The sequence below is a fragment of the Malania oleifera genome, chromosome 8 (genome assembly GCF_029873635.1).
Source record: "Malania oleifera isolate guangnan ecotype guangnan chromosome 8, ASM2987363v1, whole genome shotgun sequence".
Classification (NCBI taxonomy): domain Eukaryota; kingdom Viridiplantae; phylum Streptophyta; class Magnoliopsida; order Santalales; family Ximeniaceae; genus Malania; species Malania oleifera.
The window spans coordinates 2,443,551-2,515,639 of NC_080424.1; the positions used below are offsets into that span (position 1 = coordinate 2,443,551).

A 72,089-nucleotide genomic window follows, 5' to 3' on the forward strand; every position below is an offset into this window, starting at 1 on the left:
TATATTCTTGGCTGAATACAAAGATTACACGTCTTTTGCAAACCAAGCATATACATCGTTTAATACTTACATGCTTGAGGTATCTTAATGATTGAAATACATAAGACTTGACATCTTTGTGTGAACCTATTTGTTGAATATCTTGTGATACAAAGATTGTTTGTTTGACACTCTCACGTACGCATTACACTGATAGAAAATACTTTGAGAGTTGAACCATCTAGACCACATTGAGCTTACAAATTATTTCATATTTGTGGTGTATATTATTGCGCGAATTTGGGTACACATCTGCTTTACTTGAAAGCTTATTCATTGTACCATTTGATTGTATTTCAAATACTGTTGTATTTCCAGGCACGGGCCTGAAGAGGGAGACTAGCCCTGGAATAGTCCCGAATTGGCTTAGACCCGGTTAGGAAAGCTAAGTGCGTCGTCCTGTTAAGGCGTCTAGGTTGAGGTCAGCTCCGCTAATTGACCTGGTTAAGGTTGAGGTCAGCTCTGTGATAATTTGGCCTGATTGTAAATGGTGTTGCTCCGCCCTTAAGTGAGCTATTAGTGGAATCCTCCTGCTTGCGAGCTAGAGGCGGGGTCGTAGGCACAGTTGGTCGAACCGATAACATATCTTGTACTCATTTACATTTCTGTACTTTATATTTACCGCACATGTATGTTATGGGTGAATGATGCGTATAACTCAATTTCCATATTATATTTATCTACGCATTTAGAAATTGCATAGACAGACCCTAGGTTGTGCATATACTGTTGTTGAATATATTAACCTAGGAGAAAAAGTTTAAAGTTCCAATTCACCCCCCCTCTTGGGAATACACAAATTCTAACACGATCTATATTCCTTGTTTTTGCGCCTGGATTCCTCTTCTAGAATAGCCGCCGCAACATCATCAAAGACTAGATTATCTAATTGAATATTATTTGTAATGTTGATGATGAGTTGATTATACGAATTTGGTAGACTTTGGAATAAAAGCTCCGCTCATTCGGTTGGCTCAATCTTATGGCCTAACGATATCAGTTGGGAGAACAACGTATTAAGATTGTTGATGTGGTCCATAACCGATGTGGACTCACTCATTCGAAGAGTGTAGAGTCGCCTCTTTAAGAAAATCTTATTGTGAAGGGACTTTACCTTATAAAGCTTTGTCAGCGCATCCCAAATTTCTTTTGCTGACTTCTTCTCTGCAATGCTTGATAACACCGAACCTACTAATACTAGATGAAGATTAGTCACAACATTGTCATCCATCTCGTTCTATTTTTCGTTAGTTATCCCTGTTGGTCTGTCTCCAATTGCCGCAAAGCAATTGGCCTTTCTTAGGACCGCCTTCATCTTCAATTTCCAAAGGGATAAATTACCCTCATAGAACTTCTTAATTTCGTACTTTACTGCCATTGTAGTAGATAAGATCTGCTCCTCCACTAAATCGGCTCCATCTTTTTCATCGTGATCAATATCGTATACGTGAACAATATCGTAAATGAATGAAATTGTATACTTGAACAAATCTCATATACATTCACAATACTATAAAAGTATCTGGTTACACGTGTGAATAGTAACCATGAATAGTAACCCCAACCCAAAGGTCGTAACCCAAGTATCTGATACCACTGTTAGGAAATTGAATAGGTAGGAACAGTATCACACATCTAAAATAAGAAATGAGAAAATAGGAATTGACACCAAGATTTACGTGAAAAACTCCCAAACAAATTGAGGGAAATACCACGGGCAAGAATAGAAGGAATCTACTTTGAAAAATAATGATACAACTTCTTTCAAATTAGGAGAAACTAGAAACACGGGCTACAATAGAGACACTTTGCAGGAGAGTACTTGATTTCTCTCTCTAAAGGTGGAGTTGGGGATGCTTGAGATGATATCTTCCTTCACCACCACTTTCCTATTTATAGGGATTTTGTAAGCCTCCTTTTCAAAGCCGTTAAATGAATATTGCAGCCACCTTTGTAGACTTGTGCAGTCACTAAATGAATAATACAACCACCGTATAAACAGTACAACCATCATATGAAAAGTACAACCCCTGTGTTAGATTTTGAATGTTAAAAAGACTTTACAATTCAATGAGATGAGAGGCCATTTATTAGTTGTTGCTAAGCATGTCTAAGCAATGTAGTGTATGTGGTACCATTTCACAAAGGCAAATGGAAACAAGGATCTGCATAGATAGATAGATACAAATAAACTTTAAAAAACATGGAACAGATATATTATGGTTCTCACATGCAGTCATGTTTTACAAGCAACTAGGGGGGGCAATCAATGAAACTTTGGAAATTGTTAATAGATAACAATGCATAAAGGACAAGCATAAGTATGGCGTATAATGTGCAATAACTGGTAAACATATTAAAGATCTTAAATCAATAAAAAGTAAACTTATAAATCTGTCCAAACTCATTTCAGTCGTTATAAGTTCACGAACTTCTTCGATCAACTGATCGTCTTCCTCACTTCGCCAGCAGCTTCTCGTATCATCATCTTCGCTTTCTCTCCGTCTCGAAAGCTGTACCAGAGGGTCGTGTAGTGCCCATTAAAACTAACTCTTTTTACTTTTTCCCATTCTTATTTTTGTTTCGGCTTTGTATTCGGACCGGTCGTATGGCGTATTCCGTAGACTCCATACTCTCCGCCTCAGGGAGGTTGTAATACGTATTGGTTTGCTTTGGGGTCAACGGATGGGGAAGATACTTCTCGCTTGTTCGTCTCCAGGAAGCTTCAGTTTCGAACTCTTGCCATTTTCTTTGAGGCTGAAAGAACAGAAGTCAGGAATGGCGAAGATTCCCGCTGGTTACCCAGAAATTAACTAACCACTCGCTTCACGTTTCTACTTTCCACCAACGCGTAGGACGATCGATTCATTAGCTTGCTTGTATTGTTGCTGTGTGTTCTCTGATAAGATCTTCCCTCACTCACATTCCCTCTGCATCTGCTGAATTTCCATTGTCCAATGGCTTCCACCAGCAACCAAAGAGACTCTTCGTCGGCGTCTTCTTCTTCTTCCAACCTGCGGTGTATATACGATGTGTTCTTGAGCTTTAGGGGCGAAGATACCCGCAAAAGCTTCGTTAGCCATCTCTACGCGGCTTTGCATCGGAAAGGGATTCACACCTACAGGGACGATGAAAAGCTCAAAAGGGGGAGAGAAATTTCGCCGGAGCTCGTGAAGGCCATCGAGGGTTCAAGGTTTTCGATCATCATTTTCTCAGAAAACTACGCTACTTCGACTTGGTGCTTGGATGAACTTGCGAAGATCATGGAATGCAAGAACCTGATTGGGCAAACAGTTGTCCCCATTTTCTACAATGTGACTCCCTCGGAAGTACGTAAGCAAACAGGGAAATTCGCAGAAGCCTTTGCCAAACACGAAGAAGATTTCGAGGATAGAAAGGAGAAGGTGCAGAGATGGAGGGAAGCTCTGATCGAAGCTGCCAATTTGTGTGGGTGGGATTCACAGGGCAGGTATGTTTTAGTTAAACTGCTCTTCTGCTCTTGTATCTTCTTATTTAGCCATGGAGGCATCTAAAAGATTGAGTCTGAAGGTACAATGCTCTGTGATTTTTTATTTTTTTTTCATTTTTCTTTAGAAAAAAGAATTCATCAACCCCTTGTCTGGAATCAAATTTGAATTTTACATACAGTTCAATAAAATTTCATATAAAATTGTATTAAATTTATGTAGATTCAAATTTGAATCTTAAAATTTAATGTTGCAAATACAATTTAGGTTGGAACCTGAGAATTACTTCTTTGAGAATTTGATGTAAACTAAAATTTCGACCTAGTATGTTAATCTCTGAAGTTGGTTGTTTTCAAAGCTGAATTAGCTAGATGCTTTGGAATTGTTGAATGCTGATTGTGAAAAAGAATTGCCTTTTTTGCTTTTCTTTTTTTGTTTTTTATACTTCTTTTGCAGTAGTCTCAAATGCTACGCTTTAAGATATTTTTGTCTCCTATCCAAGTGATTGGCATAGTACAAATTAATGACTAAGAACTCTTCCCATGGAAACCCCTTTTTCTTGTTTTAATTATCTTGCATTTACCTTTCAAAACTCCTTTTATTTGTGCCCAATATCTAATTTCAAAAGTATACGGCCTCAAAATTGTTTTTTAGTCTCCAAGACCATTGCTGTGGAAACCTTAATATGACTAAAATCTGTTATATCTTTCAAAATTCAAAACAGAAAACAAAAGAATGATGGCCAAGAATAAAAGATAAGGGATAGGATAGGGTAATTATTTTATTTCTTGCAAATTTTTCATTATCTGCTGACCTAATACTGAAGTTTTATTGTACTTTTCCTCCAATTTGTTTTTCTACTTCTTTTTGTGCTTTACATTGAAAAGGACATTTACTTTCCTATATTTTTATTATGTAGAATCTCACTGCTATTGATATTTTCTTTTTCTTTATTTTTTTTGGAAAAAAACCCTTGCACTGCACTGCATCTTATATCTAATTTTGCTTCTAATTGTTTGTCTACATTATATAGGCAAGTATCTTACACTACCCTAGATCTACAATTAGCAATGTTAAATTGTTTCAAGAAAACATTTTAGGTAGAATTTGCAATATTTATTAGAGTTAAGTATGAAATAGGAAAATAGAAACTCTTGAAGTTCAAAAGGAAAAAGGAAAAAAGAGTTTTTGACCAAAGAGAATTTGAAAATTTGAAAATTTTTCAAATTAAAAGAAGTTACAAATTAAAATGAGTAAACCAATAATCCAGCATTGAAGAAATTAATAAATCTTAAGAGCAACTAATACTAACCAAAAGATATGTTTTCGAAACTTGAGGAAATAAAATTTGCTTTAAATAGAAAAAGAAACTATAAGAACCTCAATATCATATGAAGTACCCTTAAAAAATATAGTTAGGATTAAATAAGATATCTAAGATTGTAGGGTTACATGCTTACACAACACACAAGAAGAGTTTTGTAATTGAATGAATTTCATGTTATCGTTGTTGATTTATGGTTAATTAAAGGCAGAAGGAATAAATAGGGAAAAAAATTGTATTTAACTATTTGTGGATTATGTCAGCTTATGTAATTATGTCAGCTTACCAAGTCTATTGTTCTATGTCTTCATCAGGTCTGATTCCATGCTTATTGATGGAGTTGCCCACTTCATACTAAATGAACTGAAGTATTTGTCCACAACTAATGCTCAGGTTCTATTTGGTATTGATTCTCGCATAAAAGAAATGAATTCATTGTTATGCACTGGGGTCAATGATGTTCGCTTTGTAGGAATATGGGGCATGGGTGGTATAGGTAAGACAACCATTGCAGAAGTTGTTTATGATCAAATCTCTGTTCTATTTGAAGGATGTTGCTTCCTTGCAAATGTCAGGGAACATAATTTAGTTTTTTTGCAAGAAAAACTTCTTTCCAAAATGTTGATGGAAGGTAATGTAAATATAGATACTCCCAGTATGGGAACAAATGTCATAAGGGACAGGCTTCATTTCAGAAAGGTTCTTATTGTCCTCGACAACGTGGATAACTTGGAGCAGTTAGAAGCACTTGCTGGGAAGCATGATTGGTTTGGCCCTGGAAGTCGAATCATCATCACAACTAGAGATGAACAATTGCTAATTGCCCATAATGTGGAAAAAATATACAAGGCTAAACAATTCGACCGCGTAGAAGCTGTTGAACTCTTTTGCTGGAAGGCTTTTGGGCAGAAATACCCCAAGGAAGAATATTTTGAAGTCGTAGACTCACTAATAAGTTATGCAAACGGCCTTCCATTAGCACTTAAAATTTTTGGTTCTTTTCTTTGTGGCAGAGGTGTTGATGAATGGAAAAGTGTGTTGAATAAACTGAAAAAATATCCCAATGAAGAAATTCAAAAGATTCTGAGAATAAGTTATGATGCACTGGATGATCGGCAGAAGAATTTATTTCTTGATATTGCATGTTTCTTTAAAGGAGATGACAAGGAGTACGTAATTAAAATACTAGAGAGTTGTGATTTCTTCCCTGTTGATATTAGTGTCCTTGTTGAGAAGTCATTTATAACAATCCAAGAAAACAAGGTTTTAATGCATGACTTATTGCAAGAAATGGGAAGGGATATTGTTCGTCAACAGTCCCCTGAAGAGCCTGGCAGACGCAGCAGGTTATGGTCTCATGAAGATGTTTGTCACGTACTGTCAAAAAAATCAGTAAGACCCATATACTCGAGCTTTCTCTTGACATTTGGGAATTGATAAATTATAAGCCTAGACACTGTTTATCATATGACATGGAACACATTTATAGGAATCCATTTAAGGGTTTAAACATTTATGTTTCTCACTTGTGTCTTTGTTATAGGGGACTGAAGAAGTTCAAGCCATAGTCCTAGACCTTTATGGGCTAAAAGAGGTAAATTTTAGTGCTCAAGCCTTTGCAACCATGCACAATCTAAGATTGCTCAAAATCTGTTTTATGGACCAACCTGGAGGATTTGAATATCTTTCCAGGAAAGAGTTGAGATTCAGATCTGATGCAGTGTTGAATAAGCTTGAGTTATTCAAAGATTGTAAATTGCACATTTCTGGAGGCTTTGAGTTTATTTCCAACAAATTAAGGTGTCTCTACTGGTGTGGATTTCCTTTGAAATCTTTTCCTGCAAAATTTCATCCAGAGAACATTGTTGAGCTTAATATGTCCTATGGCCACATCAAACAACTGTGGAAAGGGACCATGGTATGTCTTTATGTTTCTTTACTTGAACACATCATAATAAGAAGTTCTCTCTCTCTCTCTCTCTAATTTTTTTAATAACTTAAAATTTCGTGAAGCTTAGTAACTCATTCTCTGCCTTTTTTTTTAAAAAAAAAAAACAGGTATTGAAGAATTTGAAATTCATGAAGCTCAGTCACTCACACAATCTGATGAAGACCCCAAACTTTACTGGCGTCCCAAACCTTGAGAGACTAATTCTTGAAGGTTGTATAAATTTGATTAAGATTCATCCATCCATTGGAACTCTCAAGAGGCTTATTCTTTTGAATTTAAAGGACTGCAAAAATCTTAGATATCTTATGAGTGCAATTGGCTTGGAATCTCTTGAAAGTCTCATTCTCTCAGGCTGTTCGAAACTCCAGAAATTTCCCGAGGTTTTAAGTAATATGCGACATTTATGGGAGCTTTCTTTGCAGGGGACTTCCATCAAAGAGCTACCACCTTCCATTAAATATCTCAGCGGCCTCGTTTCACTAGATCTTGAAGAGTGCAAAAACCTTGAGTTTCTCCCAAGCAGCATATGTATGCTACGATCTCTTGAAACACTCACTCTCTCAGGCTGCTCAAAACTTGCCAAATTGCCAGAGGACTTGGGGGGTTTAGAATGTTTAGTGGGACTATATGCTGATAGGACAGCCATAAACCAGCTGCCGCCCTCTATCATACAATTGAAAAGCCTAGCATTCGTATCTTTTCACGGAGTTAGTCCGAAGATGTCGAAATCATGGCGTCATCGACTTTTCTCTATTTTATTGCCAAGTAGAGATCATACGTTCACCAGTCTAGAATTGTCCCCATTGTCAAAGCTATCCTCTTTATGTTTTCTAGATGTCAGTGATTGCAATCTCTTGACAATCCCGAATGATATAGGCTGCTTATCATCTTTAAGGCAGTTAAACCTCGGTCATAATAATTTCATTACCATTCCTTCAAGCATCAGTCAGCTTTCTGAGTTGCGTTTCCTATATTTGGAGGGTTGCAAAAGGCTCCAAGCATTGCCAGAGCTTCCGTCAAGTATCGATACTTTAGTTGCAGACGGTTGCACATCACTGGAAAAATTACCAAATACACACACATTGAAGTATTGGCATGCTGGATTCTCAAATTGTCCAAAATTGCTGGAGAATCAATGCATTGATGATTTGTTTGAGATATTGGTGAAGAATCAACTTCAGGTCTCTCTCTCTCTCTCTCTCTCTCTCTCTCTCTCTCTCTCTCTCTCTCTCTCTTAATATGGCTTTTTCTTGGTGCAGGCTTCTAATTCTCCACCATATTTCGACACTGTTCTTCCTGGAAAAGAGATTCCAATGTCGTTCAGCCATCAGAACATGGGGGATTCTGTGTCTATTCAATTGCCTCCAAATTGGTATGATGATATAGTGGGAGTTGCTATGTGTGTTGTTTTCATATCCCATGAAGGAAGCTGTCCTTCGGTTTCGGACGTTGCATGGGGACCGAGATATGTTGATGACTATGGCCTTACTTATGATTATTACATTGGATACAAGAACCATCCAGAATTCAAATCCAGTGAGGAGCACTTATGGCTTGGTTATTTAGAATTAGATGTTATCTCGGATTTGCGTACATATTCCCAGAGGGATGATTTTACCAAAATTAATGTTGATTTTAGTTCCAACCCAGATTCAGGGTTTGTGATAAAGAAGTGTGCAGCCCGTCTAGTGTCCAAGGAATACATAGAAGAAGAGGATGAAAACATGTCAACCTCTGATGAGACTCAGAGTGAAGCATCTCAAACTGCCTCTATTGTCCGGCTAGGTAGTTTTTTGTCCAGCTATCTTTCTTGGAAGGGTGAATGGCGAATGGATGACATGGAGACCTTTTTTGATTTGCTTTCTTTAAAGATGGTGGAGAATGGGCCCAATCATTATACTTTGCAATGTGCAGACACAAATGAAAGTTGAAACTTGAAGATAAAAGGAGATCAATTAACTCATGGCTATTTTGCTTCTTGTTTGACTTATCTAAATTTTGATTTAGGTGATGAGATGCTTGATCTTGCCGAGGCAAAGATCTGTTCGCAGACGAAGTTGGAGCAAAAGTTGCACAACGGGGAGATGTATTTCTGAAATTTTTCAATCTTTTGCTTCCAAGAATGATTTTGAACTTCTTCTGCTCTGAGAAATTAGCTAGAACTGCTTCAGGACCAGCATATTTCAATACCCTTGTCTTTAAATAACATAAAATACCTGTATATTTGAAAGTGATCAGGAACAACACCATATTTTTGCCAACATATAACAGGCCATTCTACAAAATGTGCCGTATTGAGGGAGCCAATTGTGATTTTCTTTTCTCATACAGTTCAAAAGTTTTGAAGTTAACATAGGCTTGAAAGCAAGCACTGTTCATCAGATATAACGGAATGGTTCTTTTCTTCAATTTACAATATCTACGGCTAGCAGAATTGATGTTACAGAAGGCTAATTGCCCAAATGAGTAAAGAAATGCCCAAGTGGTATGTGAGAATCAGTGGTTGTGTTGCTGGAGTTTCCTCTCTAAAAAATAATACTGTTTTTATTCACTAAAAGATATCCTGAACTTGAAGAAAATATCAAAGATGATGGATGAAAATGAAATTTATATAACCACCTCTTTTCTTTTCTTTTTTATTCCCTCAGTTTTCCTCTATACAGTTTAAACTTTGAAGAATTCAAATTGAAAAACTCTCATCTCTTTTGATAAATATTATAAACTCAACAACTAAAATATTCCCGTAGCCAAATTTACAAACTAGTTGAAGCAAAAATTCAAGATGGTTTTGCAATCCTATGTTTGGGAGAGGACTTGGATTTGGATTTGTGTATTGGGTTTTGTTTAAATTCATCCAAATCAAAATTCTTCCAAACACATCCTTAGTATTCATGCTTTTCTAGATTGAGATTTTGAAAGAAAATCAATACAATGTTGTATTTCATTTTTCCAAAAGTAGGAAAAAAAATTATCACTTCATAACATAAATAATTTAAAGCTAGTTTGTGAATATTTTTTGGAAATTAAAAATAACTATATATTAGTTTACTATTTATTACGACAAATTAGTTATTATAATTTTATTTTAAATATTGAATAAATAAAAATATTAAATTTAATTAATAATATTAGTTTTAATTATAACGTAATATGACAGTATTATGTTATAAATATACATCAGTAATAATTATTATTGTTAGTTAAAATAATAATCTTATATATTTTTAATAAAATATTTAAAATTTAATTATAAATAATTAAAATAATTATTATTTAAATTATTAATTAAAAATATTAATATTTATAATCTAAAATATGTTTGAAAATAATCTTATAGTACAACAAAAACAAAACCAAGCCTTAGTCCCTCCCACTAGGTGAGGTCGGCTATATGAATCATTTTCCGTCAATTTATGCGATCATGAACCATTTCTTTTGATAAATTCAAGGATATTAAATTCTTACTCACTATCTCTTTCCAAGTTTTTTAGGTCTACCCCTACCCATTTTACGACCCCCCACAGTAACTAAGTCACACAAGTGCACTATGTGGCCTATATTGCAAGTGTCTATACCATGTGATGAGTCATCCTTCCCTTATTTTATCTTCTATAGAAGTTACATCTAACTTACCACGAATATGTTCATTCCTTAATTTATCTTTCAATGTTATACCACTCATCCATCTAAGCATTCTCATCTCGGCAACTTTTTACTTTTTGAATATTATGTTTCTTCGTTACCCAACACTCTGATTCATATAACATAATTGGTCTTATAACTGTTCTATAAAATAATCTTATAGTACCTTATAATAAAAATAAGTATCCAAATACTACTTATTTTAAATACAACCAAACATCATTTATAACTTTTAATACTTTTCTAATTTAACAATTATTGAATTCAGTATTTTTTTTTTAGAAAAATACTTATGCATAAGTGGTTTCAAATGATCCCAAAAAAACGGTAACAAAAATAGAAAATTTGACAACAAAATAGATACATTTTTATTATCTATTTCTTCATTGTGCAGAATTAGAAATAGAAAATAAAAAATGACAACAATATTAAAGAGGCTCTTAGTGTGTCTAAATATTTTGTAATTAGTAGATTTTGAATTTTATGTGAAGGAATTCTATATAAGTATGCCTCATTTTTACAACAATTTTGGATTGATTAAATTTGTTTAAATATGACCCACTTCTTTATATAGCTAAATGGAATTGGTCTAAGATAGTTTAACATAGTGCTCTAGGTTGAGAACATCTAAAATTTTAGGATTTGAATTTAAATTATATTAATTTAAACTATTTAAATTCTAGAGATAATTTTTTTTATCTACTATTTATAAGTGTGATTGATACGAAGGAAACCCTGGCGAGATGGTAAAGTTGTTTATGTGTGACTTGAAGGTCATAGATTTAAGGGATTGAAAATAAGGTTGTATATAATAGGCCATTCGTGGTATGTTTGCAAACCCTGCAATAGACCGTTTGTTCCATCCCAAAATAAATTCTAATTTTCTTTATTGTTTAAGATATAAATATATCTTTTTGTCTTTTTTATAAATTTAATTTATGTAGTTTTTAAAAGGAAAAAGTCACGCTAAAAAGTTAAAAAATAATAAACTTGGAGTTCATATTACAACATAGTATTATTTACTTGAAGAAAAAAAAATAAATTACATTTCTTAGTTGTAACGACCCGAATTTAAAATGGAATTTAAATGATAAAAGAAAAGGAAAATGAAAGTTGGGAAAAGAAGGGAAGCCACCAAGCTTGGTCGACGAACACAGGGTTTCATCGACGAAGGCTTTAAAGATTTCATTGACGAACATAGAGCTTCGTCGACGAGAAAATGTCGAGAGGGGTTTTTAAGCTAACTGAATTTCGTCGACGAGGAGTGAATTTCATCGATGAAATTTGTAAGGAACTCGTCAACAAAGGTCGGGCTCGTCGACGAATTCCGCTGTCCTATAAATATGAAAATCCGAATTTTTTTACAGCTTCATTAAGAAGCTAACTCACACTCTCTCTCTCCCCTTTGGTTTTCTCTTTTTCTTTCGTCGATTTCAATCCAAATCTTCGCCGGATCGACAATCCGAAGTCACCACGAAACTCCTGACGGAGTTCTCTTCAAATCTGCTGGAATGGATCATGGGAGAAAGCTAGTTGGAAATCATCCCAGAGTTGAGTTAAGGCTTTTTAAGCCATATTTGGTCTTGCGCTAGTTATAAGAAATGTTGTGCGCATGAAAATATTGAAGTTCAATACTGGGGGTTTTCAGTTTCAGGGTATTGGTCAGGGAACCCCTCAGGTGTTAAACTTGAATGCTTTTGGGTAAAAACTTTCTACTCAATATGTGGGTTTTTGACAGTTGAGGAAAGTATTATATGCTTAGTAATACTGAAGTTTAATTCTGTAAGTTTTCATTTTTAAGGTGTTGAGTTAGGAACTCTGCAGGAGCGGGGAAGACTTTCTTAGGGGCTGTTTAGGAATCAGGTAAGGGGATAAACTAAACTAGTTTCTATTTTTGAGAAAATACTTATATATATATACATTTGATTTATGGAAAACGTATATGTTTATATACATGTTTTATATTTGCAAAATTCTGTGAAAATGATCGTATGTTGAATATGTGAAAAATCTATTCTGTGACATGAGTAAAATGTCGCGAAATACTATTTTTCTGGGAATGTGGATGATATAGATTTTTATGATGAAAAATCGAAGTACGGGCCGAGATTTTTATGTGATTTGCCGGCGTACGGGCCGTGCTATGAGATGTGATTTGGCGGCATACGGGCCGTGCTATGTGATCACGGTTTGCCAGCGTACGGGCTGTACTATGTGTAGCTGGCGTACGGGCAGAGCTATGATAAAATGTGTAATACCGGCGTACGAGCCGATGATTTTCATGATACACGTATATGTGTGAAATGATATGATTGATGTGAAAATAAATGATATGAGATATTTATGTATCACGGTTTCAGTATATGTATATGATATCATAACCTAGTTGGCTTGGTTTAGGTTAGCACTTGCACAGTACCGTTGTTATATGTCCATGGTCTTCATGATCATGATATCTGTGTTAACGCTACTATACAAAGTGGTGTGAGATTGGATGGTCGATGTGGTTATTTTCAAGAAGTGTGCTGTTATCGCCCCTGGTGTACAGACCAGTCAGGGTAGACCCATTGGACCTACAGACTAGACTATCAACTTGGCAGTGTGGTCGGCCAACCATTGTCAAGTCCCGCCTTCGGGTCACACAACCCAGTCATGTGGGGGTAATACATGACAACAACCAGCTAACCTACCAGGATTGTTTTTATGTTATTATTATGATATGAGATGAGATATGTTTATGTAATGCAGTATGTTCTGCCATGTTTTTGATATACGTATGTTTTTCCCATATTTGATAAATAGTATTGGACATGATATGTATGGTATATGTGGAATACGGTATACTTATGTTGTCACACACTAGTATTAGTTTATTTCCCTTACTGAGAGGTGTCTCACCCCTAAACTTTACAAATTTTTCAGGAGTCCCAGATAGGAGAGCGGGAAAGGCCCCGCTAACATAGTGTGGTTTATCTGCCCTTTTTGAAGGGTAAGTTTTTGGTAAGGATAATATGGTTTTGTGGAAATTGTTTCTAGATTTCATTTTTGGGAAGTATATATATATGGAAGTACAGTGATTGTAGAAACTCTAGTACATTGTGATGTATGATATGATGGTATGTATATGATTATACATTTTCTACTGCGTAGGCTTCTGCTGTATGTTTTTGTTTTATCCCTGGTATCCACAGGTCTAGGTGGATGGTGACCTGCTGAGCTGGAATGTGAAATGTGTGGTATTGATTTTATGTTTTAATGATAAAAAAAAAAAGTGAAAATGAGTAGGTCGTTACAGTTGGTATCAGAGCCTAGGTTGCTAAGTTCTGTAAACTTTAGAGTGCAGCAGAAACAATACCAGAGTTTAGGAAAGGATTTGAGATTTTGTTCTACAGTCTAGAGGCAGGACTTTCGTGGTAGTTTATGTGTTTTTCCTAGGGTGACGGTTTCAGGAAAACCATAGTAAGCTATTGTCGGGTTGTGTTCCTAAAATGTAGGACTGGGGATTAGAAATGAGTTAGGAATGTTGAGATAAGTGGTGAGGATAGGTGGGTAAATTATAAGGATAGAAGTTCTAAGTCGTGTTTGTTGTTTCAAGATGGATCCAGAAGGAGTAAATAGTGCCCATGCGAGTGGCAGTGATGGTGCAGGACCATCAAGTGCATCTGGGACCGACTCTGACGCAATATTATGTAGCGTGGCTCAGCAGGTTATGGTTAAGATCGCTAGGAGCTCGAGAGAGCAGAGTGGTCCATTTGCAGGCCATGGGTGCACCATAGAGAAGTCCACAAAGTTGAATCCTCCAACGTTCTCAGGCGGAGTTGATCCTATAGCCGCTGAGAACTGGATGCAGGAGATTGAGAAGATCTTGGCTGTACTACAGTGTACTGAGGAGCAGAGGGTTCTCTTTGCCACCTATAGACTAACAGGAGAGGCTGAGAGGTGGCGGATTGCGGTGAGACTATTGGAGCAGCAGAGGGTGACTCCGATAACTATGACATGGGACCGATTTAAAGAGTTGTTCTTTGAAAGATATTTTCCAACTACTGTTAGGGAGGCTAAAGTAGAAGAGTTCTTGAGTCTGAAGTAGGGATAGCTATCTGTTTAGCAGTACGCAGCACGTTTTATCGAGCTCTCTCATTTCGCCTCGTATATTGTTCCTAATGAGGTGAGGAAGGCGAGATAGTTTGAGAGATGCTTGAGGTTGAGGCAGAGTATATTTAAGCAGGTGGTGGTGCTACGGATCCAAGACTTTACTGAGTTAGTCGATAGGGAAGCTTTGACAGAAATTGGTGAGCATCTTGCTGCAGAGGAGCAGGGACAGAGGAAGAGATCTGCATCTACTGGCTACTAGCAAGGTCATAGACCGGGCCAGTGGAGGAGAGGTAATCATGGCAAAGGACGGATACAGGAGACGGGAGGACGTGAGATGCAAATAGGGCAGGGTTTTTCAGTCTGTCAGACTTGTGGTAGGAAGCACTGGGGGGAGTGTCGAGCTGGTGGTATGGTGTGCTACCGCTGTGGTAGATCGGGGCACATGGTGCGAGAGTGTCCTACCCCATCAGATGCAATTCTAGTGTGTTGTCGCTGTGGTAAACCGGGGCATATGGTACGAGATTGCCCTACACCACCAGATGCAGTTCCAGTTCCTAGACCATATCAGGGAGGTTATCAAGCACCACGTGAGGGCCAGTAGAGGAATACGGCTCCAGCCAGGGTGTTCACTTTGACGTCAGGCGAGGCTGAGACGACAGGTGACGTGGTGACAGGTATGGTGATTATGCTTTCTTTTAAAGTTATTACATTATTTGATTCAGGAGTTACACACTCGTTCTTGTCTTCGGGGTGTGTTAAATTATATGGGGCTGAAACATAGTCATTAGATGTTGAATTATTGGTATCTACGCTGACTGGATCAGTAGTGAGGTGTAGTAAGGTACTCCACAACTGCCTAGTAGAGATTCATGGGAAAATATTGTCTGCTAATTTGATAGTGTTAGACATGCACGGATTTGACGTTATTTTTGGCATGGATTGGCTAGCAGCTAATTTTGTCAGCATAGATTATCGAGCATGAGAAGTGATATTCAAACCTCCGGGAGAAGTAGAATTCAAGTTTGTAGGGTCGCGTGTGCAATCCCCGCCTCAGCTAATTTCAGTTATACAGGCCAGGAGACTACTGTTGAGTGGTTGTCAGGGGTTTGTGGCTATTGTGAAAGAGATGTCAGAGAATGAATTGAAACTTGCTAGCACGCCTGTAGTAAAGGAGTTTACAGATGTTTTTCCAAACGAGTTGCCGAGTTTGCCACTCGATCGTGAGGTAGATTTCTCTATTAATCTACTTCTAGGTACAACACCGATTTCTAAAGTACCATATCGGATGGCGCCAGTAGAGTTAGCAGAATTGAAGAATCAGTTGCAAGATCTGCTTGATAAGGGCTTCATACGACCCAGTGTATCTCCGTGGGGAGCTCCTGTTCTATTTTTGAAAAAAAAGGACGGGACTATGAGGATGTGTATTGATTATAGGAAGATTAATAAAGTGACAATCAAGAACAAGTATCCTCTACCCCGTATTGATGATTTGTTTGACCAGCTCCAGGGTACACGGGTATATTCGAAGATTGACCTCAGATCTGGCTACCATCAGGTAAAGGTGAAAGCAGAAGACGTCTCGAAGATGGCCTTTAGGACTCGGTACGGGCATTACAAGTTTCTCGTTATGCCATTTGGATTGACGAATGCTCCTACAGTATTTATGGACTTGATGAACAGAGTCTTCCACCGATACCTAGACCAGTTTGTTGTTGTTTTTATTGATGATGTACTGGTCTATTCGAGGAGCTATGAGGAGCATAAGACGCATTTGAGGCAGGTTTTGCAGACACTTCGTGAAAAGAAGTTGTACGTCAAGTTCAGTAAATGTGAATTTTGGCTGGAGAAGGTCGTGTTTTTAGGGCATGTTATATCTGGAGACAGTATTTCTGTAGATCCCAGTAAAATTGAGGTGGTAGTGAATTAGGCTAGATCGAGGAATGTCTAGGAGATCCGGAGTTTCTTGGGGCTAGTAGGCTATTATCGTCGTTTCATTGAGGGATTCTCAGCGCTGTCATGACCTTTGACACAACTAATGAGGAAGAATGTCAAATTTGAGTGGGACGACAGCTGTGAGCAGAGTTTTCAGGAGCTGAAGCAGAGATTAGTCACAGCACCAGTATTAGTCATCCCATCTGGGGGTGAGAGGTATGTCATTTACAGTAATGTGTCCTTGAAGGGACTTGACTGTGTATTGATGCAGCATGGCAGGGTAGTGGCGTATGCATCCCAACAGTTGAAGGAATATGAAAAGAACTACCCTACCCATGATCTTGAATTGGCTGCAGTGGTACACGCGCTGAAAATTTGGAGGCATTACCTGTACGGCAAGCAGTGTGAGATTTTCTCTGACCACAAGAGTTTGAAATACTTCTTCACACAGAAAGAACTGAATATGAGGCAGAGGAGTTGGTTAGAGCTGATTAAAGATTTTAATTGTACCATCAGTTATCAACCAGGGAAAGTAAATATGGTAGCTAATGCGTTGAGTAGGAAATCTAGAGAGCCATTGTTGGCAGTTATGGGGATCCAGCATCCGATTATGATGGATTTGGAGAGACTCGGCATAAAGTTAGTGGAAAGTGATCTTCCAGTATGTATTGTCAGTCTAGTGGTACAACCTACTGTGCAGGAAATAATTAAAGCTGCTTAGAAGGAAGATCCAAAGTTAGCAGAGGTGATAGATAGAGTACAAAGTGGGCAGGGGGAGGAGTTCAGTATCGCAGATGACAGAACTTTGCAGTTCCATACCAGATTATGTGTTCCCGTCGATACTGAGATTATGAAGACCATTCTAGAAGAGGCTCACAAATCTTTGTATACTATTCATCCTGGCAGTATGAAGATGTACAGAGATATGTGAGAGTCGTACTGGTGGAGTGGTATGAAGAGGGAGATTGCCGAGTATGTAGCATAGTGTTTGATGTGCCAGCAGGTAAAAGCTGAGTACCAGAGGCCGGCAGGGCAGTTGCAGCCGTTATTTATCCTAGAATGGAAGTGGGATCATATATCTATGGACTTTGTGTCAGGACTGTCGACGGCATTGCATGGCTAGAATGCCATCTGAGTGATTGTTGACCGTTTGATGAAGAACGCCCGCTTTATACCTATCAAGATCAGCTACTCCCTCAGTCGTTTAGTGGAGATCTACATTTAGGAGATAATTTGTTCTCATGGAGTGTCAGTATCGATTGTGTCAGATCGAGACCCGCATTTTATGTCACGATTTTGGAGGAGCTTGTAGGAGGCTCTGGGGTCTCAATTATCGTTTAGTACAGCATTCCATCCACAATCAGATAGGCAGACTGATAGGACGATACAGATACTAGAGGATATGCTCCGTGCGTGCGTATTGGACTTTGGGGGTAGTTGGACTCAGTTCATGCCACTAGTAGAGTTTGCGTACAATAACAGTTATCAGTCTAGCATTGGCATGACACCGTTTGAGGCTCTATACGGTAGGAGATGTCGATCTCCTTTGTTTTGGGATGAAGAGAGTGAGCGACGAGTAGTGGGGCCAGAGCTGGTACAGCAAGCGCGTGATAAGGTTTGGATTATCAGGGACAGGATCAGTGCAGCTCAGTGCCGATAGAAAAGTTACGCTAATAATCACCGCAGGAATCTGGAATTTGATATAGGTAATCATGTGTTCCTGAAGATAGCTCCGATGAAAGGGGTTATACGATTTGGGAAGAAGGGTAAACTTAGTCTTAGGTTTATCGGTCCATTTGAGATTCTTGATAAAGTGGGACCGGTAGCTTATAGGCTAGCTTTACCTCTAGTGTTGTCTAGGATCCACGACGTATTCCATGTAGTTATGTTGAGGAAATACGTCCTAGACCCTTCTTATGTCATCAGTTACAATGAGTTGGAGTTTAATGATTCACTAGGATATGAGGAGGTACCAGTATAGATTCTGGATAAGAAAGTGCAAGAGCTACGTAACAGGACGATTCCTCAAGTAAAAGTTTTGTGGAGGAATCATGCGGTAGAAGAGGCTTCTTGGGAGTCCGAGGAACAGATGAGGTAGAAGTACCCGCATCTATTCCAAGAAGGTTGATTAGATGAAGTGTAAGTAGTATTTTCTTTTGCAGGTACATGTAATGGGTGATTAGTGTAGTATTTTGGTTCTGGGAGAATGGTTTTCTTTTGTATATGTAAACTCCCAAGACTCAGATTGTAACAATGGTATTCCTTCGCCATAAGTGAGGGTAGGTAATAAAATGAGTAGACCTTTTTTCCTGGTTAAGGGATGATGAATTACGGGAACAGTAAATTTCAAGGACGAAATTTTTATAAGGAGGGGAGGATGTAACGACCCGAATTTAAAATGAAATTTAAATGATAAAAGAAAAGGGAAATGAAAGTTGGGAAAAGAAGGGAAGCCGCCAAGCTTCGTCAACGAACATAGGGTTTCGTCGACGAAGGCTTTAAAGATTTCGACGACGAACACAGGGCTTCGTCGACGAGAAAATGCCGAGAGGGGTTTCTGAGTTGACTGAATTTCGTCGACGAAGAGTGGATTTCGTTGACAAAATTTGTGAGGGACTCGTTGACGAAGGTCGGGCTTGTCGACGAATTTCATTGTCCTATAAATATGAAAATTCAGATTTTTTTAAAGCTTTATTAAGAAGCTAACTCACACACTCTCTCTCCCCTTCGGTTTTCTCTTTTTCTTTCGTCGATTTCGGGCTAGATCTTTGCCGGATCAACAATCCGAAGTCACCACGACGCTCCTAGCGGAGTTCTCTTTAAATCTGCTAGAGCGGATCGATGGGAGAAAGCTAGTTGGAAATCATCCCAAAGTTGAGGTAAGGCTTTTTAAGTCATATTTGGTCTTACGCTAGTTATAAGAAATGTTGTGCGCATGAAAATATTGAAGTTTAATACTGGGGGTTTTCAGTTTCAGGGTATTGGTCAGGGAACCCCTCAGGTGTTAAACTTAAATACTTTTGGGTAAAAACTTTCTACTCAATATGTGGGTTTTTGACAATTGAGAAAAGTATTATATGCTTAGTAATATTGAAGTTTAATTCCGTGAATTTTAATTTTCAGGGTGTTGAGTTGGGAACCCTGCGGGGGCGGGGAAGACTTTCTTAGGGGCTGTTCAGGAACCAGGTAAGGGGATAAACTAAGTTAGTTTCTGTTTTTGAGAAAATGCTTATATATATATATATATCATTTGATTTATGGAAAACGTATATGTTTATATACATGTTTTATATTTGCAAAATACTTTGAAAATGATCGTATGTTGAATATGTGAAAAATCTATTGTGTGGCATGAGTAAAATGATGCGAAATACTATTTTCTAGGAATGTGGATGATACGGATTTTTATGATGGAAAACCGGCGTACGGGCCGTGATATGTGACTGTGATTTGTCGGCGTACGGGCCGTGCTATGTGATATGATTTGCTGGCGTACGGGCCGTACTATGAGATGTGATTTGCCGGCGTACGGGCCGTGTTATGTGATCACGGTTTGCCAGCGTAGGGGCTGTGCTATGTGTAGCTGGCGTACGGGCCGAGCTATGATAAAATGTGTAATAGCGGCGTACGAGCCGATGATTTTCATGATACACATATATATGTGAAATGATATGATTGATGTGAAAACAAATGATATGAGATATTTATGTATCATGGTTTTAGTATATGTATATGATATCAGAACCTGGTTGGTTTGGTTTAGGCTAGCACTTGCACGGTACCGTTGCTATGTGTCCATGGTCTTCGTGATCATGATATTTGTGTTAACGCCGCTGTACAGAGTAGTGTGAGATTGGATGGTCGATGTGGTTATTTTCAAGAAGTGTGCTGTTATTGCCCCTAGTGTACAGACCAGTCAGGGTAGACCCATCAGACCTACAGACTAGACTATCGACTTGGCAGTGGTCGGCCAACCATTGTCAAGTCCCGCCTTCGGGCCACACAACCCAGTCATGTGGGGGTAATACATGACAACAGCCAGCTAACCTACCAGGATTGTTTTTATGTTATTATTATGATATGAGATGAGATATGTTTATGTAATGCAGTATGTTCTGCCATGTTTTTGATATACGTATGTTTTTCCCATATTTGATAAATATTATTGGATATGATATGTATGGTATATGTGAAATACGGTATATTCATGTTGTCACACACTAGTATTAATTTATTTCCCTTACTGAGAGATGTCTCACCCCTAAACTTTATAAATTTTTCAGAAGTCCCAGATAGGAGAGCGGGAAAGGCCTCGCTAACATAGTGTGGTTTATCTGCCCTTTTTGAAGGGTAAGTTTTTGGTAGGGATAGTATGGTTTTGTGAAAATTGTCCCTAGATTTCATTTTTTGGAAGTATATATATGTGGAAGTACAGTGATTGTAGAAATTCTAGTACATTGTGATGTATGATATGATTGTATGTATATGATTATACATTTTTTGCTACGTAGGCTTCTGCTATATGTTTTTGTTTTATCCCTGGTACCCATGGGTCCAAGTGGATGGTGACCTATTGAGCTGAAATGTGAAATGTATGGTATTGATTTTATGTTTTAATGATAAAAATAATATATATATATATATATATTAGTATATTAATAATAAAAATATATATTTTTCTTAATAATAGTGAAAACATACATATTAAATTTAATTATTTATATTATAATATTATTTTATTTTTTTTTATGACTCATAACTCCTACTTGGCAAGCCCTTCAGACCAGTCCAAATGTCACCAAACAAGAAGATTGAAAACATTACAGCCTATTCATTGACACATTTCTGATTATTCACCAAGCAAATCATAAGATATATTAAAACCTTTATAATCTACTTATAAATCATATTATAGAAATATGATTAAAATAATAAAATCACAAATTATACACATTAAAAAAATGCTATAAAAAATAAAATTATTATTGTTTTATTTAATAGTCGACATGACAATTGAAACATAGTAAAAATATTTTATAATTGGCTTTATTTTTATTTTATTTTTTTGAAATCTATATTTATACTTCTATTTCAATTATATTTAATTTATATGATCATTTTTTTTAATTTTAATTTAAAAGTGTATAAAATCAATGATTAAATCCGAAAAAAAAAACTATTTATGGATATTAAAACTTCTGCCAATAAGTTGCCAAAACAACTGAATATTATAAAACTTAATTTTTAATTTTTTTAATAAACGGTTAAGCCCTATTTTTGAGTATTTAAAAAAAAAAAGTTATAACTCTTACCACTTAAAAATTAACACTTTTATAAAAAAAAAAAAAAAGTAATGTTTAACTTGTATTATGACAAACACTTATGTTTTTCTAGAATCACTTGTTTTTTAAAATAGTTTAAGTGAATTTTGAGAAGCAATCTAAGATAACTTTTTGGTTATTTATAAGTGACACTATTCATAGGTAAGGTCAATTTTATAAATATGAGAAAATCTAATGATTATTTTATAATTTAAAAAATATAATAGTAGATAATCATATACTATTTTATTATATATTATAATATGCTAATTATTAAGAAAAATTAATTCAAATCTGAAATTAAGAATAATAAACATCTATTGATTTAAATTAGTGATAAAAAAAATTAAAATACGAATTTAGTTAATAATATAATTTAAACATAAATTAATATGATAATCATATATTATAAATATAAATTAAGAACAAGATTATTGTTGATAAAAAATATTATATTATTTTTACTTAATAAAATATTTAAATTTTAATTAAAAATGAAATTTAACATAATTATTAAAAAAAGTAACTATATATTATTTTACCATGCATTATAATCTATTAATTATTAATAAAATGTAATTAAATTCTAAAATGAATGAAAAACCATCTTTAAATTAAAATTAAAATTAAATGAATTTAAAAAATATTTAAATTTTAATTATAAAATTAACATAATTATAATTTAAATTTATAATTATAAAAATAATCATATTTTTATTTAAAATGAATTTTAAAATAACTAGATATTATTTTACTATGTATTATGACATATTATTTATTATAATTCAATTATAAATTGAAAAGGAACTATTTATTAGTTTAAATTAATATTAATAAAATTAAAATTAAAAATTAATTAATAATATTATTTTTGTTAATTTTTTGAATCTGATCTCTATTTTGATGATGACAAAACACTAGTTTCTTATGTGTGTGTCTAGTATTTGGACAAGTTTATATTCCCACTCACACATAAGAAAATGGGAAATAAAAGCCAGAAAGGTCTTAAAGCTCACTCATTCTTGGCAAATTCCATAATGAACAAGAAGAGCAAAAGAGGAAAAAGATGTTTCGTTTTTATTGTATATTGCATTTTTAAATTTGGTCTGTAATACTGCATTCCATGCATGGTATGAATGATAAGCTCAGTAACAACCATAAATAGACCCTAAGGATCCTACACCTTCATGAAAGACCTTTTCCTAAATAGATAAAATCTTACAAAGGTTTTCAAAATAATTTAAGGTCAAAAATTAGGGCTTACTTCGGTCGACCGATGTTGAATTTTTTCGGCTTAATTAAAAGCTTGGTCGGCTAACCTAATCACGTTTTAAACAGCTCAAAAGACCGACCTGACCAGAAGTCAAATGTTTGCCTTGGCTCGGCTGACCAACCTAAATTGAACGTATCTTCCACGGTCGATCGACCTTCAAACTTGACTTTTTCTACCTACCCTAGTAGACCGAACTTTCAATTCAAAAATACCCTCAGCCGACTGAATGAACTGACAGACCAACCTTAAGGATAGACGACCAAACCTATGAAAGTTTGGAATATCGCCTTGGCTCGGCCAGTTGAACCTTTCAGGTTCATGTTGTTTTAAGCACTTAAAATGTGTTTAATCTTTATTAAACAATTTTAAAAATTCCTAATATGTCCCTAACGATTAGATTTCCCCTAGACTCTATATATACCTCCTCATTACTCTATTTTTAATAGAGATATTAGTGAGAAAATCCTCCCAAAAATATATTTGATTCTTATTCATTTTTACACTCTCCTACACTTGCTATTTGAGAAATTTCCTTTGGAGAGAATTTATTTTGGGCATATAATTATTTCATAAATCTTTTACTCTCACTTTGCTTACATTTTTTTTTTTTTTCAAAATCCTTCTTGAGAGTAAATTTATTGTTCTCTCATATATTTCATTTGATAAAAATTTTTGGGCGCAAACGTTACATAGCTTGTGAATCTTGCACATTTATTGCAAGACTTCAAAAACTCACATTCTTGATTATAAAATCTTTTTGAGCTTTTAACCCTAACTTTCATTAACAATATTTTTGAAAATCATTTTTAGATGAAAGCTTTTGGGTTTTCAAAATCTTTGAAAAACTTTTATTGCATATTTGTTTTGGTTAAAATCAAAGATCATATAATCTTCTTTGTGCAAGCACAACCCTAAGTTCTCCTATACTTGAAAAATATTTTTGGAGAAAGATTTAATTGGGGTTTAATCTTTGAAGTGCATTATCATATATATTAAATTTCAAAGAGTATAAAATCACATTGAGAAAAAACTTATATTTCATATCATACATGATTGCATTTTGTGCTTAAATGTTGTATATCATCTGCGTGTATTAGAAGCATTATTTTTGTACAAAAATTATTATTTGTTGTATTTCCAACGTGTGGTCGGAAGAGGAAGACTCATCCTGTGAAGAGTCTCAGATTACTCAGACTCGGTTAGGAGAGCACTGAACTGATTCAAATTCGGTTAAGAGAACTAGGTGCACCATCTTGTAAGGTATCATAAAGGTTGGGGTTAGTTTTGTTAATCTGACCTGAGATTTTCCTTTCCCAGTAAGGAAAAGGTGTTGTATTTGGTGTTGCTCCACTTGCAAGTGAGCAATTTAGTGAATCCTTTTACTTATGAACTTGAGGCGGGAACGCAGGTAGTATTGGCCGAATCTCGATAACATACTGTGTGTCTATTTTTAATTTCTTGCACTTTATATTCCTATACTACGAGTATGTTATATTTTATATATTGTGAATGTTGCACATAATTTAATTTTTGCATATTATATTTATCTGTGTAATTGACATTTACTTAGAATGATGTTATTTATTACTGCTACTGGTTTAGTTGAACTTAGGTAGAACTTTTTAATACCCAATTCGCCCCCCTCTTGAGAATACACTAATCCCAACAATTTTTATTATAATTAATATGACAGTAATATATTATAAATATACATTAGAAATAATTATTATTGTTAATTAAAATAATAATATTATATTATTTTTTAATAAAAAGTATAAACTTTAAATATAAATAATTAAAATAATTATTATTTAAATTGTTAATTAAAACTATTAATATTTTTAATCTAAAATATGTTTGAAAATAATCTTGTAGTACCTTATAATAATAAATAAGTATGAAAAGACTACTTATTTTAAATACAACCAAACACCATTTATAACTTTCAATTCTTTTCTAATTTAACAATTATTGAATTCAATATTTCTTTTTACTAGAAAAACACTTATACATAAGTGGTTTTAAATGATCCCTAAAAGCCAGTAAGAGAAATAGAAAAATTGATAACATAAATAGACACATTTTTATTATCTATTTCTTCATTGTGCATAATTAGAAATAAAAAATAAAAAATAATACCAATACTTAATAGCTCGATGTGTGTAAATATTTTGTAATTAGTGGATTTTGAATTTTATGCGAAGAAATCATTCTAAATAAATTTTTTTAAAACAGTTTCGAATTCATTAAATTTGTTCAAGATATGACCCAATTCTTCATATGGCTGAATGAGATTGGTCCAAGATGGTTTAATATACTACTTCAGGTCTAGAACATCTAAAATATATAGAGATAGTGCTTATGAACATAAATTTTAGGGTTTGGTTTTATTAAAAAAAATATGTGTAAATTGAATAATTTTATTTACAAAAGTTAATTTTGCATGTTAAATTATTATAATAATAAGTTGTTAAAATAATTGAAAATTATAAAAATTAATTTTCAATATTTTTGAAAAAAATTGAATGGCAACAATAAATACAAAATTAGCAAAAGAAACAAACGTACATATACATATATATATATATATATATATATATATATATATTGTTGGTATAGAAATGAAAATAAAAATATAATATCAAACGTTCTCTAAGTTACGAGTGAAGCATCAAATTAGGAAAATAAGTTTCCTTTTTTTATTTTTAAAATTTTAGAAGATTGGAAAATAAAATATAAAGAAAAATAGATATAATTGTCTAAAATAGTACAGAAGGGATATTTCATCATTTTGAGTTTTTTTTTTTTTCTAAAATTTAAGCTTATAGAATTAAATTGCATTGATGTGCAGTCACATGTAACATCAACATAAGTATTTTGCAACATCAAGGATAACCCTTTAAACTTCGATTTTGCTTACTTAAATGATGTTCTTATATTCATTTGCCTAACTTGAACGAGTTTATGATCATTTCGAGTCTAGAACAAATTTGGTAGTTTCGGGTTGGGCCAACAAGGGTAGATAACTGGGGCCATTTTTTAAAACTAAATTTTTTTTTTGTAATTTTTAAAAATAAAACAAATATATGTGTATTTCTTTTTAAGACTTTAGGTTTGGGTGTGTGTTTTAAAAAGAAAGGAGAAAAGATTTTCACCGTGATGACGTGGCTGAATCTAAAAGGCCCAAAAAATACCAATCAGAGAACGGTTGTACTGATATTGGCATTGATTCAAAGTAGAGTATAAAATCCCCCTTCACGCAATTGGCCTGTCATTAGATTCATTACATCAGATCCGGCGGGGATCGCAGGTAGCAGATCGAGTTTGCGATAGGATTAGCATCAGATCTGGGCAAATCTTGTCTGGCAACACAGAGCGCACTGTTTATGTTGGTCTGTTTTCTCTCCCTCTCTTTCAATTTTGTTCTCGATCTGCCTCTTCGGCCTTGCTTGTTCTTGATGAAAAATATTTTCTGGCGTAATGTTAGTTTTCCGCAAGAAAATTCGCACTTTCTGGTGAAGATGTGTAATGTTTCCAAAAATATTTAGCGTTCTGTGTGTTTCGAAGGATAGTTGAATGGTTCGTCTCGTTGAAATTTGTAGTTTTCTTGGAAACATCGTCTTTTGATTTCTCCTTTGTCGGGAAAAAAATGAGGTTTCGCACGGTGCGAAATAAGAATACGAAATATATTCTTATTTGTGTTAAACTACTGGGAGAAAAAAATGATAAACCCTTTTTTATTTTGCCGAATTTTTGTGCAGATAGTTTACCGATTAAATAAATTATTTCATATTGTTAACGAAGACTGGAAGAGGCCGAGGTAATGTTAAGTCCGAGTCTGAGCTCATGTTACGTGTCTTCCTCCGTTGCTTCAGCGCCGGCAATTTTCCTTCTCCTTCTCCTGTCTCCTCAGAAGCGAATACTAAACTTTTCGAGCAGGTGCTTGTGCTCTGCAGGCGCGGCCGCCCCCAAGAAGCTGTCTCCCTGTTCTACACTGTCAATGGGCCGCCATCGTCACCATCTCAAACCTGCCAAATTTACGCTTCCCTCTTCCATGAATGCGCTCGCCATGGTCTCATCCAGCAAGGCCAAGCCCTCCACGGCCACCTGCTTGCCCACAACCCCACCGCCCATTCTGACCTCTACATTACCAACCATCTAATCAATATGTACGCTAAATGCGGTTACTTAGAGTACGCCCGCCGGCTGTTTGATGAAATGCCGCACAGAAACATTGTTTCTTGGACTGCTCTCATTTCTGGTTATGCACAACACGGCCGAGCTGACGAGTGTTTTTGTGTGTTTTCGGACATGCTGATTTACTGCCGACCGACTGAATTTGCATTCGCAAGTGTTCTTAGTTCGTGTGGCAAGCACGATGGCAACCGTGGACGGCAGGTACATGCCTTTGCCTTGAAAACATCCTTTGATGTTTATGTTTTTGTATCAAATGCTCTGATTTCCATGTATTTCAAGAGCTGTGATTGTGGTGGGATTGGCAATGTTGATGGTAAAGATGATGCTTGGACTGTGTTCAAGACTATGGAGTACCGCAATTTGATTTCTTGGAATTCAATGATTGCAGGGCTTCAGCTTTGTGGACTTGAGGCTCAAGCTATCAGTGTTTTCTCCCAAATGCATTGTGATGGCGTTGGGTTTGATCGTGCAACACTGCTGAGCGTCTTTTCTTCCCTCTGTGGAATCAACTGCAGTGACATCGATTTGGGTCTTAAGGCTTGTTTTCAGCTGCACTGTCTCACAATCAAAACTGGGTTTCATTCAGAAACTGAAGTAGCGACTGCTTTAGTGAAAGCTTACTCAAATCTTGGAGGGGAGGTAGCAGATTGCTATGGGATATTCTTGGAGACAAATGGCTGTCGGGATGTTGTTTCATGGACTGGGATTATAACAGCATTTGCTGAACAGGCCCCAGAAGAAGCCCTCTTCCTTTTCTGTCAGTTCTGTCAAGAGGGCTTGACTCCAGACCGTTATACTTTGTCAATTGTATTGAAAGCATGTTCTGGCCTAGCAACTGAACGATGTACTTGGGTTGTCCATGTGCAGATTATCAAAGCTGGATTTGAAGATGACACTGTGCTTAAAAATGCTTTGATTCATGCATATGCAAGGTGTGGCTCGATTATTTTGTCAAAAAAAGTTTTCAATGAAATTCTTATTCATGATATTATTTCTTGGAATTCAATGTTGAAGGCTTATGCTTTGCATGGGCTGGCTACGGAGGCATTGCTGCTTTTTTCACAAATGAATGTCAAGCCTGATGCCACGACCTTTGTTTCTCTCCTCTCAGCTTGTGGCCATTCTGGAATGGTCAAAGAAGGAACTAAAGTTTTTGATGCAATGTCCACAAATTATGGTATTGTTCCTCGAATTGATCATTATGCATGCATGGTTGACATTCTTGGACGAGCTGGGCGGATTCCTGAAGCTGAGGAGCTTGTAAGCAGAATGCCAATGAAGCCTGATTTTGTGGTGTGGAGTGCTTTGCTTGGAGCATGCAGAAAACACAACGAGACTCGATTGGCCAAGTTAGCAGCCACTAAACTGAATGAGTTGGAGCCCACAAAGTCATTAGGATATGTGCAGATGTCAAACCTATATAGCTCAAGTGGTAGTTTTAATGAAGCGAGTCTAATTAGGAAAGAGATGAGCGGCAGTAGAGTGAGAAAAGAGCCTGGACTAAGCTGGATTGAGATTGGGAATAAGGTGCACGAGTTCACATCTGGGGGCCGAAACCATCCCCAAAGGGATATCATATGTGCCAAGCTTGAAGGGCTGGTGGGACAGTTAAAGGAGAAAGGTTATGTGCCAGAAACAAGCCTAGCACTGCATGACGTAGAGGAGGAGCAAAAGGAGGAGCAAATGTATCATCATAGTGAGAAGTTAGCTTTGGTATTTGCTCTGATGAATGAAGGTGGTTTTGACTATACTGGAGGTGTTATAAGGATTATGAAGAACATCCGGATTTGTGTGGACTGCCATAACTTCATGAAACTGGCATCAAATCTTTTTCAAAAGGAGATTATTGTGAGAGATTCAAACCGTTTTCACCATTTTAGAGATAATATGTGCTCTTGCAATGACTATTGGTAGATGACCAGCGTTAGTCAGTTATAGTTTGTTTTGAAGCTGCCTCTACAACAGATTTCCAAAAAAAATTCTACAATATACATTGGTCAAACTGAATCATCTCATAAATTTCCAAATTTCCAAACTGAAGCATCGTCTTTTGATTTCTCCATTGTCGGGAAAAAAAGAGGTTTTGCACGGTGCAAAATAAGAATGCAAAATATGTTCTTTTTTGTGTTAAACTATTGGGAGAAAAAAATGATAATGATAAACCTTTTTTTTTGCCGAATTTTTCCCAGAATAGTTTACCGATTAAGTAAATTATTTCGTATTGCTTGGATATGGTATCAGACTCGGAAAGTAGAGATTTTGAGTAGTTTATGCGTTTATATTTTTGTTTGATTAAAATTGTTAATGATTTTTGTTTGATTTTCTCGGATTATCATGGTTTTATTTTGCTTATATGCTAATTAAGTATGGTTTGCATACACTGAAACCTGTAAAAGACAGGCTTCCCTAGGCCCGTATGTGTGGGGATGCAGAAGAACCATGGATATAAAACAAAGAAGGAAATATTCATATAACGAGCTTCTTGATGAAAAGGCGTGTGTACATCTACGTGGGGTGCCACCTCAACAATTAGGGTTTTATATTGGTATACTTAATTCAGATTTAAGTTGTATATTAGTTATTGAGTTATTCTTGTTGGGGCAACTAACTGATAAAAGGAAGATTCTGGAGTGGCTGAACATCTGTGTATTGAAAGAGTGTGTTTACGAGTCGACACAATGATGCTACTGGGAAATGGCAAGTTTAGGGCCAACTTTTATTTTATTGTTGAATTCACCATTGCTCCTGTAATCTCAGTTCTTCTTCTTTCCCTTTATTTTCGCCCAAACTCTATCAACTCAACCAGTTGTGCAAATAAAGAAATTAAATTGCTGTTTCACATGAATCCAAATCCATTTTATAAAACAGCCCTCCTTTTCTCTTGCCAGGAAAAAAAATAAAATAAAATTGGGTTCTAACGTTGTGATCCAAAGGGGCTTTTAGAGTGTTCTCTATTAGTTTTGATATTTGAAAATTTGGGTCTCCTGTGTTTCTTGCAGCAGAATTATTTTTCATAAATTTATTGGGTTTTTTGGTTATCTTAGTTTCTTAAGATTTGTTTCTTAGGGCTGTCTAAGTTCAACTATAGGGTGTTTATACAGTCTTTATGTGTTTATTGAATGATCAGTTTTGCAGCTATGAACTATGCAGTGATTTCTTCACCTTTTTCAGCTACGAACCTGGAACAGTAACCCCCAAAAATGGGGCCATTTTGTTATTGGTCACTGTTGCAGTGATTTCTTCACCACTTTCTCACCCCTCTGCTGTCACCAGAAGCCCATTCAAACCTCTGCTGTGATCACTGGCACGCCTAAAAATATTATAGATCATGAGTTTGTAATGTTCTAAAATATATTCAAGAGGGTTCCTCTTGTAGATACAAAAAGATGGTCCAAATGGAGAGATCCTTCCAGGGTGTTGCCTGCTTTGTGTGGTTTTGGTTTCTAACCAGACTCTTCCACTGGGCACGGTTGCTTTCTAGACAAGGCCTCTGTTCCTAAATTTCCATCAATAGGATGGCATTGTTGAAGACATCTACATTTTTTTTTTTCAAATAATAATAATTATAAAAATTTTAGCTTATTTTTTAATTTCAATGTCAGTATAGAAACTTGGAAAATGCCTTTTAATCGGTTTTCCACTTTTAATTAGATAATCCTTGGGATACCTCAATGCAAATTACTCAAAAACAAGAGATACCTGAATATATCAGTTCATACTTAGAAAAAGAAAAAACATACTCTGAATTTAACTGAAATTGAATACAAAGGAATCCTTTTGTCAAATTTAACTAATAATGAATTAGTTTTGGATCACAACACAATGCCTATGCGTATGCAGAAGGCTAAGTTGAACAAATCTTGGGGATTAAAATAAGTGAATGATTTATAATAAACTTAATGGTCACTACTTTAGGACTGATTGGTATTATTGTCAAGAATTATAGAAGAAAAAATTAAAAACAACAAAAAATCAAAAATAGAAATTGAAAATTAAGAACCAGCAACCTATTTAGTTCATAATTAAAAGATGCTATAAATAATAAAATTATTATTATTGTTTTACTTGATTGTTATACTTTCAAATTTTACTTTACAATAAAAATTTTATTCGACATGACAATTAAAGCATAGTAAAAAATATTTTGTAGTTGGCTTTATTTATTATTTTTTGAAATCTATGCATCATCTATTTTAATTATATTTAATTTATATTATCATTTAATTTTAATTTAAAAGTGTATAAAATGAATGGTTTAATCTGAAAAAAAAACTATTTATGGATATTAAAACTTATGGCAATAAGTTGCCAAAACAATTAAAAATCATAAAATCTAAATTTTAATTTTTTTATCAAACGGTTAAGCCCCTATTTGGGAGCATTTAAAAAAAGTGTCTACAACACTTAACATTTTTACAAAAAAGTGACATTTGACATATAGTGCGGCAATTACAAAAAGTATTTTTACAAAAATTACTTTATTTTAGAACAATTTAAGTGATTTTTGCGAAACAATCTAAAATAATTTTTTGAACACTTATAAGTAATACTGTTGATAAGTGGCGTCAATTTTGTAAATATAAAAATTAAATGGTTATTTTATAATTTTTAAAAATATATTAGAAGATAATCATATACTATTTTATTATATATTATAATTTGTTAATTATTAATGAAACATAATTCAATTTTGAAATGAGGAATAATAGTCATCTATTAATTTATATTAATAATAAAATTTTAAAATACTAATTTAATTAATATTGTAATTTAACATAAATTAATATAAATTAAGACCAAGATTATTGTTAATCAAAAAATAATGTTATATTATTTTTACTTTATAAAAATAATTAAATATTAATTAAAAGTAACATTTAACAAAATTATTAACTAATAAATTAACTATATTTTATTTTATTATGCATTATAATCTATTAGTTATTAATAAAATATAATTAAATTCTAAAATGAATAAAAAGAACCATCAATAAATTAAAATTAACATTAAATAAATTTAGAAATATTTAAATTTGAATTAGAAATTAATGTAATTATCATTTAAATTTTTAATTATAAAATAACAATATTTTATTTAAAATATATTTAAAAATAACTATATATTATTTTACTATATATTATGACTTATTAGTTATTATAATTCAATCATAGATTGAACAAGACAATTTATCAATTTAAATTAATATTAAATAAATTTAAATTTTGAATTTAATTAGTAATATCATTTTTATAATAATTTAATATGATAGTAATTGTTATAAATATACATTAGCAATAATTATTATTGTTAGTTAAAATAATAATCTCTTATTATTTTTTTAATAAAAATATTTAAACTTTAATTATGAATAATAAAATATTTATTAGTTAAAATATTGATTAAAAATATTAATATTTATAATCTAAAATATGTTTAAAAAAATTCATATGGTACCTTATAATAAAAATAAATATCCAAATACCACTTATTACTTTCAATACTTTTTCAATTTAGCACTTATTTAGCTTACATATATGCAAACGCAACGAGGGCTTTGATTCTTTTTGTTGACCCTATGGGTCATATCTTGTTTTGATTATGATAAATACGGTATTTTATGGTTTGATGAGTTTGTGTGCAGGACCGATCGAACGTATCATATGGTGCACGCACATAACACATGAAATGAAGACCTGAAGATCCTGTTTATGTTGTATTGTAATTTAATCATTATTTGGGTTTGTAATAGTAATTAGGAGAATATGATCTGTAATAATTAATGCCTTACTTGCATGGTAGGATCGATAAGCTCAACACAGAATTTTTTCAGTGTCTTGAAAAAGGCCTAAAAATGACCCTAAGACACCCACACATGCATATATATATTTGGTCATTTGAATAGGGTGATTGCACAATTGAAAAGGACTGAAATGCACATATTGTGCACTTTCGGTCGACTGGTCAAGACAGTTCATTTTGCCCCAGTCGACCGAATCCGGCCTGGGTCAACAATTTGACTTTAGCCCGGTCGACTGAACCAGATAGTTCATTTATAGCCTGGTCAACCAAACCTAAGTCTAAGTCAACGGTTGACCATGTCCCGGTCGACCGAACCATTACAGTTCAAATACCCACGGTCGACCGAAACCTCCTGAAGTCAAACATTTGACTATCTGGTCGACCGAACCAAAATTGCATACCAACTACTTGGTCAACCGAGGGTCCTCGGGAGAAATCCCAATTGTTTGATCGACCAAGAGACTCAGTTCATTTTTCCCTAGTCGACCGAACCGCGCGAAATAAAAAATTTGCCTTCCTCTGGTCGACCGACCGAACAGTTCAAAAATGGCCCGGTTGACAGAACCATATGAACTTCGGTCGATCAAAACCTTTCTGGTCGACCGGACCTTTCGGGTTGCCCCTCATTTTTTACCGCAGTTAATATTTTTAAATAGGGTTACTTGGTTAAAATGTATTAAAACTTTCCTAATAATTCCATATGTATCCTTAATGGTTATATTTTAGGGGTTGTCTATATATACCCCCTCATTTGGAATAATTAGTATCAGATTAGTAAAACAATTAGCAGATATTCTCTAATTCTCAAAAGCTTTATTTTTCACATCCAAACTATATTTCTTCATTCTTACTTATCTTCATTGCAAATCTTGTTAAGTAAGAGTGCTTTTGTGAGTATCTAGTTAAGCTTACACTCTCATTTGTTCTACTTGATTGATATATATTTTTATCCAAGAGTAAGCTTGAAGTTTTTCTAGAAGACTTCATTAATAAGTTTTCCATAGGAAAACTTCATAGAGCTTGTGAGTTTTGCATCATCATTGCAATACTCAAGAGTTCGTATTGCTTTTTGTTTGTGAAAAAAATTGTTGCAAATCGATTTCAATTATCTCGTGTGATTTACTTTGAGAAATATTTTGCTGAGATATTTGTGCATACGTAAAAAGATTTTTGTTGAAATATCCTTTGATTGATTTTATCTTCTTGAACACAAAGATCAAATTATTTTATAAACTAAATCTAAATAACTCTTGTGGTTTATATTGAGAAACATTATCTGTTGAGATATTTGAAGTGTGCTTGTGATCTTCGTCTGTGCATTGTGATTAAAATATTATTTTGACACAAAGATCCTATCATTTATACTCTCACTCACTAATTGCTATATTTGCATAAATATTTGAGAGTAGACACTCAGACTACACCGAGCTTATTAAATCCTATCTCTTGGTAGTGTATTAATTACATTGTCCTTAGTGGTATATAATCAGCTTAGTATAAGAAGCATTTCCTTGTACGCAAAATTATATACACATTTGTTGTATTTCCAGGCATGAGCCTGAAGAGGGAGACTAGCCCTGGAATAGTCCTGAATTAGTTTAGACCCGGTTAGGAAAGCTAGGCGCGCCATCTTAGTAAGGCATGTTGGTTGAGGTCAGCCCCTTCATTGACCTGGTTAAGGTTGAGGTCAGCCCTGTGGTAATTGACCTGGTTGTAATCGATGCTGCTCCATCCTTTAAGTGAGCTTTAAGTGGAATCCTCGAGCTTGCGAGCCGAGGCAGGGACGTAGGCACAGTTGGCCGAACCACGATAACACATCGTGTGTTTGTTTATATTTTTGCACTTTACATTTACCGCATGTGTATGTTATGGTGGGAATGATGTGCATGATTTAAATTTCCACATCTTATATTATCTGCACATTTGGAATTGCATTGATTGTTCTTAGGCTTGTGTAATACTATTGCTAGTGAATTAACATAGGGGATAACTTTTTAAATACCAATTCACCCCCCCCCCCTCTTGGGAATACACCAAAGCTATTTGATTGATTTTATCTTCTTGAACACAAAGATCAAATTATTTTATAAACTAAATCTAAATATCTCTTGTGGTTTATATTGAGAAATATTATATGTTGAGATATTTGAAGTGTGCTTGTGATCTTCGTCTGTGCATTGTGATTGAAATATTATTTTGACACAGATCCTATCATTTACACTCTCACACACTGATTGCTATATTTGCATAAATATTTGAGAGTAGACACTCAGACTACACCGAACTTATCAAATCCTATCTCTTGGTAGTGTATTAATTACATTGTGCTTAGTGGTACATAATCAGCTTAGTGTAAAAAGCATTTCCTTGTACGCAAAATTATACACACATTTGTTGTATTTCCAAGCACGGGCCTGAAGAGGGAGACTAGCCTTAAAATAGTCCCGGACTGGCTTAGACCCGGTTAGAAAAGTTAGGTGCGCCATCTTATTAAGGCGTGTAGGTTGAGGTCAGCCCCGCTAATTGACCTGGTTAAGGTTGAGGTTAGCCCTGTGTTAATTGATCTGGTTGTAATCGGTGCCGCACCATCCTTAAGTGAGCTATTAATGGAATCCTCGGGCTTGCAAGCTAGAGGCGGGGACGTAGGCATAGTTGGCTGAACCCCGATAACATATCGTGTGTCTGTTTACATTTCCACACATTATATTTACCGCACGTATATGTTATGATATGAATGATATGCATGATTTAAATTCCGCATATTTTATTTATTAGTACATTTGGAATTGTGTAGAAAGACCCTAGGTTACCAAATCATATTGACTTCTGACTTAACATAGGAGAAAAGTTTAAATTTCCAATTCACCCCCCCTCTTGAGGATGCACTAAAACTAACACTTTTAAAACAAAAAAAATTAATTTTAAGGAAATTTTCACTAAATCTTGTTGAAGCATCTGTACCAGAGGATCGTGTAGTGCTGCCCACGAACAATCTAGGCAAATGATCCATTCTTATTTTTACTTTTTCCCTTTTCTATTCTTTTTTAATCAATCTTCTTTGCTTCGGGTTTGTATGGCGTGTTGCGATGTCCTGGACTTGGCCAGAGAACCACTCTAGCAAATGGGTGCAGCTGCGAACATGGAAAAATGGATGTGTGCTTTGAAAAAGTGATTTTTCGTGGAAAACAATGTGTGATAGAGTCACCACTAACCTTTTGAAGTGCGGTTAGAACACTTGATTGCTACCTCGTTAGGGATAGAATTGGTCTGCATCACCAGAGTTGGGCTCGAGAGTACGATTACGCGAGGGGAAGGTATTAGCACTCCCTATGCGCTCGTTCTTATGAACGGTACCAAATTAATCAAAAATTATCCCAAAATAAATTTAACAAGCTTTTTAAAATTACTCCATTTCAAAAATTAAAGAAAATGCACAAAATAGATACCATATAGGTATTCCCTCAGAACCGGGGCAATTCAGTACTCCGAAGAGTCCATTGCGATTGAAAAATTGAGAAAATATGATACAAAAATACACTATCGGAGTTTTGAAATTTGGTAGAGTTTTTCTAAGTAGAAAAGTACTATCCCGGGAGGTTTTCGAACTCCTTCAGGAAGAAAACAAACCTCAAAAATATTTTTTTGTAGTTTTTCTAAGACTTTTCTTAATTTTTGTGATTTTTTCAAGTGCTAGGACATTTTTTGATATTTCTGATTTTTGGGTCCTTTTTCAATATTTTTCTTGAAGTAATCAAATGACAAAAAGAGAATTAAGGTGAAATCCGCAAAAATTGAAAAGAAGATAGGAAATAAAATGGAAGGTTAAATCGGTTTCATATACCAGTTCAGAAGACCCAACCGATTCGGGAAAAGAACTAGTCCAAGAAGGGTCCACCTGTTTTAGGCCCGGTCAAGGCGAAGCCAACCCGAAGTGTCCATGGGGCGCGTGTGTATTTCAGTGTGTGCATGCATGAATGTGTGCGCACATGAGTATGTGCGCATGCATGGGTATGTACGCATTAGCATGTGAATGCGAGCATTCCACGTACTGTATGAGTGTGTGTGTGAGTGTTTTTTAAATTAGTGGGTTAGTGGTGTGTGTGTCAGTGTGTGTAGGGAGGTGTAACAGTGTGTGTGCAGGTAGGTGTAAGAGGGTGTCTGCAGGTAGGTGTAAGAGTATGAGTTTTTTCCCGTTTTAACTTTTTTTTTTTAAAATATATTAAATAATACCTCATTCTGGGAAGTATTTCCTAGAATGACTCTAACGTAATCTCGGTAGTCCAAGTAGCGATTTTTAACCAAATCTCGCTACTTCAAGTAGCGATATTTACACGTGTCACTAGGGTTTATTTTTCGTAAAGCACAAATCTCGCTACTCCAAGTAGCGAGATTTAATTGGGAGAATTAATGCTCTGCCAGCCGCTTTCGACGCGTGGTAAATCTCTGCCAACCACCATTTGACGCGTGGAAAATCTCGCTACTCCAAGTAGCGAGATTTTATTGGGATAATTAATGCTCTGCCACCTGCCTTTTGAATTACCTCCACCCGGCTCTCGATGCGTGGCAAATCTCGCTACTCCAAGTAGCGAGATTTGTTTCAGTTTAACCTCGCCCGTTCTTCCTCCTTTCTTGCGCGAACAGAGTACCTGTTGCAGAAGCCGAGCAGGTGACTGTTGAAGGGAGCCGGAGCAGGTGACCGTTGAAGAGAGCCGGAGCAGGTGACCGTTGTAGGCTTTATCAAATCGAAAATTATATAAGGAGATGGGGTAAATTATGTTTTTCATGTTCAGTGCTTACATTTTTACATTATTTTGATTTCATCGAAAGCTTTGATAATCCAAGAAAGAGTTTGTGATTTGTGTTAAAAGATTCGTGGACAAACATTACTGAAGGTTTGTATTTCATTGTTTTGGTATTTAAATTTAATTTTTTTGCTGATAATATTTTATTTGTATTTCATTGGTTGGGTATTTGAATTTAATTTTTTGCTGATAATATGTTATTTTTTCCATTCAAACTATTGTTTAATATTTATTTATTTTTTTTACGATTGTTATTTCATTGTAAAATGCATTATGTTTCCTGCCCTATAAATTGTTGAAGTTTCCCCCACTCACTAAATATGTTGAATTTCCTTCTACTCTTTTGAATATAATTGTGTAATTATAATTAGATCATATGGTTTACTTTAAAAGTGTGAAAATTTGTTATTCAATTCTTAAATTTTCTTCTACTGTTTTTAATATAATTGGGCACATCCACTAAAGTTGTGAACATAACATGCAAATTGTATGGTTTTAATTGATACTTTAAGTTAATGTGAGTGCACATTCTAATTATAAATTGTATTGTCATATGTATAAGATCCTAGGATCTTATACCTTATTTTTCGGGTTATTAATAATTATGTTGAAAATTTTTTAAAAAAAATTCTGACTCTTATATTAATGTTAAAGAAGTAAAAAAAAAATATGTGATATTTTTATAATGTACAAAAGAAGAATCTGAAAATTGAGAATTATTTTCTAAACATTGAACACATCTTTAGGCTTTTCTCTTCCCTTTATTCTTTTCTTTTCACCAGTTAATTTAGGACTAGTTGAAAAATTAAAATTTGACAATATGTTTGGTTAATATTTATGAAAATTAATATAAGTTAATTTTTTTAATTAAATAATATTTATGTATTATTTTTAAATCAATTGATATTTTAAATATATAATTAAAAAATAAAATTACAAATAATATATAATAAAAATATTATAAAAAAGTGCGGAGTGTCAATATGAAGCGAATGGCTGACCGAGCCGGAAGGGAGCATCAGTTGAGAAAATTTGACACCTGGATGGAGAGGATATTCGACGAGGGTGGAGAGCCAGCCAAGTCGTTCTTCGATCAGATCCCTCCTCATATATGGACTCAGTGCCACGACGGTGGAAAGAGGTATGGAAACATGACCACCAACCTCGTCGAATGTTTCAACGCCGTCCTAAAAGGCGCACGTAGCCTTCCCATTACGGCTCTCGTGCAACTAACATTTTATCGCGTTGCCCATTACTTTAATAGCCGACGGGAGTCTGCTCGTAACGCAATATCTGGAGGAAATACGTTAACTCAGCATATATTGCTAGCGATGGAAAGAAGGAAGCTGAAGGCGACCGGACAACGAGTCACGACGTTCAACCGATCTAGGGGTACTTTTAGCATCACGACCGCGCAGCGGGGACCCTGTAAAGGAAACAATGTCAAACTTTGAGCATCCAGAGGCGCGAATGCTCCTGCGGGAAGTGGCAATCTTTACACTATCCCTGCTTGCACCTTCTTGCAGCTTGTGCCGAGACACGACTAAATGTGAGCTAGCTTGTGCTGAGACACTATCCCTGCTCACATTACAGGATGTCGCGGTGTTGTTCGGGCTACCGATTGATGGGTTGCCCGTCACTGGTCGTACAGTTGGACCAGTACAGGATGGAGGCGTCGGTCAGGGGGGAGGACTTCGCCGCATGTGCGAGAGATTGTTAGGAGTGGTGCCCCCAGACAGTGAGCTTGTTGGTGCCCGCATTCGCATGCGGTTTCTAGAGGGGGAGATGTTTCGCCAGCTTCCGGCTGATGCTGATGATCAGACTATAGCGTGTCACGCACGTGCCCACATGCTGCGATTGATATGTGGGACGCTGTTCTGCGACCTATCGGGGAGTTACGCACACTTGATGTTCCTTCCACTGCTCGTGGAGCGAGCAGAGATACGCCATTATAGTTGGGGTGCTGCGATGTTAGCTTGGCTGTACCGGGAGATGTGCCGCGCCGCTAATGTGTCGCACTCACAGATCGGAGGAGCACTCCGCTTATTGCAGGTTTGGGCGTGGGAGAGATTCACGTCGTTAGCTCCTACGCGCCGCGGTGTCCGACGTCTTATTCAGAGGGATGAGGACGGACGACCGATTGACCCAGCTCCACTCGCGTGGAGGTTAGTAACTCAACTGAAAATAATTTGCTTCAGTTGTAGTACGTAGTAGTGATTAGACCTTGCTAACGTACGTTCTATTGTGTACAAATGGAGGGATCAGTTGTTGGCGCCTAATGTTGCGCAACACACGCTGCCCTGGTACAGATTCGAGCTGGATATGCACCGGGAGCACGAGGTACTCTCCGTTATGTGTATTTAGGGCTATTTCAAGATTTGCATATATTCCCGTCCCACCTCTGACATTTACTATATGTCTACGCGCAGTTCGTATGGGCGCCCTACACGGATGACATTGTTGCCGACCTACCACCTGGTTATGCAGTTGGGTTGGACCTCTGGGTTGCCCGAGTGCCATTCATATGTTTCATATTGTCGAGTGGCATCTCCCAGACCGAGTGATGCGCCAGTTTGGCTTTCGACAGGGCATTCTCGGTCGCTTCTGTACCTCAGGGGTCGATGTACGTGGGGAGGACTTGCACGAGATTGATGGTCGCGGTCGGGGGAACACAGATTGGGCAGCGGAGCACGCCATGTACGTGAGTATGTGGGTACATAGGTGCGACTACATTGTCGAGGGAGTCCGGGCAGATGGCCCGATGCGTCCAGAGGATCCATATTACGCGTGGTACAGGTCGATCACACGTCGCTTCGTAGATAGGACTGCGGCGGTCTACATGAGCCTCGTACGCTTACTCAAACGTTTACCTAATTTGTTATCGTGATGATTAGTAGTTCAATGTTTTAAACACTATTTTCGTATGATGCAAGCTGACGTATTACACCAGGTGGAGTCGCTATCATCAGACCCCGTTGTGAGCGATTTAGCGAGAGTTGGTTTGGACATTGTCTACGAGGACGGGCGACGGATCCCTACCCCACGCCGGACGCCGGCTCCACGAGGTGGTCGAGCAGCTCCAGTACGAGGTGGTCGAGCAGCTCCAGTACGAGGGGGTCGAGCAGCTACCTCCAACCGTCCATCGAGTTTGACCTTCTCACCACCCATTGTACATGAGGAGTATGTGTTTGGGCCGTCCGCTGCTGATTTTGCGGGACCCTCCAGTAGACCGGCGGATTATCGATCTGACTCTGCCGCGACGCCGTCGATGTTGTACTTACTAGACGACCCTCTCGATGCGGAGGAGGTGGACGCACCCGGCTTGCCAGCTCGGACTCGTCCAGAGACTACATACGACATAGCTCCCCGTCGGCTTCACCTAGAGAGGGATTATCCAGTACGTATGGGTGGAGACGACAGACATGTAGCCCCTCGACGTGACCGGACGCCAGACGCGGAGGAGCAGCCAGGTGAGGGCAGACACAGACGGCAGCCACCCCGACACCGGAGACGACTTCCATGTGGTACCGAGTAGCCGATATATGCAGTTGTGAATTAGTTCATAATTTGATTTGTACATCAGATATATGTTTACAGCTTCATTTGTACATAATGTATTTATTCATTATTCATTTGGGCATAATGTATTTACTAATGACTTCATTTGTACAGCATCTATTTGTATAGAATATATCATTTCTCCTTTATTTCAACTTGTTTGGAGTATCATTTGTACATAATGTAATTGTTTGGAGTATCATTTGTACATAATGTAATTTACTTAATTCTGAATCTATAGAGCAGCAATAGGTAAAGTGACAAGCAGGTATAATTTAGTGTACTAATTTGATATGTTCAATGTATACGAATCTGATGAATGTAACGTTCTGAACATACTGGTATCAACTGTATTTCAAGAATGTTTTATTTGCACAGGTGCGTGGATGGATATGCTCAATTTGTAAACAGGACTCTGCCGAAATTAGTATACTATTTTGATAGGTTTAATGTATACGATTCTCGTGAATGTAATGTTGTGAACATACTGGTATCAACTGTATTGGAAGAATGTTTTATTTGCACAGGTGCGTGGATGGATATGCTCAATTTTTAAACAGGACTCTGCCGAAATTAGTATACTATTTTGATAGGTTTAATGTATACGATTCTCGTGAATGTAATGTTGTGAATATACTGGTATCAACTGTATTGGAAGAATGTTTTATTTGCACAGGTGCGTGGATGGATATGTTCAATTTTTAAACAGGACTCTGCCGAAATTAGTTTACTATTTTGATAGGTTTAATGTATACGAGTCTCGTGAATGTAATGTTGTGAACATACTGGTATCAACTGTATTGGAAGAATGTTTTATTTGCACAGGTGCGTGGATGGATATGCTCAATTTTTAAACAGGACTCTGCCGAAATTAGTATACTATTTTGATAGGTTTAATGTATACGAGTCTCGTGAATGTAATGTTGTGAACATACTGGTATCATCTGTATTGGAAGAATGTTTTATTTGCACAGGTGCGTGGATGGATATGTTCAATTTTTAAACAGGACTCTGCCGAAATTAGTATACTATTTTGATAGGTTTAATGTATACGATTCTCGTGAATGTAATGTTGTGAACATACTGGTATCAACTGTATTGGAAGAATGTTTTATTTGCACAGGTGCGTGGATGGATATGCTCAATTTTTAAATAGGACTCTGCCGAAATTAGTTTACTATTTTGATAAGTTCAATGTATACGAGTCTCGTGAATGTAAAGTTGTGAAATATAATTTAGTCTCTCTATGTATGTTTCTTAGGTTTTATTTCTACTTTTAATTTCACAATATTGAAAGTAACACCAAACGGGCCCCCGAAGAAAAAGGAAAGAAGTCAATTAGGTGCAATTCAACTTGAATAGGGTTGAAATGTATACTCAGTAAAAGAGCTGTATGATATGATGATTTATCTTTAGAACTACCAAATAAAATATAATCCTAAAAAGTGTATACCGAGCCATTTGTATTTCTACAACAGTTGGTTCGTGGTTCTTATTTTACATATAAAGTCAGAATTGTTGTTAATTAATACCAGGTTGCGAATTTAGATATGAATGAACAGCAATAAACATAAGGGGGCAGCAATACAATATTAATGAATTTTTTGTAAAATAATAATTGCATTATTATTATTATTATTATTATTATTATTATTATTATTATCACCAAGATCCAGCACTATCTATGATAAGTATTTTTGTCATTTGACTTAATAAATGAAACTGTCGGATCCTTCTAATTTAAATATTAATATGAGTAAAGATATTTTAAAAAAATTAGGCTACTTGTTGAGTGTAACCTTTAGCTACTAATCGAGCTTTGTACCTTTCAATAGTTCCATCTGCCTTATACTTAATTGGAAATACCCACTTACAACCAATAGTCTGTTTATGTTGAGGAAGAGTTACAAGTTCCCAAGTTTTATTTAATTCCAAGGCATTTAATTCATTTTACATTGCAGCTTGCCATTCAGGTATTTGAGTAGCTAATTTGTAAGTTTTGGGTTCTTTAGAAGCTGAAATGGAGACTAGAAAAGCTTTATGAGAAGGAGATAATTGTTTTTCATAAAGATAATCAGAGATGGGATATAGAATACCTTTATTAGAAAAACAATTAGCAATATCAGATGAAGAAGTTGCAAGTGAAACCTTGGAAGCTGTACCACAGTAAAAATCATGCAAATAGCTTGGCCGTCGTGTAATTCTTGAAGATTTTCTGAGTTGTGGTGAAATGATATCTGGGATGGGAACATTGTTCAAAGATGTTAGATGATTGTTGGTTGAATGTGAAGAGGATGGAGGAGTTTGATTAGAAGAATAAAAAAAATCAGATGTAGAAGTTGATGAAGGGAATAAGAAAGAATGTGATTCAGGATTAGGTGAAAAAACCTTCAAAGGAAAAATATTTTCAGAAAAAACTACATTTCTTGAGATGAAAACTTTATTAGTATTAAGGTCCATTAATTTGTAACCTTTTATGTTAGAAGGATAACCCAAGAATAAACATTTGGTACATCTTTGATCAAATTTATGTCTATGGGTTGTAAGTGTTGATGCAAAACAAAGGCAACCAAATACTTTAAGATGAGAAAGATTAGGAGGTTTATCAAAAAGCATTTCAGATGGTGTTTGGTTGTTAAGACTTCGAGTTGGAATTCTGTTTATAATGTGAGCTGCAGTTAATACACAGTCACTCCAGAAAGGTAAAGGCATATTTGCTTGAAACAATAAGGCCCTGGCAGTGTTTAACAAATGTTGGTGTTTTCTTTTCACACCATTTTGTTGTGGAGTTTCTACACAACATCTTTGATGTATAATGCCATGGTCATTATAGAATTGAGTTAAAAGAAATTCAGGACCATTATCTGATCTCACTATTTTAACAGGAACATTGAATTGGGTTACTACCATTGTGCAAAAATTTTTAACGATAGAAGAAACTTCAGATTTCATCTTGAGCATGTATACCCAAGTACAACGAGTATGATCATCAACTATAGTAAGAAAATACTTGAAACCAGAATAGGAAACAACATTGAATGGTCCCCATATATCACAATGGATCAAATCAAATTTGTTCTTTGAACTAGACTAAGATACAGGAAATGAGAGTTTTCTTTGTTTTGCTAAATGACATACATCACAAACATGTGTGGTATTAAAAGATATGGATGACTCCAGCTGTTTAAGATAAGGTAACCTTGAGTTGGAAACATGACCAAGTCTGTAGTGCCAGGTATCTAATTGATTTTGGGTAATGGTTGAAGCCAAAGATGAAGAATGAAACTTGGCTTGATTGTGAGTAGCAGCCTTTGAAGGAACTTGAGATAAATGGTACAGTCCATGTTTCTCAATATGAGTTAAAGAAGGCAGTATGAGTTAATTGGTCCCAATCATCTTCTTTGTTAATTGGTCCTATAGAAGGCAATATGAGTTAAAGAAAGAAACACAAATGTTAGATTGTTTTGTTAGTTTAGAAACAGACAACAGATTGAATGAAAAACTGGGAACACACAACACATTATGTGAAGACAGTATATTTGAAATGCAAATACTGCCAATGTGTGAAGCTGGAAAAGAGTTTCCATTTGGCAAATTTATGGAAGTGTTGATTGGTGTAGGTGGAGAAGAATATAATGACGGTGAACATATCATGTGATATGTTGCACCTGTATCTAGAATCCATGAATGTACATTCTACAGAGATGAAGAAACTAAATAACAAAAATTTGAAGGGTTACCAGAAAATTGAGAAGTAACAATGTTAACAGCCGGAGAAGATGTTTGATGAGATATTGGAGATGAAGTAGAATTTGCAAGTGCTAGCAATTTATTGAATTCCTCAGAAGTAAAAGAAAACTTTGGATCCTCATTACTCTGTTGAAGAGAAAGCTTAGGAGTTGTCATGGCAGCATGTGCAGTAGGTGGCTTCCTTTTTCCTTTTGGTCCAGTCCAGCCAGGAGGAAAACCATGAAGATGAAAACATTTTTCTATTGTATGCCCATTGTATCAACAAATGTGTACAGTATAGAGAAAATCTCTTCTGTTTATCCTTTGAGAATTTCAAAAAACCAGATGGCTGAATGTTTTGTTTGGTAATCAAAGCATGAGTTTCACTGCTGACAACATTATTTAGTTGTCTTTGACTTTCCTCTTGAAGTAGTAAAGAAAATACTTTCTCCATACTTGGTAATGGCGAAATCATAAGCAATTGACTTCGAATTGGAGCATAGAAATCATTCAGACCAATCAAAAATTTCAACACATAATTAGATTGCTGTCTAACCAACAAAAAATCAAACAGGTTGCAGGTACAAGTTGCCATTTTACCACAGCTACATGTAGGGAATGGTCGGTAGTTAATATATTCATCCCATAATGATTTGAATGAATTAAAATATTCAGTAATTGATAAACAACCCTGAGTAATAGAACTAAGAGATTTTTCAAGATGAAAAACTCTGGGACCATCACTTCGTAAGTATCTTGTTTTCAGCTCATTCCAAAGATCAACAGCAGATGTAACATAGAGAAGACTATTTCTTATTTCCTTGGAAATGGAATTCATTAACCATGAAAGAACTAGATTGTTTGCACGCAGCCATGTAGTATGGAGAGAACACTGATTTATAGAAGGAGCAAGAATCGAGCCATCAATGAATGCTACCTTATTTTTAACTGTTAGAGCAATGGTGATTGACCGACTCCATGCAATGTAATTATCACCACTAAAAATTTCAGAAACCAGTAATGCACCAGGATTATCACTTGGATGTAAGTAATATGGACTGGATGAATCATCAGAAAGATTGATCATACGATGACAATTTTGAGAACTGGTAGAATTATCAGCAGAAGTCATATATGGAATTTCTCCAAGAAATATAAAAAATTTGCAGATCAACGAATTTTTCTTTGTAAAGACCAGAGATAAAAGCAATTCACTTGAGGCTTTGCAATTTGATACCAGAATAATGCCGATACAGAATACTAATCTATCAGCTTCTCTTGATCAGCGTCAGAATTTTTCTGAATATTCGTACTGCTCAGAATTTGGAGGCGCAGTGTGGCTAAAAACAGAGCTTTCATGGTTTCTTGAAAATTAAAAAAAATTGCGGAAGGGAAGCAAGTGCTCTGATACCATGTGAAGTTTTTACATAAGTTGAAAAATTCTTCTCTATTATCTGCTTCAAATACAGAGTATATGTTTGTATTTATATAATACAAGAATAAAGAATAAAGAAAACTAACTAATCAGGCTAACTAATTAACTAATCTTCCGTTCTTCTAATTTAACTTGCGTAGCTTTGGATTTCAGTTCCAACTGTTCAATTCTTGAAGCAATATTCCAACACTTATTTATCTTATTATTGATCTTATCATGAATGATGGAATCATTATATTCAATATAGTATGCACGGGCCAATCTGCATATTTTTTTTGTTTTACGCCTCGTAACTCTTCCTCAGCCAGGCTTGGGCTGAATAGCGGAGCAAGTACAAGTATTAGTATAAAAAATGCATCCTTTGTCATTAATATTTACTCGCGGCCTCTTGGGAGAATCGATGACTGCATCTTTATTTATCATTTTTGGGGCTGTCCACCCGAGACAATCCATTCAACGAACCAAAAAACACCACAGCACAAGGAACCGAGTTTTTTCCTTTTTTATCATTTTTTAAAATATAGGTATTAAATAATATTTTTTTACAACACATAATTAGATTTGTGTTTTATAAAAAATAATCTGCAGTGACACGTGGTAAATCTCGCTACTTGGAGTAGCGAGATTTGTGCTTTACGAAAAATAAACCCCAGTGACACGTGTAAATATCGCTACTTGAAGTAGCGAGATTTGGTTAAAAATCGCTACTTGGACTAGCGAGATTACGTCAGAGTCATTCTGGGAAATACTTCCTAAAATGAGGTATTATTTAATATATTTTTTTTAAAAAAAGTTAAAACGGGAAAATACGAGTATAGTGTGTATTGCTGCGTGTGTGTGTTCTTCTGTGTGCGCGCGCGTGTGTTGCTGCGTGTGTGTTCTACTATGTGTGGCCAGAGGTGGTGTGAGGCTGTGAGGCTATGGCTACCTGAGATGTGAGGCTGTGAGGGTGGAGGAATGATTGTGTAGAGATTGAGAGGTCAAGGGTGGGGAGTTGCAGCCATGAGGATGACTGTGTGTGTGTTTTTGTGAGTGAAGAGTGGCCAGAGAAGGAGTTGCAAGCCGTGGGTGAGTTGCTGGTATTGAGGTGGTGGCAGCAGCTGGGACAGTCCCCGAAGAAGAGAGCTTGATGGGGAATCTTCAGCACGCCGGAGGGAGAGCAGGGGGGCCGGAGACGATGGCCACTACGAGACGAGCTACCAGGGTGATGGTGATGGTTCGGCAGTGGTGCCGTGGCTGTAAGATGAGCCCGGGTGAATGCTGCTGCTGTTATCGCCGGAGCTGCGACTCGAGAAGGAAGAAGGTGCAGTCGTGAAGGTTGACGGCACGGCTGCGGCGTCTGAGATGGATGGCCGGATTTGCTGCGGGAATGGTGCCTACAGGGGCAGGGCCGACGGCAACGGAACGCTTGGGGTGTAGGCGACCAGAGAACTACTAGGGCTGTTGTGCGCTTCTGGTATTTTTGTCGGAGGTGGGATAGATGTTGGAGACGGCGTGGTGGATGAGAGAAAATAGCGAGTTCAGTTGGGTGCCGTGAAAGAGCAGCTGCGGTGCTGTGTATGGAAACGGGAACGGGGATGATGCAGGGAGAGTGGGCGTGAGTAAAGGTGCGTATCAGTGTGTGTAAAAGTGTGTTATCGTGTGCGAACAGTGAAGGCCAAACTTGAACAAAGCGTGTTTTCCGATGTCATAGCCACTCTGATCCATCGGACAGAAAACCCACATCTAGGAAATTGATTACCAACAACTTCTCCGAAAACCATTATATCAAAAACATATCGCAAAAGGAATGGCCCAACAAGAGTTGTTGCTGACAAGGCCAAACTAGCCGGAGGATCAAACAAATAAAACTACGAAATAAATAAACAGAAATGGAAACACAACACAAAAAACACAGAGAACGAAATGAGTTCGTTCTTAACGAGAGAGAGAGAGAGAGAGAGAAGGTGGGGGGGGGGGGGGAGATGAAGGAGGAGTACCAGAAATGCGGTTCTTCTAGACAGTGACCAGAGCCAGCTACTGCGGTGCTGGTGACAAGTTTCTCGGTGGCCAGAATCTGCAGGGGTAGAACCATGGCTGAAGCTGCACCGGCGATGGGGAGCGAACTAGATGAGCTTGACGGGGAGAAGACAGAGATATGAGAGAGAGTCTGCGATCGAGGAGATCGGGAGAGAACTAGAGAGTGAGCCCTGAGGATGAGAGCGGCTGTTCTGGTGGTTTGTGAAGGTAGGAGGTGGTGCTGCGGTGGAGACTGGAAGGGGTGGAGCTGGCGCGAGAGAGGCTGTGAGGGGGTAAGAGATGGGAGAGGGTAGTGGCTGGCTCGGGTTGGTAATCGTGGATGCCGGAAGAAAACGAGAGATGGGATGGAGAGGAGGGAGAGGAAGATAGTTTATGATGGAGTCCGAACATCAGGGTATGACATCATTTTCGGCAAGCAACAAGATAGTCCTTCAGTTGTGGGGTTCGTTGACTCTGATTATGTAGGGAGTATGGACATAGAAGGTCTACGATGGGTTATATTTTTACCCTTGTAAGAACTTATATGTTAGAGATCCATGGTACAATTTCTGGTTGCATTGTCTACGACTGAAGTTGAGTATATGACAGTTGCCGAAACTGCAAATGAAGCCTTATGGCTTACCAGTTTGGTCAAAGAGTTGAGATTATAGTAAGATGGGGTGATTCTGCATTGTGACAGTCAGAGTGTCATTTACCTGATGAAAAATCAAGTGTACCATGCTAGAACTAAACATATTGATGTGAGGTTTCATAAGATTTGGGAATTGATTACTTCAGTTGAACTTATGTTCGAAAGAGTTCACACATCTAAAAATGCAGTGGGTATTTTGACGAAATTGGTTATTTCTGAAAAGTTCAAGCATTTATTGAACTTACTTCATGTCTCTAAATGCTAGAAGGGAGACAAACCCAACTTAACGTTCACAGGTCAAGGTGGAGCGTTGAGCTATAATTTTTTTTTTTTTTTTTTGTGATTCTCCTGAGGGGCAGAAATTCGTCAAGGTAGAGATTGTAGTGATTGGTGGCTCATTTCTTGAAATTACTAATTTACACAAGTAAAAATAACATAATGCAACATTTTGGGAGAAAATCGTCGACGGTTTTCTGTGATTTCTCTAAAACCGTCAACAGTTTCACTGAAATCTCAGAAATTTTCAGAAACATGCTCTCGGTATCTTAAACCGTTGACAGTTTCAGGAAATCTCAAAAAACCATCATCGGTTTTGTTTTTGGGCAACGAAACTGAAATTCAAAATTTGAATTCGAACGTTAAGTTAGTTGATTTTTTGGGATGGGGGGAACCTCCAAAGGAAAGTCTATATATTCATTCTTAACAAAAAAACTGAATTGAAATTTGTGTATTTAATGCTATAATATGGCTTGATTTTTAGTGCATTTTTTGGTAGTTTCTAATTAATCAAAGTATTGTTTATTTATTAATTTTTAGTTTGGTTGAAAAGAAATAAACTAGCGTATACAATAAGAATATTGTCATTTTTTTGGTTGGATAGACAACAAAAGTGTGTGTGTGTGTGTGTGTGTGTGTGTGTGTGTATATATATATATATATATATATATATGTTGTCCAATAATCATTTTTTGATCAAATATTTAATAATCTATGTAAACAGAGAGGAAAGGAATTTGGTACAAAATGGTCAACTGATCACTTAGTGATGGTCAACCGGTCCTTCCTCTCTAAGTAATGGTGTTGCAGGAGTTCCCCTCTAAAATATAATACTGTTTTTATTTTCTAAAAGAGATCCTGAACTTAAAAAAAATTTCAAAGAGGTTTATATATATAACCACCTCTTATTTTTACCACACATTTCTCCTCTATGCAGTTTAAACTTTGAAGGATTAAAATTGAAAAATAATAATCAACTCGCTCTTTCCAATGCTTTACTAGGCCTGCTTTTCAAATACACAAATCATTTAAGTCTCCTTTTCTTTATCTTCTTTTCAATCAATGTAATACCTTAAATATTATGTAGATAGTCATTTCTTTATTTTTTATATTTTTTTCATAGGGGAAAAAGTTTAGCTGGCGATCATCTTTATATTAACTATATTTTTTATATTAAAAAATATAATTAAAATGAATTTTTTTTACATATATTTATATTTATATTTATATTTTGTCTAATTTTTAATATTCGTTTCACAATCAAATGTGCGAAGGGGATGGATTGAGTTCTAATGTACTCAAAAATAAAAGAAAGACCAAAAAAGAAAAAATGAACATGATACAAATATCATCAATTTGGAAATATTAGAACGTATATAACTACCCATTTCCTTCTTATTTTCATGGAAAATAATTTTCCTTCTTATTTTTCTTTCCTTTATTTTTCTTGAGTAAAATCCTTGATCCAAAGTGATCCATAGGGAGAGGGAAAAAAAAAAAAAAAGGAATCTATTTTTTATGTTTGGCTATCAAGTAAGAAAGAAGCATAAAAAAAAATATGAGCAAAAATATGATTTTAAACACCATTTATATTTTGTGTTTCTTAATTTTTAATTGCATTTAAATAAAATTTCGTTTTTAATAATACTCCATATGTAGGAAGTATATAGTGAAAAATGAATTTTCTTCTTACTTTTCTTTCCTTTCTTTCCGCCAACCAAAATCCTTGATCCAAACGGACCCTAAAAATAGGGAAAAAAAAATGTAAAGGCATCCATTATTTCATTTTTGGTTAGTATAGAAAGTGAAAAAAGAAAATAAAATATGCCAAAATCAACAACTAAAATTTAAATTTTACATAAAGTGAACATTTTTTTTAAAAAAATTTTCATCAAATTAGGACAAATTTTTAATTTTGCAAGTTTTTTCTTGTTCATGCATTGATGCCCTCTATCTAATTGAATGTTGACTTTCACTATAGAAGAAAAACTTCGAGCTTTCACATGCATATTAAAATCATACTTTTGCTTGTGAAGGTTTCCCAGGTTAACCCAGAAATTTTCTAACCACTCGCTTCACTTTTCTACTATCCACCAACGCGTCGGAACATCCATAAATGAGCAACCCAAGAAGCTCATTTGCATTGTGCTCTCTGGTAAGACCTTCACTCACTCACGCTCCCTCTGTCGCTTCTGAATTTCCTTTGTCCAATGGCTTCCACCACCAACCGAAGAGGCTCTTCGTCGGCGTCTTCTTCTTCTTCTTCCGATCTGCGGTTTTTATTCGATGTGTTCTTGAGCTTTAGGGGCGAAGATACCCGCAACAGCTTCGTTAGCCATCTCTACGCGACTTTGCATCAGAAAATGATTCACACCTACAAGGACGATGAAAAGCTCGAAAGGGGGAGAGAAATTTCGCCGGAGCTCCTGAGAGCCATCGAGGGTTCGAGGTTTTCGATCATCGTTTTCTCAGAAAACTACGCTTCTTCGACTTGGTGCCTGGATGAACTTGCGAAGATCATGGAATGCAAGAACCTGAGGCGGCAAACAGTTGTCCCCATTTTCTACAATGTGACTCCCTCGGAAGTACGGAAGCAAACAGGGAAATTCGCAGAAGCCTTTGCCAAACACGCAGAAGAGAGAAAGGAGAAGGTGCAGAGCTGGAGGGAGGCTATGATCAAAGCTGCCAATTTGTCTGGGTGGGATTTACAAGAGCAGGGCAGGTACAATTCATTTAGATTTGTATTATTTTTCTTTTTTAATAGAAAAAGAATTCATCAACCCCATATTCTCTTAAATTTGAATTTTGCATACATTTTAATAACGTTGGATTTAAGTTTATATAGATTCAAATTCAAATCTTAAAATTCAATCTCATAAATACAAGACATCTTTTTGTCTTTTTTATGAATTTAAATTTATACAGTTTGAAAGAATATATATATATAAAATAAATTTTAAAAAACACCTTTCTAATGATTCTTTATTAGGAAATATATGAAAACAAATTTTAATTCTCTTGCATTTGCCATTCACAATTCCTGATATTTGTGCTCAAAATCAAATTTCAAAAGTATACAGCCTCTAAGATTGCAGGGTTACTTCCTTACATAACATGCAATAAGAGTTAATATTGTTGACTTATGGTTAATTAAAGGCAGAAGGAATAAATAGAACAATTTTTTTTTTTTATTTACCTTGCCAAGCCTTCTGCTCTATGTCTTCATCAGGTCCGAATCCAAGCTTATTGATGAAGTTGCCCGCTTTATACTAAACAAATTGAAGTATTTTTCCGTAAATATTCATAAGGGTCTGTTTGGTATTGGTTCTTGCATAGAAAAATTGAATTCATTGTTATGCACGGAAGTCAATGATGTTCGCTTTATTGGAATATTGGGCATGGGTGGCATAGGTAAAACCACCATTGCAGAAGTTGTCTATGATCAAATCTCTGTTCAATTTGAAGTATCTTACTTTCTTGCAAATTTAAGGGGACAACATGATTTAGTTTCTTTGCAAGAAAAACTTCTTTTCAAAATCTTTATGGACAAAATATATATAGATACTTGGAGAATGGGAGCAAATTTCATAAGGAGGAGGCTTCGTTTCAGAAAGGTTCTTATTGTCCTTGACAATGTGGATAAGCAGGAGCAATTACAAGCACTTGCTGGAGAGTATGATTGGTTTGGCCTTGGAAGTCGAATCATCATCACAACTAGAGATGAACATTTGCTAATTACACATAATGTGGCAAACATATACAAGGCTGAACTATTGGACCATGGAGAAGCTATCAAACTTTTTTGCTGGAATGCTTTTAGGCAGGAATACCCCAAGGAAGGATATTTTGAAGTTGTGAACTCACTAATAAGTTATGCAAACGGCCTTCCATTAGCACTAAAAATTTTGGGTTCTTTTCTTTATGGCAGAGGTGTTGACGATTGGAAAAGCGTGTTGAATAAACTGAAAACGTATCCTCATGACGATATTCAAAAGATTCTTAGAATAAGTTATGATGCACTAGATGATCAACAGAAGAATTTATTTCTTGATATTGCATGTTTCTTTCATGGAGATTACCAGGAGTATACAATTAAAATACTAGAGGGTTGTGATTTCTGCCTTGCTGATATTAGTGTTCTTGTTGAAAAGTCGCTTATAACATGGAACTACGAATTGATGATGCATGACTTATTACAAGAAATGGCAAGGGATATTGTTCGTCAGGAATCTCCTAAAGAGCCTGGAAAACGCAGTAGGTTATGGTCCTATGAAAATGTTTGTCACGTACTGTCAAAAAAATCAGTAAGAGCCCTATACACGAACTTTCTCTTGACATTTTGGAATTGATATATTATAAGTCTAAACATTTTTTACCATATGACATGGAATGCATTTAAAGGAATCCATTTAAGGTTTAAAACACTTATGTCTTTGTTATAGGGGACTGAAGCAATTGAAGCCATATTCTTAGACCTTGGTAGACTAGAAGAGCTAAATTTTAGTGCTGAAGCCTTTGCAACCATGACCAATCTAAGATTGCTCAAAATATGTTACATGGAAGATAGACTTGAATATCAAATCATAGACACAAGTTTTGATGAGAGTTTTAAGGAAAGGTACAAAAATTGTAAATTGCACATTTCTGGAAGCCTTAAGTTTCTTTCTAACAAATTAAGGAGTCTCTAATGGTGTGGATTTCCTTGTAAATATTTTCCTGCAAAATTTCATCTGGAGAACATTGTTGAGCTTAATATATCTTATGTCCGCATCAAGCAACTGTGGAAGGGGACCATGGTATGTCTTTTAACTACTATGTTTCTTTACTTGATTACATCATAATGTCTAAAAGAAATTCTCTCTCTCTCTCTCTCTCTCTCTCTCTCTCTCTCTCTCTCTCTCTCTCTCTCTCTCTCTCTCTCTCTCTCTCTCTCTCTCTCTCCTTCTCTAAATTTTTTTGGTAAGTTAAAAGTTCATGAAGCTTAGTAACTCATTCTTTGCCTTTTTTTTTTTTTTAAATAGGCATTGAAGAATTTGAAATTCATGGATCTTAGTTATTGTCAGAATCTAAGGAAGATCCCAAACTTTAGTGGTGTCCCAAACCTTGAGAGTCTAATTCTTGAAGGTTGTATAAATTTGGATAAGATTCATCCATCCATTGGAACTCTCAAGAGGCTTATTGTTTTGTGTTTAAAGGGCTGCAAAAATCTTAGAGATTTTGTGAGTGCAATTAGCTTGGAATCACTTGAAATTCTCATTCTTGAAGGCTATTCGAAAATCCGAACATTTCCTAAGGTTTCAAGTAATATGCCACGTTTATGTATGCTTTCTTTGGAGGGGACTTCCATTATAATGCTACCACATTCCATTGGAGATCTCAGCGGCCTCACTTGTCTTGATCTTCGTGACTGCAAAAACCTTGTGTTTCTCCCAAGGACCATGTCTATGCTAGAATCTCTTGAATTACTCGATCTCTCGGGCTGCTCAAAACTTGAGGAATTGTTCCCATTCTCAAGGCTATCCTCTTTAAGAAATCTAGACGTCTCTGATTGCAATTTGTTGACAATCCCAAATGACATAGTCTGCTTCTCATATTTGGATGCTACATCGACAAATTGTTCAAAGTTACTGAAGAATCAATGCATTGATGATTGGGTTCAGATGTTGATAAAGAATAGACATTAGGTCTCTCTCTCTCTCTCTCTCTCTCTTCTCTCTCTCTCTCTCTCTCTCTCTCTCTCTCTCTCTTTCTCTCTCTCTCTCTCTCTCTCTCTCTCTCTCTCTCTCTCAATATGGCTTTTTCTTGGTGCAGGCTCTTAACTCACAATCATCTTTCACCATTATTCTTCCTGGAAAAGAGATTCCAAAGTGGTTCAGCCATCAGAACATGGGGAATTTAGTGTCTATTGAATTGCCTCCAAATTGGTATCGTGATATAGTGGGAGTTGTTGTGTGTGCTGTTTTGAATGTTTTGAAATCCTCTCAAGTAATCGATTCGTCTATTACATTGGAAACGAGAAATGGTGATGTCTATAACCCTCTATGTTTTCATTACAATAAAGTACCGTTATTCTACTACTTTACACGCAAGGAGAAGCACCTATGGATTCGTTATTTTTGTTTAAATTTAAGAGAATTCAGGGTTGCAGAATACGACTGGAGGGATGATTTTACCAAAATGAATGTTTGTTTTGATTCCGGCTGTGATTCTTGCATGGGGGTGTAGAAGTGTGCAGCCCGTCCAATAGGGAAAAATGAGGTGGCATTTGACTTGGTGGAGAATGGAACCAATTGTTTGACTGGCAAATGAAAACCCAAAATCTTCAATATATAATTGAAGATTTTTAAGCACTACTCCTTTTTCTTTATGAATTCCTTTTTTGTTTTCGAGACTAGCGAACTATTAAGAAAGAATGCGAGTTGTGTTGTATGCAAATTGAAGATGTAATCGGTGATTTTCTTTTCTCATTTAGTTTGCAAAGTATGAAATGTGGATTTAACATTGGCTTAAAAAAAGAATGACTCTTCTGTGTGAATGATATTTAGAACAAATTGGTTGGAGGAATGGGCTAATTTCATACTCAGTAAGCACACATAAATAATATTATTTATTTATTTTTAAAGAATAGTACTATTTTATTTATTAAAAAAATTTTGAACTTGAAGAAAGTATCAAAGAGGTTGGATCAAAATGATAGTTATGCCATTACCTCTTATTTTACCCAATAATTTTGGTCTGGAGCTAAAACTGTTTAAATATTATATGCCCTACACCTAAAATAATGAAGTATTCAAATTTAGATGTTGGTTTAAGTTAAAATTTGAACCTGATTAGAAATCTATGATTATTTTAACATTGAGATGATGTAAAGAAAGAAACAGTATAAGATTAAGAGATGGACTACTGTAACGACCTGCTTATCTAAATATAAAATGAAACATACTAAATAGAATAGTCAACCTAAACCCGTGGGTAGTGGGGACACCTGTCAATCATAGCGGAAACCTAAGCAGCAGTAAATATAAATCACATTCTCAAAGCCATAGAATACATAATACCAGAGTCTACTGTAATTCCATAATACTGTGTTTATATACAAACTCCAAGAGTGCCAAAATAAACCTAGGATCATACAACAAAAATCTCCTGATCCTAGTACAAGACTTACCCTCCTAACGGGGTAACTCAATAAACTCAATGGCGGCCACGCCCTATCGGTCTCTCAGGGTCTCCTGAAAAATTTATTAAATTCGAGGGTGAGACACTTCTTAGTAAGGGAAAATAAACTAAATACAGCTGTGTGACAACATGAATATTTATTGCAGTTATACATATTCAGTACATTTCATATATCTAAAAACATACATCATAACATGGTGGAATAATCATATACTTTCATATTTTCAAATAATTCGTATTGATCATGAAATGTCTGTTATAGCTAATAATACTGAAAATACACTCAGGATGAATAGCTAGCTAATGTCATGTATTACCCCCCATGACGAGTTATGCAGCCCAAAAGCAGGACCCGACAATGGTTGGTCGACCACTTCAGAGTAAAAAATGTCTGTAAGTACGATGAGCCCGCCACACCCTGGTTCGGACTGTCAGGTGGACGTCCACACTCTACACTGAAAGCCATATCGACTATCTATCTCCCACCCCCTCGTGGGGTGGTTAGCACCGATATGATCATAGATATCTGATCTATAAGCTACGGTACCGTGCTTCTGAACTAAACTAAACTAACATCCGGGTTTTGATAACATATAACACATGATATTATAAAATTTTTCATCATTTCATAAATACGGCCTCGCGCCGAAAATCATTTCATAAATATGGCCTCGCTCCGAAATCATTCCATATATATGGCCTTGCACCGAAATCATTTCATAAATACGGCCTCGCGTCGAAATCATTTCATAAATACAGCCTAATCATTTCATATATATACGGCCTCGTGCCGAAATCATTTCATATATATGCGGCCTCGTGCCAAAATCATTTCATAAATATCATTCCAAAAATAAATCAATTATCATGTATTTTCAACATCATTTTGTACTATAACATTTCATATTCTTGAAAACATGCTTCATTCAAAATAAAGTCATATCGTAATACATTTCACATAAAATAATATTCATACCACACATTTGCTGTATAAAGTCATACATTGTATTTTAAAAAAAAAAATCATAATTTCTGGCATCTCATACATATATATACATTTCAACATAATAACAGTATTTTCTCAAACGTGCATTTTCTTTGTAATATACAGATATAATACATGTTTTCTTGAAAATAAATTTACTCATACATAATAATAATTTGCATGGAAAATAACTGTTTTAGTTTATTCCCTTACCTGGCTACTGAGAAAAGCCCCTATAAATTCTAGTCTCACACCCGTAGGATTTCCTAATTAATACCCTGAAAATGAAAACTCCTAGTACTAAACTTCGGTATTTTCATGTGAATATCATTTCCCATAACTACAGTAGGACCAAATTCGGCATAAAAAACCTTACCTCAACTCACGGATGATTTTCAATGGAGTTTCACCAACGATCCGCTCTGGCAGATATGCAGAGAACTTCTTCAGGAGCGTCGTGGTGGCTTCATATCATTGATCTGGTGAGCGATGGAGCCGGAATCGAAGAGAAAAGGGAGAGAAACCGAATGGAAAGAGAGAGAGAGAGAGAGAGAGAGAGATTTTTCTAAATTTTGACGTTTAAATCCGGGTTTTTGATATTTATAGGATTCGATTCATCGACGAGACACGTCTATTGACGAGTCCCGTAGAAAGTTTGTCGACGAACCTGCACCTTTGTCGATGAATTTTAGACTTCCCCAAAACCCTCTCTCGGTATCTTCTCGTCGACGAATCTTGTCTTCATCGCCGAGGTCCTCTTATACCCTCGTCGACGAATCCCCTGTGTTCGTCGACGAGGCCTTGATAATTTTTCTCGGTTATTCCTTCTAAAGTGCAATGTCGTTGACTTTCTCCTTCTGTTACTGTTTCCATTTCCCTTCCTTTTTATTATTTAAATCCCATTATTATTCGGGTTGTCACATTCTCCTCTCCTTATAAAATTTCATCCTCAAAATTTACTATTCATATAATTCAAGAAAAAAAAAAAAATCAATCTCTTATAGGCACAAGACTACTTATTTATTAACTTACCCTCACTTATATGGTGGAGGATACCGAGGTTACATTTCAATCTTGGGAGATACATATACCAAAATAAAATTTTTTCCTAAACTAAAATACCTCTTATACTAGATATTATACATGTACTACCTGCAAAGAAGCATTACCATTTACACTCACATGAGCTTACTCACATATGGACTTTCTTGGAAAATTGCAGGTATTTCCTCTTCTATCGTTCTTCAAGCTCCCAAGATCCTCTTCTAACTGCATTATTCCGCCATAAGAACCTTTCCAGAGGAATTTTCTTATTACGTAGTTCCTTTCCTTTCTATCTCCATAATCTTCATCGTACCGTCCCCCCCCCCCCCCCCCCCCCCCCCCCCCCCCCCCCCCCCCCCCCCCCCCTCCCCAACCCCCCCCCCCCCCCCCCCCCCCCCCCCCCCACCCCCGCTCATAGACTCGAAGCGAATCACTTAGTTCTAAACTCACCATAATGATTATATGAGCAGGATCTGGAACGTATTTCCTCAACAAGATACGTGGAATACGTCGTGCCTTGGATAGTGTTGATGCAAGCTAGCTTTGTAGGCCAACCGGCCCCACGTTCTCTAAAATCTCCAAAACAACCGATAAACTAGGCTAGTTTACCCTTCCAACCAAACCTCATAACTCCTTTTAATGGAGCTATCTTCAGAAACACATGATCACCCGTATCAAATTCTAAATTCCTGCGGCAATTATCGACATAACTCTTATGTCGGCTCTGAGCTACATTGATTCTTTTCCTGATGAGTCGAACTTTATCGTACGCCTGCTGTACCAGCTCTGGCCCCACAACTCGTCGCTCACCCATCTCATCTCAATACAAAGGAGATCAACCCGCTAACCATAACAAGCCTGCAACGGTGGTCATGCCATATGGACTGGTACTGTTATTATACGCAACTCTACCACGGCTGAACTGAGTCCAACTAATACCCCCAAAGTCTAAGACACCGTTCTATAGTGCATATCTTCTAGTAGCGGTATCTCCTCTCATTCTGCCCGTCTGACTGACGATTTGGAATGTCGTGACTGAAAGCTATCTGAGACCCTAAAGCTTTCCGTAACTTTCTCCAAACTGTAACGTTGAAACTCGGTCCTCTCTCTAACACTTATAGATACTATGATACTGCACCACCCCATGAGAATCGAACCTATCTCTGGGATGTAAATCTCCGCTAAAAAACGGTTGAGGGGATAGCTGATCTTTTAGGAGAAAATGGGAGGTTCTTAGTCAACTGTTCTACTACTCACCAATCGCTCTATTCTGGCTATTCCGCTGTCGACCGTCACCCCTGAAACTAAGTTCATGGATATATGATCCCCTTCCACTTTGGATAAATAACGTTTGCACCAAACTGACTTGCTGCCTCTGTGCTTACTTTACAACCTGCCTGGGCCTCTGGTGCTCATTTTACCTCTGCTGGCATTCAAAAGCAACTTGGGTTTATATACTACTCGGGGCATCCTCTCTCATTTTCATAACCACTTCCAACCCATAAACTCTCGTGCAAATCCTTGTATATTTTCGTACTTCTGGGGATGACCAATATCAAGGATCTGTGAGTCCCTTTAAAATAGTCCTCCTAATGCCGCATCAGCAGGAACACCACCAGTCTGGAACGGAACCAACCAAACTCCGTCACTCTGAAATCAGAATTCCTCTCCCTGACCACTCCTCACTCTGTCCATTTCCTCTACCAGATTGTCGGATTTTCCTTTTTGGGCACTTTAAAATTCATTCTTTCGCTCCAAGTAGGCTGTACCTTAGGACTGGTGATACATCTGGGAGTTTACTCTCTATAAATTCAATGCCAAGGTCTCTCTGATCCGTCATGATCGGGCGCGTGATCTCTATAGTGCCCACCTGAGTCCCCAACTTCCTGCTCAGGTGGGCATCGCTACCACACCGTTTGCTTTCCCCTGGGTGTAATTGATATACAGTCAAAATCCATTAATCACTTTACTTACCTTCTCTACCTCATATTCCACTTCTTTTGGGTGAAGAAATACTTTAGAGCCCTTATAGTCTGAGAAAATTCGCACTCTGCTCGCCGTACAGGTAATGCCAGTCCAAATTTTTCAAATGGTGTACCACTACAAAAACAGCCATTCCAAGATTATAGTAAGGTAGTTCTTTTTTTCATATTCTTTATTCACCTTTCTGGACGCATAGCACCAACCACCCTGCCATGTTGCAAATCAATACACGCCAAGTCCTTTCAGGACCCATCCCTAGTAGATAGTATCGCCTCCCTTACGAGATGCTAATACTTGGCGCTGTGACCCATAGCGTCGGCTTCAATTCTTAAAAAAACTTTGCTCACAGTTGGTCGTCCCATTCAAATCTTGGCTTCCTTTCTAGTCCGTCGTGTCAGAGGCCCTGATAAACTGAGAACCCTCGACAAAACGACTGTATTATCCACCTAACCCAAGAAACTCTTGATCTCCTGGACGTTCCACGTTTAGCCCAATTCACTACCCCACACACGCCTCATCTTTTAGGAATCGACAGAATTTACCATCTCCTGAGATAACGATTCCCCAAAAACACGACTTCTTGCATATAAGTCCCGTTTGCTGAACTTGCATACAATTTCTTTTCCCTGAAGCATCTGCAAACTTGTCTCAAATATATCTGTGCTCCTCACTGCTGCCTCGAATAACCGTACATCATCAATAAAAACAACCACAAATGACCTAATATGGTAAAATCTTATTCATACAAATCCATAAATATCCAGGAGCATTCGTCCATACTAAAATGGTTTAAACCAGGAATTTGGTATGCTCTACCTGGTCCCTAAAAGCCGTCTTCGATACATTCTTCTCTCATCTTCTCCACTTCTCTCATCTTCTTCTCTCACTTTCCTTGATGGTAGCCGGACCTTAGTTGATCTTAGAATATAGCCCCGTGTCCCCCCTGGAATTTGGTCAAACAATCATCTATACGGGGTAGAGGGATACTTATTCTTGATAGTCACATTTTTAATCTCCTGTAATCTATACACAATCCTCATAGCTCGTCCTTCTTTTTTCACAAACAACACTGGAGCTCCCCACATATATAACACTAGGTCGTATGAAGCCTATCAAGAAAATCCGCTGCAAACTGACCTTTCAGTTCTGGCCAACTCTGCTGGTGCCATTCGGGTACGAAGGTCTTTAGAGATCGGAGGCTTGTACCTGAAAGTAGATCAATAGAGAAATTTTTACCTCACATCAGACGGAAACCTTGTGAATATTCATCTGGGTATCACATCTGTAAATCTTTTACTACATGCGATTTGATAGACTTCATCATTTATCCTACTGTTTTTCCTCCCAAGTCACAAACCCTTGATAGCCACTCTGGAGCAGTCTCCTAGCCTGAACAGTTGAGACCATTTGAGGTAAAGATTACACTCGTGACCCTGTAAATATGAATTCTGGTTTCCCTGGAGGTCTGAATATCACTTCCCTTGCACGACAGTCTATAATAGCAGAATTAACTGCTAGCTAATCCATGCCGAAGATGATGTCAAACCCGTGCATATCCAGTACCACTAAATCAGCAGATAAAATTTTCCCCTACACATCAACTGGACAACCATGAAGCATCCTACTACATCTCACCGTTGACCCGATTGGTGTAGCCACTAATAACCCAACATCTAATGATTGTATTTCAACCCCACACAATTTAACATACCCCAAGGACACAAACGAATGTGTGGCACTTGAATCAAAAAGTACAATAACTTTAAATGAAAACATATTAACCGTACCTGTCACCACGTTGCCGGCTGCCTCAGCATCACCCGACATCAGAGCAAAGACCCTGGTCGGGGCCATATTCCGCTGCTACCCTCCACGTGGCGCCTGGTAACGTCCTCGAGCGGGTCTAGGAGCAAGAGCAGCACCAATCTGTGTCAGACACTCCCCCATCATATGTCCTGACTCCCCGCACCTATAGCAGACACCTCGCTCGGCACGACACTCCCCCAGGTGTCTCTTCCCGCAAGATGGGCAAGCTAGAGATAGCTGCACACCCTAAAAACCGCGATTCTCTGTCTCTTGTCTCTAATCTCGATAATAGTCACCTCTCTACCACGAAGTTCGACCGACTCTGTAAAGACCCGAAAAAATAAAATGATTAAAATAATTGGAAAAAGATAATAATAAATAAAATAAAACAAAATATTAATTAATTAATTAATTAATTGAATTAATAAATTAACTAAACGATATTTAATTGAATTAATTAAAAAAAACTAATTGAAATAATAGAAATATGTGTGTATATATATAAAGTAAACTGAAGAAGAAAGAAGAAGAAGAAGAAAGAAGAAGAAGAAGAAGTCAGAAGGCCGTCACCCCGCCCCCTCTGTGAAAATTTCCAGCGTCCCAGCTTACGTCCGTCTCCGTCTCTTTCTCTCTCAATTTCTCGATGGATTTGCAGTGTATCAGGAAACGGAAGGTGCCGTTGGATTCTTGGTTCCGCTGCCGACATTTCTATTGGATCAGATTTTTCGTGAGAACGACTTAGGTACTGCTCCTTGGGAAAGGTAATTTTTCTCTATTTTCTCAATTTCGTTGTTAATATGTGGTTAAATCGACGATCGGGTACCACCACGTGGTCCTAATCACGGTTGTCGTCATTTTGGTGTAGGTGAACTTCCAATTGGGGTTTTCTAGGCGCCACTCCAAAGCGAGAGTGAGATTTGAGAAATTTGGCAATTTGGGTATATTTGCGGGTATTACTATTTATTTAAGAATTATGGTCCTAGAAAATATTTAAATAATATTTTATTGAGGAATAATTTATTAGAGTTAGGAATTTTTTATTTAGGGTCCAGGTGAGCACCGCAAGTATTTTTCGGAGTCACTGTTGGCGTAGTTCAAAAAACCAGGTAAGGGAAAAAATATATAATAAACCAGAATTTTTATGAATTTAATGAAAAAATAAATTATGTTATATATACGTGTATATGTTTCGGTATGGGTAAAATGTCAATTGTTTAAATTTTATTTTTTCGAGTTTAGGATTGTTTATTAGATATGTATATGCGAAAATGAACTCATAAAAGTGAGAAATATTTTCAAGATAATTATGTAAGAAATGAAAGGTATTTTCAGTATATAAACATTAAATGTTGGTTGACTTATTTTACAGGTAATGTATGAATTTTATTGCTAAACTGTGTGGCATGAGATTCTGTGCAATTATATGTTAAATGTATGAGATGCAGGTTAAGTAAGTAATGCATTGTGAATGAAATATGATATGAACTGTGTTGGTTGTGTGTGTTAATGCAACCATGTAAACAACTAAAATATGCTGGGTAAAACAGTTGAAAGTGGCTGGGTAAATGTGTAACAACTGAAAGTGGCTGGGTAAATGTGTAACAACTGAAAGTGGCTGGGTAAAAGTGTAACAACTGAAATATGCTGGGTAAAACAGCTGAAAGTGGCTGGGTAAATATGTAACAACTGAAAGTAGTTGGGTAAATATGTAACAGCTGAAATATGTTGGGAAAAATAGCTGAAAGTGGCTGGGTAAATGTGTAACAGCTGAAAGTGGTTAGGTAAAACAACTGAAAGATGCTGGGTATGAAATGAAATGAAATGAAAAGGGAAATGAATGAAATGGAAATGAAATGTGAAATGTGAACAATGTAAAATGGGAAAGAGTCACTTAAAGTGAAATGCAATGTAATGTTAAGCTATGAATATGAACAGATGTGTATGATTGAATAATGATAGAAAGAATGATGTCTTATGATATTAAAAGTATGTATGTACGGAGAACATGTTACGATTAGGCGAGGCGTACCTTTCGCTTGAGAGCTTGCTGAGTAAGACGAGTGCACTAGTAGCTACAGATGTGGCAGTAGTTGCATAACGTACTAGGGCAGAGAGAACCTACTTGTATGGACGGGTAGATTTTCTTATCCTTGGGGCTTTCGCTAGTAAACTTTTGTATGAACTGTGTGAGTACGGGATCAAGTTAACACTTGAGGGCTTACTGAGTAAGGTGAGTGCTCTGGTATGCTTCAGTAGTGACCTTTGGGTTACGTAAGTATTAGAGCAGAGGGGTGCTACTTGTATGGGCGGGTAATCACCCTTATCCTTGGGTAATCTCGTGGGTAAACCTTTGCATGTGATTGTTAGGTTCAGAAAATGAATTTCAGTATTATGTTAATGATTTACAAATATTATAAAATGATATGTATAATCTCATGATGGCCACACGCTGAGTTTAATATATTATTTCTTCCCTTACTGAGATGTGTCTCACCCGAATATAAATGTATTTCCTTTTTCAGGACATCCTCGAGGTCGAGCTTTGAGAGCTCGAGGTTTTTATAACATTATTGGGAAATAGAAAAAGAAAAAGGGTATATTTCTATGTTAATTTTGAAATGTATATGTTTTGTTTTGTGTTTTGTATTTTAAGTCTTCTAGATATTATGAAAGGTTGTGAAATATACTGGCATTATGAATACTGATTAATGTTTGGAGATATGTATATATTTGAATACAGGTGGATGATTAATTTATTATGGTTGGTAGATGGATTTAGAAAACTCTGGTATTATATAATTGGGAGATTATATTTATGTTTTCCGCTTCGTATATGTTGATTATGGATTATTAGGGATTTTATCTGGTATAACGCGCCGGACCCGGGTTTATGGGTTCGGGGCTTTAGAGGTGGTATCAGAGCAATGCCCAGCCGGAAGTGTGATTAATTTCACATTGCCTGGATGTGGAAATGTTGGATTATTAGGTTAGAAATTATTTATACCAGAGTATAGGAAACAATTAAGATAAGGATGTTAGATAGATAGGTCAGGTTCGGTGTTGAGGAGTAGGTTTGGTGTAGGGAAGTATAGAATTTTGTCTTATAACTTGGAGGTAGAAATCCTTTGGTGGACTTTTGTGATTTTCTGATTCAGTTGACGGTCTCAGAAAACCACGGTAAATCCATCGACGATGATGTTTTTTTTAGCCGTGAGACTGGTTCTTATATGGAAAACTTGGATGTGTATTAGATTTAAAGTATATAATTGTTGTTGAGATTGTGATATGAAATATAGTAAATCGTAGAATTATGGAAATGAAAGATCGGGTAATAAATTTCAAAGAAGAAATTTCTTAAGGAGAGGAGAATGTAGAAACCCGAAAAATTAAAATAATTGAAATAATAAAAAAAATAGATAAAATAACAAATAAATAAATAAAAGGAATGGTGTGGAAAAAAGAAAAAGATTAAAATTAAAATTAAAGAAATTAAATTAAATTAAGATAGATTAAATAATTAAATAATTAGTTATTAAATTAAACATTATTACATTGGATTTTAAAAAAAACTAATTGAAATAATAGAAATATATATATATATATATATATGTATGTATATATATATTGTCGCGACGTCCCGGGAGCCCGAGTGCCCCAGGGTGGCGAAATTAAAATCAATTTTAATTTTCAAAGAAAAATAGGGAATGTTGGAGTCGCCACTAACCTTTTAGTGTGGTTAGAACACATGATTACTACCCCGTTAGGGGTAGAATGGGTCTATATTACCAGAGTTGGGGTTGGGAGTTTGGTTACGCGAGGGGAAGGTACGAGCACCCCCTACGCGCCCGTTCTTACGAACGGTACCTAATTAATTTAGAATTATCCTTAAGTTAATCTAAAAAGTCTTTAAAATTACTCTAGTAAATTTATTAATACACGTGTAAAGTGAATAAATAAATAAATAAATAAATAAGTAAATAAATAATATAAAAATATATGTAAAATCTAAATATTTACATATTCTCTCAGAACTAAGGGTATGTGAAGCCCGAAGGCTCATACCCCAGCATTAAAATCATATGGATATACCCACACAAAAATACTTACTAAAATAATACCATGATATTAGAAATAATGGATATCTCAATACAAAATGTAAACATAGGATATAGTTGAAAATTTCATAAATATGTGAAAATAATAGCCCTAATATATTATAATGATAATACATTACCTGTAATAATAATACTACTATAATAATAACACATATATATCTCACAATATTAATAACACATAAATATCAATACAATATTAATAACACGTAAATACCAATACAATATTATAATACCACTTTAATGTTTATATATATATATATATATATATATATATCATAACACGTAAATATTAATACTATACCATAATAATACTAGACTAATAATACATATATATCATAATTTTACTAACTATACAATATGATAATAATATATCTTAACAAATACATGCAAAAACCCTAACTATAAATAATCAAAACTTTAACATAACACTAATAAAACCCTAATGTTAACAATAAAGGAAACATTTAAGAACATGACAACAAATCAAATCCTAAACGTTGAAGGTAATATAAACAAACATGGAAACAAATAAGACGAAATTATGGAATTAGAAACCCTAAAATAAATATACAATGTCAATCAAACCCGCAATAATATACAATAATATGAAAATAATCAAACGTGCAATAATATGGAAATAAATCAAAAATCCAAAAAAATATGTACTAATAATTTGGAAACATATGAAACCCTAAAGTTGAAATGTGATAATAATATGGAAACACTCATAACCCTAAAATTAATTAACAATCTATATAGAGGCAATTAAACCCTAAAAATATTAATAACATGGAAACCAATCAAAACCCTAAATATAATAGGCAATATGTATAATAATAATAATAGCTTGGAAATAATTAGAGCCTTACAATTAATGTACAATAACAACGTGGAAACAAATTAAACCCTATAATACACATACAATATATACAATAATGGAAACTATTACACAAGTAATATTATGGGAAGTAATTGAAACCCTAGAGTTAACAAATAAAACACGCGACAATAATTATGGAAATAATTTTCAACCTTACCATTAATATATCATGACAATATGAGAGACCAATCGAACCCTAAATAAAGCATATGATGAACAAAACCCTAAATATACCATTAAAACCCTAAATACAACACATAATAATATAAACCCTAAATACACAATATATACCAAAATAAATAACATACCACAAGATAGTATACAACAATAACATAGATACCCTAAATAATAAATAAATATATTACAATGATTGAAAATACAATGACAATATAAACACTTTACACCGATATTCAAACAATAAATATGGACATGTAATAAGGTATTAAAAAAAATAATAATCCAACAATAATACTAATACATATAATAAGAGTCTAAACATGAAAACTATATATTACAAAAAAAAAAGACACTAAATATTACACATACCTGCATAAATAAAATAAAAAAAGAAAAAAAAACTGAATATTAGATATTAGTAATGACCAAAACCAGAAGAGAAATAAATAAAAATAAAATAAAACAAAATGACGAAAATAAAATAAAATGGCATGTGTGTGTGTGTTCTGTACATGTGTGTGTGCGCATGTATATACAGCAGAGGCATTTACCACAGGCTGTCGGAGTTGTAGAGGGTGGAGACTGGTTCGTGACTGGCCGGAGCAGCTGCGGGGTTTGGGACTTGCGGCAATAGCTGCAGAAGGGGGGCTCGGCTATGCTGGTGTTGCAGTGGTTGGTTGAAGATTTCCCGGCTGATTGCTTGCTGTGATGGCTGAGGATGGGGGTTGGAGCTGGAGCTCTGCTTCTCGTGGTGCTCGGATCTGTGGCCTGGTAGCAGTGTACGATGGTTGCTGTGGTTTTGGAGTTGGCCGTGGGAGTTGTAGGGGGCCGTCGGAGTTGCAGGTTCGTCGGAGATGGGTGTGGCCATCGGAGTTTGCAGGGGGTGGCCGTGCAGCAACGAGTGCGTCTGTAGGAGTCTGCTGTGGGGGTGGTCGGTGCAGCAAGGGAGGCCACCGGTGTTGGCCGTGGGAGGCTGAGGCGGCTTGCAGCAACTGGAGGTTGCTGTGTGCAGGAACCGAGAGTCACAGAGAAAAGGGGGGACTGTGAGGAGCTGGGTGTGGGAATCTGGGAGAATGAAAGAGAGAGAGTGATGGAGAAGCCGTCTGGTGCACGAGAAGAAGAAGAAGAAGAAGCAAACAGTAAAGAAGACTTTTTTCTTTGTATTTTTCTTGGCTCCGTGCGCCCCCCCTTTGTGCTGTGCTGCGCCTCCTTTTTATAAAACTTTCAACCATAAAAATCCTTCTACTCTTTTCCTTTTTCATTTTTATTCTTTTTACACTTTTATGGTAATAATAGATATAATAATAATGATAATAATAATAATAATAATAATAATTAGTAAATAAAGTAATAATACAAATATTAAAAGCAATGATAAATAATAATAGTAAAATAATAAAAATAATAATAAAGTAATAATAATATATGAAAATAATAATAATAATAATAAATATAAATATATTCAAAATAATAGTAGTAAAGTAATATTAATAATACTACTAGTAATAATAATAAATAATACAAATAATTATAAGAAAATAATAATAAAATAAAGATAAAAACTACTAATAATAATAATAAGAATAAAAATAATAGTGATAATAAAATAATAATAATAATAATAATAATAATAATAATAATAATAATAGTAATAAAAATAAGGTAATAATAATAATAATAATGAAAATAAGAATAGACCACTTGTTCTATCTGGTTACGGCAAAAATAGGTGTCTACATATATATATATATATATATATATATATATATATATATATATGTATGTATATATAAAGTAAATTGAAGAAGAAAGAAGAAGAAGTCAGAAGGTCGTCACCCGCCCCCCCTCTGTGAAAATTTCCAGCATCCTAGCTCACGTCCGTCTCCGTCTCTTTCTCTCTCAATTTCTCGGTGGATTTGCAGCGGATCGGAAAACGGAAGGTGCCGTTGGATTCCTGGTTCCGCTGCTAACATTTCTACTGGAGCAGATTTTTCATGGGAACGACTTAGGCACTGCTCTTGGGAAAAAGTAATTTTTTCTCATTTTTCTAATTTTACTGTTAATATGCGGTTCAATTGACGACTGTGTATCACCATGTGGTCCTAATCACGGTTGTCGTCATTTTGATGTAGGTGAACTTCAAATTGGGGTTTTCTAGGCTCTACTCCAAAGCGAGAGTGAGATTTGAAAAATTTGGCAATTTGGGTATATTTGCGTGTATTACTATTTATTTAGGAATTATGACCCTAGGAAATATTTAAATAATATTTTATTCAAGAATAATTTATTGGAGTTAGGAATTTTTTATTTAGGGTCCGGGTGAGCGCCGCAGATATTTTTCAGAGTCATTGTTGGCGTAGTTCAAGAAACCAGGTAAGGGGAAAAATATATATTAAACTAGAATTTTTATGAATTTAATGAAAAAATAAATTATGTTATATAAACGTGTATATGTTTCGGTATGGGTAAAATGCCAACTGTTTAAATTATATTTTTTTGAGTTTAGGGTTGTTTATTAGATATGTATATGCGAAAATGAACTGATGAAAGTGGGAAATATTTTCAGGATAATTATGTAAGAAATGAAAGGCATTTTCAGTATATAAACATTAAATATTGGTTGACTTATTTTATAGGTAATGTATGAATTTTATTGCTAAACTATGTGGCATGAGATTCTGTGCAAATATATGTTAAATGTATAAGATGCAGGTTAAGTAAGTAATGCATTGTGAATGAAATATGATATGAACTGTGTTGCTTGTGTGCGTTAATGCAACCATGTAAACAACTGAAATATGTTGGGTAAAACAGTTGAAAGTGGCTGGGTAAATGTATAACAGCTGAAAGTGGCTGGGTAAATGTGTAACAGCTGAAATATGCTGGGTAAAACAGCTAAAAGTGGCTGGGTAAATGTGTAACAACTGAAAGTGGCTGGGTAAATGTGTAACAGCTGAAATATTCTGGGTAAAACAGCTGAATGTGGTTGGGTAAATATGTAACAGCTGAAAGTGGTTGGGTAAATGTATAACAGCTAAAAGAAGCTGGGTAAATGTATAACAGCTGAAATATGCTGGGAAAAATAGCTGAAAGTGGCTGGGTAAATGTGTAACAGTTGAAAGTGGTTGGGTAAATGTGTAACAGCTGAAAAATACTAGGTAAAACAGTTGAAAGATGCTGGGAATGAAATGAAATGAAAAGGAAAATGAATGAAATGGAAATGAAATGTGAAATGTGAACAATGTAAAATGGGAAAGAGTCACTTAAAGTAAAATGCAATGCAATGTTAAGTTATGAATATGAACAAATGTGTATGACTGAATAATGATAGAAAGAATGATGTACTATGATATTAGAAGTATGTATGTACGTAGAACATGTTACGATTGGGCGAGGCGTACCTTTCGCCTGAGAGCTTGCTGAGTAAGGCGAGTGCACTAGTAGCTACAGATGTGGCAGTAGCCGCATAACGTACTAGGGCAGAGAGAACCTACTTGTATGGGCGGGTAGATTTTCCTATCCTTAGGGCCTTCGCCGGTAAACTTTTGTATGAACTGTGTGAGTACGAGATCAAGTTAACACTTGAGGGCTTACTGAGTAAGGTGAGTGCTTTGGTATGCTTTAGTAGTGACCTTCGGGTTACGTAAGTATCAGAGCAGATGGGCGCTACTTGTATGGGCGGGTAATCACCCCTATCCTTGGGTAATCTCGTGGGTAAACCTTTGCATATGATTGTTAGGTTCAGAAAATGACTTTCAGTATTATGTTAATGATTTACAAATACTATAAAATGATATGTATAATCTCATGATGGTCACACGCTGAGTTTAATTTATTGTTTCTTTCTTTACTGAGATGTGTCTCACCCGAATATAAATGTATTTCTTTTTTCAGGACATCCTTGAGGTCGAGCTTTGAGAGCTCGAGGTTTTTATAACATTATTGGGAAATAGAAAAACAAAATGGTATATTTCTATGTGAATTTTGGGGAATGTAAATATTTATGTTTTAAATTTTTATATTTAAAGCTTGTTGAGCACGGAATGGTTGCGAAAATACTGAAATGCTTTTGGAGATGTATGTATTCATGGAAATGTAGGTGATGAATGGATAATATGGATTATAGTTAGAATTAGTAAACTCTGGTATATTATTATATGAAGATTATATTTATATTTTCCGCTGCGTATGATATGGATCATGAATATTAGGATATGATCTGGTATAATACGTTGGATCCAGGTTTATGGGTTCAAGGCGTTACAAAAAAAATATATTAAATCAGAATTTTTATGAATTAAATGAAAAATAAATTGTGTTATATGTACGTGTATATGTTTCGGTATAAGTAAAATGCCAGTCATTTTAATTATATATTTTTTTGAGTTTAGGGTTGTTTATTAGATATGTATATGCGAAAATGAACTGTTGA

At 35.9% G+C, this 72,089-nt stretch overlaps 3 protein-coding genes across 5 annotated transcripts; all 3 read left to right on the forward strand.

The window, feature by feature from the left end:
• Positions 1 to 2,489: 2,489 nt before the first annotated feature.
• On the forward strand, positions 2,490 to 9,088 carry LOC131161289 (TMV resistance protein N-like). Its single transcript, XM_058116940.1, has 5 exons — positions 2,490 to 3,508; positions 5,145 to 6,222; positions 6,374 to 6,748; positions 6,889 to 7,962; positions 8,041 to 9,088. The coding sequence occupies exons 1-5, from the start codon at positions 2,997 to 2,999 to the stop codon at positions 8,710 to 8,712; spliced, it is 3,711 nt and encodes a 1,236-aa protein (XP_057972923.1). The 5' UTR covers positions 2,490 to 2,996; the 3' UTR covers positions 8,713 to 9,088.
• A 17,238-nt stretch (positions 9,089 to 26,326) lies between these two features.
• On the forward strand, positions 26,327 to 29,409 carry LOC131161290 (pentatricopeptide repeat-containing protein At1g71420). 3 transcript variants are annotated; one of them, XM_058116942.1, is made up of 3 exons: positions 26,329 to 26,433; positions 26,803 to 26,861; positions 26,981 to 29,409. In XM_058116942.1, the coding sequence occupies exon 3, from the start codon at positions 27,209 to 27,211 to the stop codon at positions 29,150 to 29,152; it is 1,944 nt and encodes a 647-aa protein (XP_057972925.1). In that variant the 5' UTR covers positions 26,329 to 26,433; positions 26,803 to 26,861; positions 26,981 to 27,208; the 3' UTR covers positions 29,153 to 29,409. The 3 variants fall into 3 exon arrangements, with proteins under 3 accessions (XP_057972924.1, XP_057972925.1, XP_057972926.1); XM_058116941.1 differs by having other exon boundaries at positions 26,327 to 26,433; positions 26,803 to 29,409; XM_058116943.1 differs by having other exon boundaries at positions 26,357 to 26,861.
• A 22,289-nt stretch (positions 29,410 to 51,698) lies between these two features.
• On the forward strand, positions 51,699 to 55,797 carry LOC131161776 (disease resistance protein RUN1-like). The gene is made up of 5 exons (XM_058117740.1): positions 51,699 to 52,210; positions 52,718 to 53,765; positions 54,510 to 55,142; positions 55,300 to 55,473; positions 55,714 to 55,797. The coding sequence occupies exons 1-5, from the start codon at positions 51,699 to 51,701 to the stop codon at positions 55,795 to 55,797; spliced, it is 2,451 nt and encodes an 816-aa protein (XP_057973723.1).
• The last annotated feature ends 16,292 nt before the right edge of the window (positions 55,798 to 72,089 follow it).

Coding starts and splice junctions, on each gene's coding strand:
- LOC131161289 (XM_058116940.1), top strand. CDS start 2,997: ATGGCTTCCACCAGCAACCAAAGAGACTCTTCGTCGGCGTCTTCTTCT. Junction 3,509..5,144: donor GGGTGGGATTCACAGGGCAG/GTATGTTTTAGT, acceptor TGTCTTCATCAG/GTCTGATTCCATGCTTATTG. Junction 6,223..6,373: donor ACGTACTGTCAAAAAAATCA/GTAAGACCCATA, acceptor TCTTTGTTATAG/GGGACTGAAGAAGTTCAAGC.
- LOC131161290 (XM_058116941.1), top strand. CDS start 26,888: ATGTTACGTGTCTTCCTCCGTTGCTTCAGCGCCGGCAATTTTCCTTCT.
- LOC131161776 (XM_058117740.1), top strand. CDS start 51,699: ATGGCTTCCACCACCAACCGAAGAGGCTCTTCGTCGGCGTCTTCTTCT. Junction 53,766..54,509: donor GGTTATGGTCCTATGAAAAT/GTTTGTCACGTA, acceptor TTTTTTAAATAG/GCATTGAAGAATTTGAAATT. Junction 55,143..55,299: donor ATCAATGCATTGATGATTGG/GTTCAGATGTTG, acceptor TTCTTGGTGCAG/GCTCTTAACTCACAATCATC.